Raw genomic sequence first — 70,943 nt, 5'->3', positions numbered from 1 at the left:
TTGATATTTTTTTCAAGAAACAGTCTTTTTTTACACTCACTCCAGTGTAACAGTAATTTTTCTATACATCTTCATTTCTTTTCTCTGAATTTCTGCCAGATGTTTAGTAATTCTGAGATTTAAGTAATCTGGTACATATTACTCTGGACACTGATGCATAAAAAGACATTATTAGCCTGTATATCTACAGACATTTCAATATGTTGCTCTACTAAGAGAGCACTTCAATGGAATAGAAGGCAAGTGTTTCTCTAAAGCATATGGGAGGAGTGTGTGTGTACTTACACATGCACATACCTGCGTATTTTCCCTCTGACAATGTACCCCTCGTATGTAATATTTGCATACAAGGTAGTACTGGCCCCAGGCAGAGTCAGTATTTTACAGAGGGTAAGGCACAACTGAAGCAGACAGCAAGGACCTAGACACAACCAGATTTACTTGTTTCTGGTTTCCTTAAATTTCAAGTACAAGGGAATTAGGAATGGTAACCTACAGGTCAAAAAAAAAAGAGGATAAGAAAATAAAGGATAATGGAAAGGATTGCAAATCAAGATAAGTGATGGGTGGCTTCTTTCACCAATAGCTCAATGAAATAGATGTAGATAACCTTGATGTTGTTAGTCAAAGTGGGCCACAGGTAGGTAGAAAAGGGGGGCTATAGGGAAGCAATTTATGATCCAAAATGTGGACCTCTATGAGTTAAGGTTTTATGATTGAATTTTTTAATCCATCAATCATAAAATAATGATTGTTATCCCTTTTCAGTGTGCTATTGTGGAGTTTTCATCAGAATCTAAATAGTTTTCTGAATAGGCTTAATAGAATCAATTTCAACTCTGAGAGTTAATTTTAGAAAACCAAAAATTATTCAATTCTAAGTAACAGTAATAGAGGGTTTTCTTTTATGGTTTATTATATGGGGATTCTAAGAATATTCCAAATATTTTGAGGATCAGTAGCACTACTAGAATAGTACTTTGGAATAATAAGAACTATCCAATTTAAAGGTTAACCCATATTCGATGCATAAGTTCTAGCATGTTACTTTAAACCAGCCTCATTACTTTATACAGTATTCCTTGGAATACCTCAAAGATGAAACATAGTGCCTGGTGCTAATGAGTTTAATTAGTTTGTCTTTGTTGGTAGATTACGTTCATGGATTATAGATAGAGTATACCAGAATTCACAAGAATGAGGAATTGTGAGGTATTAGATTACCACTATGGATATTAAAATTATATAAACTGATAGTAAGAAATAGATGGAGAATAATGAGTGAGGTGCTGAGGCCATCTAAGGAGGTGGGTCCAAGGTAATGACAAGTGTGACAGACCATCTAGTCAGGGAGCTTGTGCAGGCTCATAGGAACCTGAGAGACCAGTACTATAATGGGCCTAAAGGGATAAAGTACATTCTTTTTAAGGATTTTTATGTCTTTTTCAAGCACCTCTGTCTCTTCCTCCTCCTATCTGATGCTATAACTAGGATAACACAATATCTACTTGTACCACAGTGTACAGTGGGGAGGTGGAAGGAGAGTCAGAAGTCACTGACAGCGACAACTATCCAAGCTTAAGAGCAGCTGGGCTGAGTCTCCACTCACCTCTTTCTCTGCTTCACTCCCATAACCACTAGTAAATGTGTCCACTTCCTTTGCTCACACAGGTACGAGGACTGGGGGCAATGAAGGATACATACAGATGCTTAATGACTGAGTGGAGTCAGTGAAGGAGATATATGAAGTAAAATGCTTGGGTGCTGTTAAAAATATAGCATTCTGAGTCTGCATGGGAATACGGATTTCCACTGACTATAAGGAACATTAGAATAAAAAATTGGACACTTAAGCATAAATACATTAAGTGTCTATAAAAATGTTCCTAAAACTGGGATCTTAAAAAGCTAAATATAAGTTTCACATACAGGCTGCTATGGACTCTAGAGCAGCTTTTTAGATCAGATTGGGAGTACAAGGGCACCCCTAGGGGAATAAATGGGAGAAAGGCTTCACGGGAGATGGGAGGAAACAGAGGAACTAGGAGTAGCAGCCACTTTCAAACCTATAGCTACTCACCCAAAAGACAAAGTTAAGTGCCTCAAGTCATGACAAGCAACTTGCGCTAATACTATGTTAAATTTCTAAAGGATACATCAGGCCATCAGGAGTGCCAATCCACTAGGTACCTCCAACGACAGTCAAGCTAATCAATGTGCATCAAGGCACAGGGCCCAAACTATTGAAGAGCTATTCTAACTTTGCCACCACTATAGATTCTGACACTAAAGTTGCCACGATGATAAACTTTCTGCCTTTTTACTAAAGATCTCTCACCCTCTAACGTTGAATAATGCTCAAACTATGATTGAAGCTTTTCGTAAACTCCTATGGATTCAGATTTTTCACCACTGTGGATTCTCTGATGTCGAATGAGACTTGACCTCTGAATAAAGGCTTTCCCACACTCATTACATTGATAGGGTTTCTCCCCTGTGTGGATTCTCAGATGTTGAATGAGACCAGTGTTCCCATTGAAAGCTTTCCCACATTCTTTACATTTATAGGGTCTTTCTCCAGTGTGGATTCTCTGATGTTCAATAAGGCCTGACTTCTGACTGAAAGCCCTCCCACACTCATTGCATTTGTAGGGTTTCTCCCCAGTGTGGCTTCTCTGATGGCCAATAAGATGTGAGCTCCGTCTGAAGGTTTTCCCACACTCATCACACTCATAGGGCTTCTCCCCAGTGTGGATTCTCTGATGTCCAATGAGGTGTGAGCTATGACTGAAAGCTTTCCCACACTCATTACATTCATAAGGTCTCTCCCCACTGTGGATTCTCTGGTGCAGAATAAGGCCCGCACTCTGACTGAAAGCCTTCCCACACTGATTGCACTGATATGGCTTCTCCCCAGTGTGGATTCTCTGGTGCAAGATCAGGCCTGTGTTCTGACTGAAGGCTTTACCACACTCTTTACAGTGATAGCGTTTTACTTTGTTGTGAATATCCTGATGGGAAAGAAGGGCTGACCTGTAACTGAAGGCTTTACCACACACGTTACACTGATAGGGTTTCTCCCCAGTGTGGATTCTCCAGTGGCGAACAAGGCCTGAGCTTTGAGCAAAGCTTTTCCCACATTCATCACATTTATGTCGTCTCTCTTGTGTAGGATTTCCCCGCTGCCTCTCTAATCTGCCCAGAAGGTCTCGGACTTCTCCATGCTCAAGACCCCTGATAACATCCCCGTTGCATTTGGCAGCTGTCTCTCCATGTGGTTGGATTCCAGTAGATATTACCTGTTTTGAAGCTAATTCCCTGTTCTCATTCCTGGTCTCACCACCTGAAATAAAAATGTAATAAACATTAAGCCAATGTCACTTCCTATTTTTATGCTAGGAGAAAGGAAATGAAGAGGAAAAGGAAAGTACATATGAAACATGTATAGGTAAACACAAAGCTTCTGTCTCCAAAATGGTTTCTTAATAGAGGACGATAATATGCAGGGTCAGACAGAAGTAACATAGGCCAACTGGGAAAGAGGTACCATCAAAAAAGAGGGTTATTAGAAGGGAAATTCAAGTCAGGAAGGAATCCAATGAGATGTAGTAGAAGTTGGGAAGTGGGATGGAATATGGAACTACTAAAAGAGCTAATGAATGGGACAGAAAGGTGCAAATGCTCCGGTCATTAAAATGGAGGGACAGCCAGGTGCAGTGGCCCAAACCTGTAATCCCAATACTTTGGGAGGCTGAGGCAGGAGGATCATTTGAGGCCAGGAGTTAAGACTAGCCTGGGCAACATAGCAAGACCCCATCTCTACAAAAAATAGAGATGTAGTGGCATGTGCCTGTAGTCCTAGCTACTTGGAAGGGTGAAGCAAGAGGATCACTTGAGCCCAGGAGTTTGAGATTGCAGTAAGCTATGATAGCACCACTGCACTCTAGCCTGGGCAACAGAGTGAGATTGTCTTTCAAAATAAATAAATAAATAAAGGAGACACAATAGGCTTATGTGAGAAAAATAGATTTAACGATCCTATAGGAACTGGGAGAAGAAATGGGTGAACTCAGAAAGAACTAGAGAGATGTCAATTTCCAACTGGCAAAACAGACGAATAGCCAGGTACAAACTGTAAGGAAGTGCTGGATTGAAGAGCAAAAGTTTAATTAAGTCTCAACACTCTAACCCTCTGTTGGAGTCTGAGTTTAAACTCAACTTTCAGAAAGCTCATAGCTACCATCATTTAAAAAATAAATAAAACATCTTAAATAATACAATAATAACCACAGTTCTCCTTACCCAGGGAGAACATGTTTCTGTAATTCTCTGGCTTGTTAGCTCTACTCAGATCCTTCTGTGATGAATCAAGAAGCCACTCTTCTCGAATAAGAGACACAGCCATGTCTTCGATCTTCTCCAAAGTCTGAAACACAACAAGATAACCATTTGGGGACTGGGACTGCTCCAAAGCTCAAACCTACAGAGATCCACCAGAGTTGGGATAGGATGAAGAAATGGGAATGTATTGTATAAAGAGATCTGAATAACCAGGAAGAAGAGGAAAGTGCATTCGATTTATTGGGGGGGAATCCGGGATCAATCTAGCTCTATTGAAAAGAATTTGGGCAAGTTCTTGGGTAGGTACTACTACAAATAGTCCAGACATAGCATAGGTGCCACAACAGTACCAAGCAGAGTTATGGGTTTCAGTGAGAAAGAGCTAAACTCACCTGGAACCCTGATCTTAGAAGTGTAGCTGTCATTTCCTGGTCTCCAGAACTTCCTTTCTGGGAAGGAGTGGGACTCTGAGAAGCAGATAAGGCTGAGAGAGGAGAAAGGAGCTATGAGTGAGACCAGTTCTGTCTTGTGGTTATGGGAGCCAACACTCACCCATTCCAAATTACCTGTATTTCAGCAGATATGCATGTCAAACATTTTGCATACAAAGTGCTGATACCTTGGATTCTGAGCCCCTACTTATGGTTGCCCACAAAATATTTATACTTTGATGTCCCTGAACTCAGCTAGAAGTTACACTCAAAAATAGAAAGCATACTGGTTTCCTAATAGGAATCACTTTTTTTATTTTTATTTATTATAATATTTTTCTTCTTTTTTCTTTTTACTTTTCTGGCGTATTTGGCTAAGGAATCACTTTTCAATTTCTTCCCTAACACCAAAACTATTTTTACCTTTGTGTTTGTGTACACTCATTTCTTTAGGTCCTGCTCCCTTGACAAACTGAATATAAGAACAAATATATCTCTACTAGCTCATTTACCTTTCTGAAATACCTATCATGGGTGTCAATATTTGCTTCCTATAGAAATCAGACAGCTTATTACCAAAAATCAATGTGTCTCAGGCAACAAGTGTTATGACTGTAGATAAGAATATTATTAATTGAAAGTGTTTTTGTACTTCTTTAGAAATATTAAAATTTCATATATATAAAACAAACTACTATCAACCACATAAATGAAAAAATACTAAATACAGGAAGATGAGACTGGAACATCTCATTCTGCAAGAAAGTAAGAAAATTTGCAAAAACTGATGGGAAAATGTCAAAAGGACACAGGACCCAGATTGAAGGGACCTCCTCTGGCCAAATCTGAGATGATTTAAACAGGCCGGGAGTGGTGGCACACACCTGTAATCAAAACAGGCCGGGAGTGGTGGCACACACCTGTAATCCTAGAACTCTTGGAGGCCAAGGCGGGAGGATCGCTCAAGGTCAAGAATTCAAGACCAGCCTGAGCAACAATGAGACCCTATCTCTACTAAAAATAGAAAGAAATTAGCCAAACAACTAAAAATACATAGAAAAAATTAGCTAGGTATAGTGGTGCATGTCTGTAGTCCCAGCTACTCGGGAGGCTGAGGCAGAAGGACTGCTTGAGCCCAGGAGTTTGAGGTTGCTATGAGCTAGCCTGATGCCACAGCACTCTAGCCCAGGCAACAGAGCAAGACTCTGTCTCAAAAAAATATATAAATAAATAAATAAACATCAAAACAAAGATAACAGAATACTTATGGCATAAATAGGAATTTATGAGTCTATACTGACAAATACTATATAGACTATAGTCTATATATGTATAGACTATTTATGAGTCTATACTGACAAATAAAAAATAAATAAAATGGGGGAGAAGGGAACACTTTCCCTTATAATAAACAACAAATAAATGTAGAAGGAATGACAGAAAATCACTATTTTATAACCATCTTTGTAATCAATGATTCAGTCAACAAGTATCAAGGAATACTAAAACTAGTGTTTTAGCAACAAAAGTTTAATGACGACTAGGATATTTACACAGACTCAAGTGTATCTCCTCACAAATGCTTATTAAGCACAATGGGAAAAATAACTTTACAACGATTAACCTAGCAACACTAACCTTAACTTAGTCATCAAAAATAACATCACCGGCTGAGCGCTGTGGCTCACGCCTGTAATCCTAGCTCTTGGGAGGCCGAGGCGGGCGGATTGCTCAAGGTCAGGAGTTCAAAACCAGCCTGAGCAAGAGCGAGACCCCGTCTCTACTATAAATAGAAAGAAATTAATTGGCCAACTGATATATATATAAAAAAATTAGCTGGGCATGGTGGCGCATGCCTGTAGTCCCAGCTACTCGGGAGGCTGAGGCAGAAGGATCACTCAAGCCCAGGAGATTGAGGTTGCTGTGAGCTAGGCTGACGCCACGGCACTCACTCTAGCCTGGACAACAAAGTGAGACTCTGTCTCAAAAAAAAAAAAAAAAAAAAATAACATCACCAATAATGGGACAAATTCCTGTTGTACCTCTGAGAAGGAGTACAACATCACTTATTGAGATTTACGTTGTATATATTTGGCAGGGTTGTATATACTTGGCAGGGTGAGGTGTTCCTGGCAAATACATATAACTTGAATCTAAACATGAGTAAACATCATGCAAAACTAAATTGCAGCCATTCTACAAAATAACACACCTGTACTCTTCAAAAATGTCAAGATCACAAAAGGCAAAGAAAGGCTGAGGAACTATTCCAAATTAAAGGAGACTAAGGAGACATGACAACTAACTGCAAAGTGTGATCCTGGACTAGACTAGACAAAAAAAACATTATTGGGACAACTGGCAAAATATAAACTGTGGACTAGATTAGTATTGTATTCTTTTCTTTTTTTTTTTTGAGACAGAGTTTCACTCTGTCACACCGAATAGAGTGCAGTGTTGTCATAGCTCACTACAACCTCAAACTCCTGGGCTCAAGGGATCCTCTTCCCTCAGCCTCCTGAGTAGCTGGGACTACAGGTGCGTGCCACAATGCCTGGCTAACTTTTCTATTTTTAGTGGAGATGGGTGTCTCACTCTTGCTCAGGCTGGTCTTGCACTCCTGAGCTCAAGCAATCCTTCCGCCTTAGCCTCCCAGAGTGCTAGGATTACAGGCATGAGCCACCATACCTGGCCAATGCTACGTTTCTTACTTGTGATAAATTCACTATGGATATTTAAGAAATGCCCTTGTTTGAGGAAATGCATACTGAAATATTTGAAAATAAAGTGGTATGATGATACCAGCAAAACCTCAAAAATGCCTATGTTGTCAATGTACTAGATTAAAAAAATGTGTTGATACACAAAAATCCCCAAATCCTTTAGTTTGTTCATGTGTTTATCACTGCGATGAATAGTCTGCGTTTGAAGCCTAGATAAGCATTTAAAGCACAGATATTGGGACCGGAATATAAACAAGATTTTAATTCCTTGTTCTCCAGGTATCCCAAATGCACTTTTCTTTCTACTTCCCCCTTCTTCATCACTGAAATCTGGCTCCTCACCTCTCTCTTGTGGCCCTTGGGACACTGGAGATTTATGCTGGATTGCCACAGGTTGGAGCTGAGTACTTGGAGCCTCTGGTGTAGATTCTGAATGTATCACTTCCTCCCAGAGTACCCTATGTCCATGTACACGAGCCGGGACCTGGAAACAATGAGACAATTAGATTATAAGGAATCTTTTTGTGAAATGAAGTGAACAACATGAGAGAACTAAGAGCACATCTATAGGGCTACATGCTTGAGGAAGGAAGCAGCAGAATCTCCTTTATTTCCCAGGGACACAAACATGTAGACTAGCACAGAAAAGAAATGCATCATTTCTGCTTAGTACTGAAGGAACATATTTCTGCTGATGCCCTCCCTGCTACACATAACACTAATATTTTAAGTTGTTCCCAAGACAGTAGAAAAGAATAAAAAAAATATAGAAAATTAAAGTTGTGCTATGCAATGAAAAAAAAAACTTCTGATAAGGAACTAGGAAGCCTGGGTTCTAACCACAAATCTACCTTTAATTATTTAGATGTCCCCGAAAAAGTAATTTAAGCCTTGTAGGCATTAAGTTCCCACGTGGCAAAGAGGAGCAATAATATGCTGTAGGGATGTTATGAGGGAAAAAAATGGATCAATACCCTTTACAAAAATGAAAAGAACTCTACAAATACAAGCCATACAATACTATAACTATTTTTGTCCTTATCTAACAGAAACTGATACTAAGCATTTGCTCTCCCACTGTGATGCCAATGTCCCTCTTCCCAGCTTCCAGGACTCCCAGTCATAGCATGCACACTTCCTTCTACTTACTGGTCGTCCCAGTATATCAATCTGCCTTTCCAAATCCTCTAACAGAGTCACCACCTCCTCTCCGTTCTCTAGCTGATGTTCCTTAACCAGAGTCTGGAGCTCCTCAGGTAGGATGGTCAAGAACTGCTCCAGCACCAGCAGCTCCAGGATCTGCTCCTTGGTGTTCAAATCTGGCCTCAGCCACTGATGGCAGAGTGCCCGGAGTTGGATCAGAGCTTCTCGGGGTCCTAGTGTCTCCTGGTAACATAACTGCCTGAAGCGCAAGCGGAACAGTTCTTGGCCAGGAGGGTTACTTTCATGCAGACTAGATTCCTGGTCCCAACCATGATCCTCCTCTACCTTGACAATTACAAGGTCCTCTTCAGGAGCCTGATCTGGTGGAGATGAGGCTGAAAGCTTTCTAAATTCTTCAGCCATTTAGGGCCTGAAAAGCTTAGGAGGCTCTGCGTCCACTACCTTCTTTATCTTCTTAACAGATGAACCTTCTGAGAGCCTTTTTTCTAAGGGTAGTTCTTCAGGAAGAGAAAATGATAGTGTTAAAGCAAATCAAAAGTCTTTGTAACTTACTACAATATCTTAATAAGCTCTCTACCATGATATGGACTTCATGGCTTAGCCATTTAAATGATCCTCTCCACTGTTCCAGAAATAACTCCTTAACCTTCTGCCATGTCAGCTATGCCAAACCCATCCAGAGAATTACCTCTTTCTTCTGCTTTCATCTGTATCTTTGGGGATGAGGAACACGGCTAAACAAAGTCAGGACTGGGACTAAGTGAAATTCTGTCTATAACCTCAGATGGCCTTCAATGTTGCTCATTTAACTCCTTTTAAGCATTTGCTTCACCAGCTGTACTGAACTATTTCTACACACTTCAGCTCTCAACCTCTCCCTCATGTTCAACAGATAAAGACCAGGTGCAGTGGCTCACACCTGTAATCCCGGCACTTTGGGAAACTGAGGTGGGGGAGGATTGCTTAAGACCAGGAGTTTGAGACTAGCCTGAGCAACACAGTAAGACCTTGTTTCTAAAAAAAATTAGCTGGGCATGGTGGAAGCACCTGTAATCCTAGCTGCTTGGGAGGCTGAGGCAAGAAGATCATCTGAGCCTAAGAGTTCAAGACTGCAGTGAGCTATGGTCACGCCAGTATGGGCAGCAGAGTGAGACCTTGTCTCAAAAAACAAACAAAATAATCAGATGAGACTAATTTCCATATGAGCTAGCTCAAGGTATTGTCAAGAAATTTCCCAACACCTTCCTTTATCCTACTTGCACTCCCCATCTTCCCTATTCTCTCAAGGCTAACCTCTTCTATTATGGACCTTTTGTCCAACTTAAGAACTCTCTCAAGGAATCAGGATGCCCTATCAACCTTTATAACCCAAAAGTCTAATCCCATACACTAATGAGCTTCCAGAATGTTATATAAATAAAATCTTATAGTATGTAGCTTATAGTATATAGCTTTCTGAGTCTGGTATCTTTTACTTAGCAAAATACATGTGATGTTAATCAATGTTGCACATTATCAGTTTATTTCTTATGTGGATCAGTGTTTACCCATTTCCTCATTTGAGAGGTATGAGTTGTTTCCAGTTTTTGATTACAATTAAAGCCACTGTGAGCAGCTACATGAGTTTTTGTGTGGATATAATTTTCATTTCACTTGAGTAAATGTTCACAAGTAAAACTGCTGGGTAATAAAATACATGTATGTATAACTTTATAAGAAACTGTCAAACTGTTTTCCAAAGTGGCTATAACACTTCGCATTTCACGAGCAATATATGAGAATTGCAGCTGCTCCCCATCCTAACCAGCACTTGATGTGTTTTTGTTTTTAATTTTAGATATTTTAATAGGTGTGTAATATTTCATTATGGTTTTAACATCTCATTTATGGTTTAAATTTGCACCTCCATACAAATAATGCTTAGTATCTTTGTATGTGCTCATTTGCCATCCATATATTTTCATTAAGTTACTGCTCAAAACGTTTGTCTATTTTTAAATTTTTTTTAAATTAAGTTTTGAGAGTTCCTTATATATTCTGGATACAAGTCCCTTATATGATTTGAAAGTATTTCCTTTTTCATTCTATTTACAGTACCTTTTGAAGAACAAAGGTTCATAGTTTTTTGAAGTTTATTTTTTTCTTTTAGGAAGTATACTATTGATGTCATATCTAAGAAATTTTTGATTAACCCAAGGTCACAAAGATTTTCTTCTGTTTTCTTCTAAAAGTTTTATAATTTTAGTTTTTACATTTAGACCTCTAATTTTGAGTTAATTTTTATGTAAAGTTTGAGGTATAGATGGAGGCTCTTTTTTTGCATACAGATATCAAATTGTTCTAGCACCATTAGTGGAAAGGATTATCTTTTATCCACTGAAATGTCTTTTCATGTTTCTCAAAAAAATCAACAGACCGCTTATTTTTCTCCCTTCCTTTTGCTCTCCCTTTGCTGCGACAATTGGTTCAGACGTCATCTGTGGCTCTGTAAACCTATAACATGCTCTTGCTCTATAATCCCATCTTTCTCTCCTCAATAAATCTCATTTTTGTGCTTGCAAAAAAAAAAAAAAATCAACAGACCATATACATGTGGGTCTATTTCTGGAATCTTTATTCTGTACCAGTGACCAATATGTCTATCCTTTCACCAACACAAAACTGTCCTGATTATGTGATTTATTTATTTAAGACAGGGTCTTACTCTATCAGGGTGCAGTGGCATGATCATAACTCACTGCAACCTCAAACTCCTGGGCTCAAGTGATCCCCCTGCCTGAGCCTCCCGAGTAGCTGGGACTACAGGTGCACCCCACCATGCCTGGCTAATTTTTGTTTTTTGTAGAAATGGAGTCTCTCTTTTGCTCAGGCTGGTCTCAAATTCTTGGCCTCAAGCAATCCTCCAGCCTTAAGCAATGCTCCTACCTCAGCCTCCTCAAGAGCTAGGATTACATATGTGAGCCACTATGCCCAGTCTTCATGTGGCTTTTAAGATCTTGAAATGAAGTAGTGTGAGTCCTGCAATTTTGTTGTTTGTTTTTGAAATTGTTTTGGCTTTCTAATTCTGATGCCTTTTGATATACATTTTACAATTGGCTTGTTCATTCCTACAAAAAAATTCTGGAATGGGATTTGTGTTGAAATCTATAGCTCAGTTTAGGGACAATTGATATATTAACAATATTGAGTTTTCCATTCTGTGAACACAGTGTATCTCTATATTTAAGTCTTGACTTCTTTAATCAGTGCGTCAACTACCTATTCTTAAAGGACAAGGTAAAATACTGTTGCCTTTAAAATCCTTTCCTGGTGACTCCAACTGGAAGTTATTTCCCTCTTCATACCTCTGCTACATAAATGTGTACTGCTTTAATGTTACTTATCCCATAACTGTATATTATTAGTTGCAAAGGAATTCTGACTTCACATCTTAATAGCATATTCCCCTTAAGCAGAGGTCCCTATCTTATCTTATTGATAGAATCAAAGAACATTAGAGGGCTGTATTTACAATACTTAACACAGAATGTGTCTGTATGTATTATAAGAGTAAGGTTTAGAAACAAGACCAAAGGTCCAAAACGAGTCCAATTTCATATCTCTACTTCTTTGTGAAATATACATCTATAGTCTCTGTCCTTGACATAGACATCTCTTGCTTATGGCTACAGTGGTAACTGGTCACCTTACCTTTGGTTATCCTTTTTTTCCATTTATGTTCCACAATGCTGCTATGCGTTAAAATTATGTCCTCCCAAAAGATATGCTGAGGTCCTAACCTTTGGTACCTGTGAACATGACCTTACTTAGAAATAGGGTCTTTGCAGATGTAATCAAGTTAAGATGAAGTTATATTAGAATAGGATAGGTTCTTAAAACAGTATGACTGGTATACTTTTAAGAAAAGAGGAACATAGAAATAGATACTCAGAGAGGACATGTGAAGGATTAATGTAGAGAGGTCACAGATACTATTAAACCTCCTACAGTGCACAACACAGCCCCCTACAACAAAGAATTATTTGGCCCAAACTATCAATGCCAAAGTTAAAAAATCCCAGTCTAGCTCAAATCATTCAAGTCCAACTCTAATTCACCTACGACCTTTTTCATGAGGTGTTCTCTGTCAACCTCCCAGCCCCCAGCAGATTAAGGTGCTCATTCCTGCCAAAGTTTATAGGACTTATCACATTGTGCAGAATATGGGGAATGTCTGCCTGTGGCCATGGCCTTCTGGTTAAGTTTGTTTGTAAAAGTAACCTTTATCTTTGTATCTCAGGCAGCACCACAGAGAATGGAGCCAAACATAACCAAAGGTAGCATATCCAAAAGCAACTGGCAAGAGATGCCCAATATCAAGATAACACCACAGACCTATAGTTCACAAAGAGATAGGCTTTTAGGAAGAAAATCCAATTACTGTACATATAATTCCTGACATGAGTCTTCAAAGCAGTGCTTCGGTATGTTTCAGATTTTTTTGTGGGGTGAGAAGGGGGTTGGTTTACACTCTTCAATCTAAAGAAAACACGGAACTGTATGTGCCTATAGGCACAAAATTGTACATTCAGTTTCAGCAGAGTTCACAGACCCAAAACCCATCTGAGAATGCCAGGAAGATTAAAAAAAGAAGAAGAAGAACCCTATTTAGAAAATGTGTACAGAAAAGGAAGGGAATTTGAAAATTATTTTTAAAGTTAGACAAGGCTGGGAATAATAGTGTAGGGAATAAACTATAGATTGGAAGAACAAAGGAGCAACAGATAAAGTTAAATATAACAATTAACATTAAGTGTATAATTCATGGATTATGACTTTATAGAGAAGTAGTTAGATTTGCTACAATAGTGAGATTTGGGGGAAGACTAAAGAATTTGGGCAAGATGTTGATATTTTGTTGGGGGTTTGAGATAAGGAGTAATCAATTTTGTTTTGAACAGATACGGATGTTCCTAATTTTAAAATAATTTCAGTTTATTTTAAAATAATTTAATTTTAAAAATCAATTAAAGTTTAACAAATTCTTAAATTTTGTTAAAATAACTACTTATGGTTTAATGTTAAAATTTAAAGGTCATCATAATGGGACATGAATTCTAAGGTAGTCTAATTGTTTAGAATGTGATACTATATATAGTCCTACCATGTTTTCTTATAAATTTCATTAAAACCAAGGTTCATTTTTAACTACTCAACAAAGGTTCATTTTTAACTACTCAACAACTGGCCATCTTACAATCAATTCTCATCAATACTAGCTATAAAATATTTCAATGTGAAGTGTGTAGCATTCAAGAACTTTATATTGTTGATGTGGTTAAAGTCTCAACAGCGACAGATAGAAGTCATATGAGGGTTTGTTCATATTTTACACCAAAGCAGCCAACAGGTCTTGTCCATTCCTCATCTTGATTATTCTTTTTAGTGGCTAATTTTCCATTTTTTAGTCTCTTCCCTCTCTTATCAGCCAGTTTTTGAGAATTACCAGCTATAAATGAATATAAAATCAGTCTATTATGTACCTTCTTCTGAAAAAGTTTTGAGTGTACACATTTGTGTTAAGTTGGTAAGCACCTTATGGATGAAGACCAATTCTTTTGTACTCTTCTTAACACCTCTTTAAGTTTATTGATTTATGAATTTAAAATAGATAATCTTTAAAGCTTCCTCTGGATCTTAAATGCTATAATACTGTGAACTATTGAAGACAACTTTTAAAACCATTATTTTTTCACTAGTTGTTGAAAATTCTTCAGACTAAGTCTAAATTGAGAATTGTTTGGGAACTGAAAACAAAAACATATTTTCCAGGACTTAATTTGGCGAAGCAAATACTATACTTTCTAGTTATCTGAAATTACATTAGTTGAAAGTTTTTAATATCCTACCACACTTTACACTTAACCAAAACAGAAATACAAAACATATATGCATTTGCTAAAACAATGATTGCTACATAAATATACGCAACTGAACTGATCAAACAAACAAAAATATGTTTTTGAAGGTGGTGGTGGCAGTCAAAGAACCTGACAAAAATTACTCATGACTGACCCGGGTTTTGGAAATGGGGACCCTCCCAAAGAGTTAACAGACATCTACTTCAGTTAGCTTTAATAAAAAATAAGCAAAGTATTCTGATGTTGAGTTTTATATTACTCCGAAGTTTTAAAAAATGTTTCTTTTGTACAGTTATCCAGTCAACACACCACGAGTCTCTTAATACACTAAAAGAATAACTTAACAGCAAAAATAGAAAGGTCCATAGATAACTGGGGCTTCCAAACGGAAAATATGTATCTTTTAAAAAGTAAGAATTTTATTGCGACCGAAATACAAAAGAGTGATAAGTGAAAACAATTCAGACCATGGAAATAGCTGGATAAAAGATAAGGTAGGGGCCGTTCCCTACTTTAAAACAAATAAGATCTACTAAAAAATAATGCCATAAAATGATTAAATGAAGAAAGCTAATCTTCATTGAAGGTTCCCTTACAAAAAGTTTAGGGACACGGACTCGGCCTGCGCTAGCAACTAAGGCGGCCCCTCACAGTCCGAATCAGTAGACCACCCCACAGTATCCCTCTCCGGACCCCTCAGTCCTGTCCTCAGCTGCGGCCTGGTCTGGGCACAAAGCGCCCCCCTTTCTCCGTCCACAGCATGACCATACTCACCATGAGTCCCAGAGGCAGCCCGGGGTGTGGAAGGAGGCTGCAAAGGAAGAATAGTCTCGGAGGAAGGTCGGGAAAAAAAGGGGACAATAGCAGTATCCGGACCAGGCCCCTCCGGCCACTAACTTCCAAACCTGCGGAGGCACAACACCGGCCAGCACGCATCCTGCCCCCAAGGCACTTCCGGAAGCTCTCTAGGAATCCTGGAGGTCTGAAAGCTCTATGGTCTGTCGATGGAGGGGACGGGGCCAACACGCTTCTCACCCACAGTACGCTGTGCCTTCGGTTGCTCCCTCATCTGCGCGTTGCAGGGTTGCACTGCTGCCGGGGACAGTGAATGTCCTGGGGAATAACGGACGTTGATGTCACCTCCGCCTCTCGAGTCCGTCTGGGTAACGCACGTTCGCTGGCAAGGGCAACAGTCCACTGGAAGAAGATCAATGGGCGTGAGGAGGCCGGGGCTGGGAACTGGAGGAACCTGGGAAAGCAGCGAAGGGAGTACTATGTGGATCTTTATGATGCTAATTGACTGGACTTGCGTTTGACCCTGTTAAATATTCCCTTGTACTTCACTGCTTTCACTTCATAAAATATATACAGTCCTCCCACATGGACTGCAAATTTCTTGAGGAATTCCTGCTAATCACTATTATAAATCATATCACCAATTTCTAGGTTATACAAGGCTTGAGAGTCTTCCTTGATATACCCAGATGAAACATGGAGATAAAGGAGAAATCATCAGAGCCAGATTTCTCCATTGAAATGTTGCTCTTCTCCATTAATGTAACCACTATTCTCAGTTTTATTTTTATTTTATTTTTTTTAAGACAGAGTCTCACTCTGTTGCCCAGGCTAGAGTGCCCTGGCGTCAGCCTAGTTCGCAGCAACCTCAAACTCATGGGTTCAAGCGATCCTCCTGCCTCAGCCTCCCAAGTATCTGGGACTACAGGCATGCGCTACCATACCCGGCTAATTTTTTATATATTTTTTAGTTGGGCAATTAATTTCTTTCCATTTTTTAGTAGAGACAGGGTCGCGCTCCTGCTCAGGCTGGTTTCAAACTCCTGACCTTGAGCAGTCCTCCCGCCTGGGCCTCCCAGAATGCTAGGATTACAGGTGTGAGCCACTGTGCCCGGCCTATTCTTAGTTTTAATTACCTCGTAAGTAGGTAGGTGACTGCAACAGTCTTCCTAACTGTCCACGGTATGGTTACTGTATGTTCATGCCCTTAAATATTATCATTCTCCCAATCACTAACCTGAATGGCTCCTTATCTCTTTACTAAAAAATCTGAATTTCTGCTTGCCTTCTATTTTTTATTATATTTTTAAAAATTAAAATAAGGCCAGGCACCCTGGCTCATGCCTATAATTCTAGCACTCTGGGACACCGAGGTGGGAGGATTGCTTGAGGTCAGGAGTTTGAGACCAGCCTGAGCAAGAGTGAGACTCCGTCTCTGCTAAAAATAGAAAAAATTAGCCATGCGTTGTGGCTGTCACCTGTAGTCCCAGCTTCTTAGGAGGCTGAGGCAGGAGGACTGCTTGAGCCTAGGAGTTTGAGGTTGCTGTGAGCTAGGTTGATGGCATTCTAGTCCGGGCAACAGCACTAGATTGTCTTTAAAAAGGAAAAAATTAAAATAAAATGTGATAAAATTATAGACTGGAAGCCTGTAAAGTTATATAAAAAAAAAAAAGCTGGCATCTCTACCCCCAAATGCTATTACCTAGAGTGTTAGGAGACAATTCTCCAAGGGGCTCTTGAATTTCTGCAAGGATTGTGGCTGACTTTTCTTTCAGATTATCTTTTCAAGGATGTTTGTAGCTCCTTCTAGAGTAGATTTGTTTCCTGACAAGGATAAGATAATATCTCATTCTGGGGCAAAGTTTAGCAAACAGGATTTTCCTAAGCTTGGGGTTCCTTTGCTAGGATATAAGCCCACTGTGTGAGCTGCATCTACTTGGGCTTCTCCACATTGCTTCTGTGTGCAAGGGAACACAAAGCTTGTAGCAGCTGCTTTTCACTCCTGAGCTCTGTAGTGAAGAAATAAATAATTACTCAAAACACATAGTGTTGGCCAGGCGCGGTGGCTCACACCTGTAATCCTAACGCTCTGGGAGGCTGAGACGGGAGGATCGCTCTCAAGGTCAGGAGTTCAAAACCAGCCTGAACAACATCGAGACCCTGTCTCTACTAAAAATAGAAATTAATTGGCCAACTAAAAATATATAGAAAAAATTAGCTGGGCATGGTGGCACATGCCTGTAGTCCCAGCTACTTGGAAGGCTGAGGCAGGAGGATTGCTTGAGCCCAGGAGTTTGAGGTTGCTGTGAGATAGGCTGACCCCACGACACTCTAGCCTGGGCAACAGAGTGAGACTCTGTCTCAAAAAAAAAAAAAAACAACAACACATAGTGTTTAGAGAAGCCAAAGTCTGAAGGAGAAAGTAGCCTCCTCAGCTAAGTTCCTTCCCATATTTATTTCCAAAGACACATGCAAAGAGTCAGGGTTGTTTGCTAATTTCTTTAACAACTTACAAATAAGCAGCTTCAGGCAGGTGTTTTCTCTTGACCCTTCATTCCCCCTGCTCACGTTCTTTCCATCCATCCATGCTTTCTTCTAGGCCCAGCCTCCATGTATCCCCCTTTTTGTTTATTTAAAATTAAAGACAGAGTGAGAGTAGGAGAAAGAGATGTAAGCTTCAGCCAATGTCTTTTCATAATGGCGCTGGGAAGTCATCTATTGGCAGATCTGTTGTCCTAGAAAGTAAAAAGATAGAAAGTGACAAGACCAAGCACGACCAGTTGATATTATATTTTTGGGTGATCATGGGAATGCACCATGTTATATTATGTAAGTTGGTAACACACAGAGGAGGACTAGAGGAATGATAAACTACTGACTCTAATATTAAGCCAATCTGTTTGATATTTTTGCAAGGAACATGGAGGCAACCATACTCCTCCAGTCCATGTTGAGTCATTGGTAGACAGAGGGATCTCAGAGTCCCACCATGTTATGGGCTTAAACACAGGCGGGTTTAAGACATGAGCCCAGTAAACTGTGGCTGTACTGCCTGGGAGAAATAAAAGGAGGAAAAGGCTACAAAGCAGCCCTCGGGGTACCTGACTGCTATTGGCAGTTGGCAATACTGTATTTGGCTATTTGGCAACAATAGCCAAATACACCAGAAAAGTGTCCCCCAGGGTAGGAGGAATCCCCAATTATGTCATCATAGCTGAGGTCTATGTCTGTAGTTGTTTCAGTTGACCCCACATGATCCTGGGTGCCGTCACAGTGTTACGTGTCTGTCGTGGCAGGACCCCCATTGGCAATAGATGGAGGGAAAGACATTTCATTTGTGAATCCAGCTCATCATGTAGGAGAACGTCTGGAAGGGAGCCACTCAGGGCCTATAGAAGTCTGAACACAAACATATCCTCTTCCACATGTTAACACACCAAAAGGGCCATCCAAGGTTCCTGTGGAGTCCCACCACCGCACCCACACTCTGTCAGGGCTCAGGTTGGGATCCGGAAAGGGAGGTGTGATAACAAAAGACCGAGGTGGAGGGTGGCTAGAGACTGGACAAAGGCAAAACATTAACAGTGTATAATGCTTTTGCTACTCTTTGTTGTGGAGGGGCAGGGTATGCCCTCTTTTCTTTTTTCAAATAATTTTTTCTTTTTTTTTGAGACAGAGTCTCACTTTGTTGCCCAGGCTAGAGTGAGTGCCGTGGCGTCAGCCTAGCTCACAGCAACCTCAGACTCCTGGGCTCAAGCGATTCTCCTGCCTCAGCCTCCTGAGTAGCTGGGACTACAGGCATGTGCCACCATGCCCAGCTAATTTTTCTATATATATTAGTTGGCCAAATTAATTTCTTTCTATTTATAGTAGAGACGGGGTCTCGTTTTTGCTCAGTTTGGTTTCGAACTCCTGAGCTCAAATGATCCACCTGCTTCGGCGTCCCAGAGTGCTAGGATTACAGGCGTGAGCCACCGCGCCCGGCCCTCCAAATAATTTTTTAAGGTTTGGTCGGTCAGCTCAAAAACTGCCTGTCCAGTAGGGTTACGTGGAGTGCCAGTGATATGGCAAATGTTCCAGTCCTGTAAAGTAGTCAGAAAATCAACTTTGGTGTGACTGGGTCCATTATCAGTCTTTACGGTATGAAGAAGCCCTAGATAAGCAGTGGAGTTTAACAAATGAGTGATAGCATGGGAGATGTGCTCACCTGCTAATGGAGTGGCATGAATCATTCCTAAGTGTCAACAGCTACCTGTAGATATTGGAGGTGCCTGAAAGCAGGGAAATGAGTAATGTACATTTCCCAGAGTGAGTTAGGAGTTAAGCTGGGAAGGTTAACCCCAGGTGATAAAGGCACAGCTTGTACATCCTGACAAGCTGAGCAGGCACATATTATGTGACGAGCTTAGTTCTGGGTAATGGGAAACTGTTTAGTCAGCATTTGAGTGTTTGGAACTATACAGGAAACGAGACGATCAACAGCACTATTTCCTTCTGTCAGAGGTCCAGGCAAGGAGTATGAGCATGAATATGAGAAATACAGAGAGGGTGTCGCTTGATATCTAATAAGTGCTGTAGAACAAAGAATTATTGAATTTTTAGGTATATCCTTAATGATAGCATTTTTTATATGGAGAACATAATAGAATACACCATGGGAGTCAGTGATGATGTTTAGGGGTTCTAATGGAAATGTTTTTAAAGCTAATGTAAGTGCCCATAATTTTGCTTGTTGAGTGGAGGGAAAACCAGAGGTGGATAAATATTTCCAATCACCGTCTTTCCATGTAATTCCTGCTTTAAACGATCATCCTGAGGCATCTATGAACACTGTCTGGGCGACAGGAAGAGGTGTTGGGGGGGAGTTTTGTAAGCGGTTGTTTAGGAAGTAAGGAGTGTCAATGGAAAAAAGCCAAACTCTGCAAAATAATTTTAAAGAGATTTATTCTGAGCCAAATTTGGGGACCATGACCCGGAGCCACTGCCAAGAGGCCTTGGGCAAGTGGACTCATTGTGGCTGGGTTACAGTTTGGTTTTTATACATTTCAGAGCAAGGGTTATGGGTAAAGCCATCAATCAATACGTGGGAGGCATACTTTGGTTTGGCCCAAAAAGGAGGGCCATCTTGAAGGGGGAGGGGGATGCATACCCTTAGGCCTGTTAATGGGTTACAAAGGAAGTATCCAAGAAGGGAGGGGGGCATGATAAGACATGTCTGACCTCCCTCATCCTGGCAGGCAACTTTGCCATAGAATATTCCTTTGGCCACGAGGGGGTCCATTCAGTCAGCCGGTGGGGGTGGGGTGAGCATTTTAGTTCACAGGAGAGAGGGGAGAGCAGCTTGTCAGAGGGGTAATGGAAGGAAAGAGAACCTACATAATTTGCAAGGGCTGATTGCTAAAGTAAAGAATTATGTAAAGTTGCTTCAGAGCAGTTCTTAGGAATAGGGAGATATATAGAGTGTGGATCTAATCCAAGCAATTGTTGTGTATGACAGTGTCCCTTAATAATTAAAGGGGCAAAGAGATCTAGAAGGGGAGAAAAGGTTTTGAGGGGAGTATGAGGTAAAAATAACTATTCCAAAGTAACATGTGAGGTGTTAATTGGCCTATAAAAGCAGTTGGAAATAGGGGGGTGTTGAAGATAAAAGAATGGGTTTGTCAGGTTCTATCCATGACAGTTGACAGTGATTATGGGGTTTTGTTGATAGCGTGGAATTCCTGTAATGCCAGAGATGTTAATGAACGAGGTGAAGATGGATCTGGATCACCCTTTAATGTATTAGTAAGATGATGTATTTGTTGGTTAGTAATTCCTAAAGTGGAACATATCCAATTCACATGTCCCCAAAGTTATTATAATGAGTGTAGTGACAGGGTAGAAGGCAAGGAGATTGCTATTTGTTGGGGTCACAGGGAACACGAAAAGAGTAGATAACTAAGATAGCACCAGAGTTGGGTAAGTTATATTTTGTCTGGGGCAATTTGCAGCCCATGGACAGCAGTATATGTTTGTACATGGGCAAACTGATAATAATTCTGCTTGAGTAGGAGCTAATAATACGTCATCCATATAGTGATAGATGATAGCAGATGGGAACTGGTGCCAAGAAGGGAGTAGGGCTTCATGAACATATTGTCAAATAGTGGGACTATTTAACATTCCTTGTGGAAAGACTTTCCAGTGATACCTGTGAACCAGATGGGCATTATTATAAGTGGGAACAGAAAATGCAAACCTTTCCCGGTCTTGTTTCACTGGCGGAATTGTGAAAAAATGATCTTTTAAATCCCGTTCATAGACATTTAAATTTTTCTCTTTTTTCTACCATTAGTAATCCTGTTTACTTTCTACTGCCTTCCAGAATGTCTCTCTCCCTACCCCATAATCATGGTAACATTTCTCCAGTACTCTCAAGTCAAAGGATTTGTCTCATTGCTCACTACTCAGTCAAAACACTGGTCTGTTATTCTATTAATAGTAACAGGTCCTTCTCTCTCTCTCAGGATTTTACATCCTATTTAGCACTGATCACGTTTTGTCTTACATTTCTTGCTATTGTTACATTTGCCGTCAAATAGATTAAAGCTTCCTCAGCTTAGGTGTCTGTTGAGATCACCCTCCCAATTGCATTACATGGTAGCCCTTGAAATATGCAGGTATGTATGCGTTTTGACAGGAAAAGTGGTTTGACTTTTTTTGTCAACTAGCTAAATTAATCCATCAGATTAATCTCCTCCCTTCTGTTCTAGTCTTAATTCCTAAATAGGTCCTTATTTATCCAAGTACTTATCAAGAACCCATAGCCTGCCAGAGGCCAAATGAGGTGAAAGTGCTGAGATGAGCACCTACATGAAACTCACAATGACGGTAGATCTTTTGCATTCTTCTTGGTTTCTTCTTTACCCAAGTCCTGCACTTTACTCTTTTTTACACGTGATCCAGAAAAACAAAAGTTGGTTAATTAGTCTCATTGGTCTGACAAGAATGAGAGTGTTAGCTGACACCCAGGAGAGTGGTGTCCTAAGACTAAGTTTTTACATGCACTCTAGTTAATCGTCAAAACCAGCATATGAAATAGGCACTACGTTATTAAACCGATTTACACAAACGAGGAAACTGAGGCTTGGAGAGGCTTTAAAAATTGCCCTTGGTCCTCTCTAGAGAGTGGTGGAATCAGAATTTGAACCCAGGTCTAAACGATTCTAGCGCCTGTACTCTTCACTCATTTCTCTTTGGGTTCTCACTTTCCCCTAAGGATCAGGGAGTCAAACCAGGCCACTTTTCGTCTAAGTACACAAGGTTCTGCCAGATCAGTGAGCAAGTACAGTCTGCAAGCACAAGACGTGAATGGAGGAACGCTCCTCGGCGCCGCTCCCTAATCTGACCCAAAGTCGCAAGCATCCCAGCCCGCCCCTCTATGGGAGACTAGCGCCTGCGGTCGGGCTAAACTAAAACAGTAGAAGGCTCCTTTCCCCGGCAGCGGTCGAGTGGGGTCTCTCCTGAGGCGGCAGGTGTGTAGGACCCCCCTTTCCCCAGAGGCCCGCTGGCCCCCTCGGTGCTTGGGCCTGCTGGACCCCACGATCAAAACCTCAGGTTGTAGTAGACAACTGCAGAAAGGGCTGGGATAGGAAGCTGAGGGCCACGGCAGATGCAGGTCCCCAGGCATTCCGGAGATTTCCACAGGTCCATCGTGGGCCTACTTTTCGAGAAGGGCCCATCGGCCGTGAGCCCAGTCCGAACCGGCCGCCAGTGTTTCCGGATCCACACAAATAGGCCCCCTCTTTATCCATGTAGGACCGTCCTGTCTATTTCCAGGCCGGAACCCCAGTGTCTCGGGAGCGGGGAAAGGCCGGGCCCCCTTTTCCCGTTCTCTCGCGACCTCTGGCCACTTCCGGTTGCTAACGGTTCCAGAGCCCCTCCCTAAACCGCTATGAGAGCGGAGTCCTCCCTGGACCAGAGGCTAAAACAGATGCGAGAAAAGGTCTGGCTCTGGATGGTGAGTGTCGGAGTCGAGGTTGGGAAGTGGCTTCTGCTGGATTGTTGGGGTTGGGATTGGAGTAGGTATTAGGGAGAAGTTCAAAATTATAGTAATTGTTAAGATTTCGGATATCGCTTAAAAATACAACAGCCACAATGCAGCGAGTTCCTGAAGACCAAATACCAGTTAACTGATTTAAGCAGCTTTGAGAGGAAGAAAATGGTGAATTTAATGCGAATAAGCAGACCTGGCAGCGTTATTAGAAGGTGCTATGACTTTTATAACAATATGTGCCAGGCACTATTCAAAAACCTTTATATTGGGTCACTCACATGATTCCTACTTTATGAGGCAGACACCATTACAATATTGTTTTACAGATAGGGAACATGAAGCACAGAGAAAATAAGTGTATTAGCCAAAGTCATATAGCTAGTAACTGGAGAACAGGATTCACACCCAGGCATTCTCTCGTTAAAAGGTTAACTGCTATTCATTGATAGCTCTACTGCTATTCATTGATAACCTGATTTTTATCAGCTTAGGAAATGTGCTATCCAGATGAAAGTGTAAGTTTGTACAGAAACATGTTATTGTAGCAGTGTTATGAATCTCATCGGGTTTGTTGGCAATTTGCCTGTAGACAAATGGGTTCTTTGACAAGGGTATCTTCCACAGAAAGTTTTAAGGAGAAGAGAATAATACAAATTTTCATTTTAATAAATTAATTAAGCCCATCTCAAAGTCCCTTCTCCTGTTCCATTCTTCTCTAGATTCTTCTCTGTCCTTATTTTGTTTCTATTATGTTCAATCATTTGAAATTGCTGGTATTTGACTACCAGCTGTTTTTGACCTACAAAACCAGCAATAACATATGTTTAACCTAATACATAAACATCTTTTCATCTGAGAATTTAGGAGTCTATAATAATTAGAAAGTTGCTCTGAATTTATCTCAAATGTACCTTAAATCTGTTTATTTCTCATTTCTCTTCCTATCCACTGCAAACCCATGGTTCATGCCACCACCTTTTTCTCACTTGGCATACTACCATAGCCTCTTGACTGGTCTCCTTGCTTCTGCTCTTTTTGCACTCTTGCTTCTTTAAGGAGCCAGAATGATTTTTTTTTTTTTTTTTTGAGACAGTCTCCCTTTGTTGCCCAGGCTAGAGTGAGTGCCGTGGTGTCAGCCTAGCTCACAGCAACCTCAAACTCCTGGGCTCAAGCTATTCTACTGCCTCAGCCTCCCAAGTAGCTGGGACTACAGGCATGTGCCACCATGCCCGGCTCATTTTTTCTATATATATTAGTTGGCCAATTAATTTATTTCTATTTATAGTAGAGACAGGGTCTCACTCTTGCTCAGGCTGGTTTCGAACTCCTGACCTCAAGCAATCTACCCACCTCGGCCTCCCAGAGTGCTAGGCAGAATGATCTTTTAAAAACAAAAATCAAAAATCAGATCGTGTTCCACCCTTCCAGTGATGCTCCATCATGCTTAGAATACACATCCTGGCCCCTGCTCACTCTCTGACCTAATCTTATCCCACTTCCCCTTAATCTAGTGCTTTAAACACATGGCCTTCTGTAAGTTCCTGTAACATATCAGATTCATTCTTATCAGAGACTTTGCATTAGCTGTTGCATTTTCCTGGAATTATCTTCTGCAGAGCTTCTGAAGGCTGGACATTTATATTTTAGTGAGAATGTCAGCTCTCCAGAAAAGCCTTTTCTAACCACTTGTAATAGTCATTCAGGCACTGTTTCATTTCACTTCATTATTATATTCTACATGCCACTTATTTCTATTTGATATTTGTATTGTTTGTTTCCCTTTAATGTAGGCTAAAAAAAACAGGGATCTTATTTATCTTATTCCCTGATATATCCCTAGTGTCTACCATGTTTCCCTGAAAATAAGACAGGGTCTTACATTTATTTTTCCTCAAGAAGACACCCTAGGGCTGATTTTCAGGGGATGTGTGTGTTTTTTTTTTAAGTATGGTACAACAATCTACATTTATTCAAATATAGTTAAGTCATCTTCTTCTGGAACATCATCATAACTCTCCAAACCCCGAATTCCATCCTGAATTTCTTGCGGCTCTATTTCCTTTAGAACCATTGGCCCCAATCTCTCATGTTGAGCAATAGAGCTCTCATGGGGCAGATGAGAAGGGCTGCTCATCTTCTTTACTGCTCTGCGAAGAAATACATGGGTTGTGCAGATATGCTGCGTAGCCACGCCCATCACTAGGTCTTATTTTCAGGGTAGGGCTTATATAGCGCAAATGCTTAGAAATCCTGCTAGGGCTTGTTTTATGGGTAGGTCTTATTTTCGGGGAAACACGGTAGAATAGAGGCTTAGGGACACAGCATACACTGAATAAATATTTGTTGAATGAATGCATAAGAAATGGTAAAAAGTCCTTCACATCATAGAACTTAGTCTCATAGAAGTGATGTTGTTTGAAACATAGAGAATGGGACCTACCTTGAGGGTGAGAATATCTTGGTAAATTCTAATAAATAGGAATATAATGGGATACAGCTTTATAATTTTAAATTTTTTAAAAAGACAGGTGAATTTAATCTGTTGACTCACTGACCAACCAACTCTTTTGGATTGTTTCCTTTTATTAACCCAGTCTGGGGGAGGGGAGGCATAGGAGGCTATCAGATAATCAGCAGGTATATATGAGCTCCCTCTAAGAAAGCCCACCTGGGGAGGGTGAACCACAGTGCAGATTCAAGCTAATTCAAGCTAATTACCCTTAGGTTACTCTGGGTCATTTTCTAAATCTTATTATGCCTGGGCTGAGGAATTCTCAGATTGATAAAGCATTCCCTTCTTCCCCAGGTGTAGCAGTTGATCAAGATAGGATTAAGGGTGGGCAACACCAAACCGGAGTACCCACCCTTATCCTTCTGTCAAGGTGGAACAACTGCTCCAGACAGCACTGAAGTATGAAATCCTTGTCCTGAGAAGAGCTGGAGGGCCTATCTACTTAACAGATTCATGTACTCAAATTATTCCAGTAACTAAATTGGGTATCAGTTTTTCAATTTAATTCAAAATAAAATAAAATAAATTTAGTTCTTTAGTTGCATAGCCACATGTACCTAGTCGCTACTATATTAGACACCACAGATCTAGATCAAGAATAAAATATCTATATTCATAGTTGGGTCAAGGGGCAAAGGAGAAGGTAGCACCAGAATGTGACATGAAGGGAAAGTGAGGTCTGCAAAAATGCAGTGTAAGCTCTTTATGTAAGTCACATTTGAAGACTAATTCCTTTGGTCCTCACCAGTAATTGAGGTAAGGCTTTCTAAAGTAGACTGCATTATTTAGAATGATTGCTGCATAGATTTTAGGTACTCTGGGAATCATTTTCTGCTATAGGAAAAGGGTCCAGGAGTGCTGGTCACATGTAGCATTTCTAAATAGAATATTAATGTATATGATATGGAATAGTCATGGAAATCAGATTATTTTTCTATAGAGTAGTGGTTCTTAACTGGGGGCAATTTTGCCCCTCAGGGGACATTTGCTCCCAAAGTTGTTTGGAGACATTTTTGGTTGTCACAAATGGGGAGTGCTAGTGACATCTAGTGGGTAGAGGCCAGGGATGCTGCTAAACATCCTACAATGCAGAGAGGACAGCCTCTCACAACAAAGAATTGTCTGGCCCCAAATGTCAATAGAACTAAGGTTGGGAAATCTTGCTTTAGAGGATTTGAGTAAGAAAGACTGAGATAGCTACTCTTTTAAAATGTCAGCCTAGCTCCCTTGTGATATTACTAAGGGGAGAAGAGATTCTTTTGAAACATTTCAGAGTTTCCAGTTGTATTTTCACTATTGATAGACTTTGTGATTATATCATAATGAAATAATTTCATGCTCAGGATAAGAATGTAGCTCATTTAATAAAGAAAATATAAATAAGGTGTGCTGTACATGTAAGACCTTGCAAACAGGAGCTAATCTATTCACCTTTGTATGGCTTGTATCATATGGCCCACAGTCTCAAATATGATTGATGCCAATGTATTAGATCTATTAATACTTATCTCCCTCTTCTCTCTTTCCCTGTCTCCATCCCTTGTTTTATCTTTGTTCCTCTCCCTATGCCCTTGCTCTTTTTAAAAATTCTCTTCTTTTCCTTCTTTCCTTTTCTCTGTCTTGTTTTCTCCCTCTTCACCAATGCCATTCATACCTCCTACAGCCCCTCCCTCAACACTCATCTATTTCCTCCATTCATAGCTGTTGGCCCCCTCACTCTGAATCACCAGTTCACCACCAACCCCATTCTGTGTCTGAGAGAGCTGCCCCTCATCTTCCCTATAGCTACCTCTTAAAATCACTGTCTATCCTGTTAGTTCATGAAGACTACAACATACAAGTTTTTACCTCCTTCTTCAAGAAAATTCCTCCAAATAGATGGGAGGAGCAACAATGCATTTGCTTTTGACACAACTCTGAGAAACTGTTTTCCATGTTCAGGGTTCTCCTAGAACAGGTGCTGTCCATCCAGGATGGCTCTCTGCTAGAATCCAGTGATTCTGAATACAGTGTCCAACATATTACAGCTCCTCTTCCTATAACTGTGAAAGTGATTGAACTCAGTGCTCTTCTTTCCAACTGGCTGCACCCTGGCCAGTTTCTTTGGTGGGTTTCTACATGCATACTCTAGGACATTGCCTGCTTCTCCATAATACTAGCAACTACTTAGATCTCCTCTGACCTCATGCCTCCTTTGCCTTTAGTTATCCCAGATCGCACTGGCCTTTCTTCTCTTGCCTATATCACTCCAGGCTGTCTCTGGCCCCATTTCTTTCTCTCTCTTTCTGACTTTTACCATTATCTCTCTTGTCCATAGTAGACCAAACCTGTGGTGGACACTGTGGTAGCAATTTGGAATCAACATCAAACCTAAAAAGGGTACCATGGTTGTAGTGTTCCAAACTACTCTTCATTCAGCCTTTAAGTAGAACTCTAAGCAGAACTCTTAGAACTGTTCTTTGTATATAACAGATATTCAAAACTACTAGCTAAACTGAATGTTCTGTCATACAGAGAATGACAAAGGAAAAATCAGTCTGCCATGCCTTTACTAGTTTTAGGAAACCTAATCTAATTTTGTGGTAGCCAAGATCATCTTTCTTACCACTGCAAAAGACTAAATTTAAGGATGGATAAGATCAGCAATATGAGCTTCCCCTTTAAAGATTTGAACAGTTTTAAGCATTATAGTGTTTTTTAGCAAGACTAAAGGAAAAGGTGTGTGTGGGGGGAAGGCATTATTCAGTAAGCACCTAACTTTATTTTTTAAGGAAGGATGTATCTAATACTAAAGAATGAATACTTTTCTCTTGATGATCAATAAAAAACCCTTTTTTCAGTTGTTTCAAATGCTTCAAAATATTGCTCAGATGATTATAATGAGTCATAAAACAAGAATTAGTATGAAACTTGAGATTTTAAAAATTTGTATCAGTTAAGACAGTCAAAATAAATGTACATTTTTTAAAAAAGGACCATTATGTTCAAGACATAAAAACTAAGTTTATCTTTATGGTGCTATGAGGAATGTTCTTAAGATTCATCTTCCTGTAAAAATGATTCTGTTTTTTTTTTTTTAATCCTGATCTCAAACCAAATGCAAAAGCAAGTGTGCTTAATTGATATCTTCATCAAGATATTAGATCACTTTTTCCTGATTGCCCTGGTGATAACTATTCCTAGAACCAGTCAAGGAACCAGAGCTTTGTTCCTGGCAGTTTGATGGTGATATGAATTTCAATGTGCTGGGCCTTTAGGCCACAATTCCTGTCATGGTATAAAATTCTCAAATTAGGGATATAAAACTGTTAGAAGTACATGAAATGCTAATGCATCCAGAAGCCAAAAGAAAAAAATAAAAAAGATTGTTTACTAAAGTATTGGTGTCCTGAGAGTCCCAGTGTAGGGTATCTGACAGGGGGTGCTACTTTGTAAAGGTAATCAATCTTTTCATAGAAGTAAGGTTGTATATAAGTTTCAATTTGGTATTAGATCAGATTTACTTTAATGATCACCTTCCTCCAATTATAATACTCTCCTTTCTCAAGGATGAAAAAGTATTGTGAAGTTTTTACATAATTATTTCAGTTTGGGGTGTTTCCATTTTATCTACTGTTGATATTGTAGCCTTCTCAGGTATCTCTTTAGCTGCCTTCCTGAACTCAGAATCACACAATATCAAGGCTAGAAGATACCTTACCAATGATTTTTTTTCTAAACAGCAATGTTCTCTGGAACTTTCTGCAATGATAAAATTGGTGTATATAAGTGCTGTCCAATATAATGGCTTCTAATGTGGCTATTGAGCAGTTGAAATGTGACTAATGTTACTAAGGAATGGAATTTTCCATTTTATCTGAGTTAATGTGTGAGTTAATTTATCTGTTAATATGAGTTTATCTGTCTAATATGGTACTGGCTACCATATTAGACAGCCCAGTTCTAGACTAATCCCTCCCCATCTCCCTCAGCTTATAATAACCTGAGATCCAAAAGAGATTTATTTAAAGTTATAGATCCTTAACACACTCTCTCATTTCCCTCCCCAGCAGCTTCTACTAATCACATATTGCTTTCCTTTCTCCTTTAATGTTTTTATTAGCCTCCTGTTTTTTGTTTTTATTTTTTAGAGACAGGGTCTCACTTTTGTTGCCCAGGCTGGAGTGCAGTGACATGATCGTAGCTCACTGTAACTTTGAAAGCCTGGGCACAGGTGATCCTCCTGCCTCAGCCTCCCAAGTAGCTGGGATTACAGGTATATACTACCATGCTTGGCTAATTATTATTATTTTTTTTTTTGTAAAGACAGAATCTGGCTATTTTCCTAGGCTGGTCTCAAACTTCTAGCCTCAAGCAATCCTCCCACTTTGGCCTCCCAAAGTGCTGGGATTAGAGGCATAAGCCACCATGCCTAGCCAGCCTCCTGTCTTTTCTTATATGTTCTTCTTTATGATTGGCAAACAAAAAATTTCCACAAAATGATCACACCCCCTACTTTTAAGATCACACACAAAAAGGATAAATATTTAGGCCATTATGTCAGTCATGATGGAAAACAAATAAATTAGTGTTATTTTAGTTCTTAATTTCAAAAGTAGTTTTCATGTGTTTTAACTTGTCAGAACATACTTGATGGGTCTCTATTATCATCTGCAATTTATGGAAGGAGAAGTGAAGGCAGACAAAATTTGAAGGTCTTGTCTAAATTATACACTGAATGTTCAAGTAAAAAGGAGCCGGAGGTAGAATTCACTGTCTTTCACCTAGGAAACATTGATCTTGGACTGCAAGTGGGCAGTGCTGTCAGTAAACAAGGCTTTCTGAAATAACTCTTGATTCCTCCCCAAAAACTGAACTAATTGGAAATAAAAAGATATTTTACTCAGATAGATTCTTTGGTGACAGAGAAGTTTTTTTTTAAATTTTTATTATTAAATTAAATTAATTTTTTTTACCTACATGAACTTTGACTAGACAGAGAAGTTTTTAATGATGATTGATGCTTTGCCCACATTCAGGAAATCATAAAGTCTCTAAGGTAGAGTATAACTAGGTAGGCCTGAGCATCTAAAGAAATTTTGTTATTAATACTTCCTCAGTAGAGTTTATTTGCTGTATGAATTCTTTGATGTCTAATAAGAGCTGAACTTACTCTGAAGGGCCTTCCACACTCATTACACTCATAGGGTTTTTCACCTGTGTGGATTCTCTGATGCTGAATAAGACCTGTGCGCCCACTGAAATCTTTCCCACATTGTTTACATTTATAAGGTTTTACTCCAGTGTGTACTCTATGATGTCCAGTGAGATGTGAGCGTTGAATGAAGGCTTTTCCACACTCATCACATTTGTAGGGCTTCTCTCCAGTGTGAGTTCTCCTGTGTTTACTAAGGTCTGAGCTGTGACTGAAACTTTTTCCACATTCATCGCATTTATATTGTCTTCTTTCCCTCTGTTGCCATTCAAATCTGCCCTCATTTTCAGCAACATCTTTGGTTTCAAGATGCTGAGGGATATCGTCATTGAGTCTGTCATTTATCTCCCCAAGGAATTCCATATCTTTGGGAACATCTTCCTTCTGGGACAGCTCTTCATTCTTAGTCCTGGTTTTATCACCTAGTAACAAACAGTATACAAACAGGTCCTATTCTAGGTTTGAGAAGCAAAAAGCCTATTGAACAAAGAACATGTCAATGTTATAAACATGTTATAAATAATGAGAAAAGTCACATACAACACACATATCAAATATTTGGCACCATCTCACTTTTGGTACCATCACATCATATAGTCACAATATAGGGAAGAAATTAAGAAGAGCCCAGTAAAGAAGATATCAGTAGGGTAAGTTGTTTGAAAGTAGATTAAGAGAGGAAAAGGGCCGGGCCGCAGTGGCTCACGCCTGTAATCCTAGCACTCTGGGAGGCCGAGGCGGGCGGATTGCTCGAGGTCAGGAGTTCAAAACCAGCCTGAGCAAGAGCGAGACCCCGTCTCTACTAAAAATAGAAAGAAATTAATTGGCCAACTAATATATAGAAAAAATTAGCTTGGCATGGTGGCACATGCCTATAGTCCCAGCTGCTCAGGAGGCTGAGGCAGGAGGATCGCTTGAGCCCAGGAGTTTGAGGTTGCTGTGAGCTAGGCTGACGCCATGGCACTCACTCTAGCCTGGGCAACAAAGCGAGACTCTGTCTAAAAAAAAAAAAAAAAAAAAAAAAAAAAAGAGGAAAAGGCAAAAATGAAGATCAAGGGATTACCTGATAATCCTGTGCAAAGGCAGAGTGGTAAATGGGGGGACTATAGATATGCTAAAGATAATTAAGAGGGATTGGCAGACAAACCAGAGAGCAGAGATGGGAGAGAGGTAAAAGTATGGCAGAAACATGGAAGGGGCTAAAACGTAGGTGGTAAGTGGGAGTAAAATTGAGTAAAAGTGACTGGAGAAGATAACAGGATTTGAGGTCTGAGAGGAATATAGTGAATAGGAACCATCCAAGGAGGGGAGTGTTTATGAAGGGTAACAATTAGCTGGAAGCAGAGTAAGAGCATGCAGCTCAGGGTAAACAGAGGAAGGTAAAGGAGTAGGAAATGACAGTGGATGTGCTGGGTTGAATCTTTGTTTTTTCCTAAAACTGACATCCTCACCAGCATCTCCTCATGTCTAAACCCTAGTTCAGTGTTTTATAACTATATTGTACATCAGAATAACCTGGATGGCTTATTAAAACACAGATTTCTGGGCTCCTCTTCCTCTGCCTCCAAGCTTCTGATTTGGTAGGGTTGGAGTAGAGCCCAAGAATTTACATTTCTAGCAAGCTTCCTGGTCAGACACATACAAGTGTGGTCCAGGAACCACATTTGAGAACCACTGGCCTAGCCATTATTCAAGGGCCATCTCAAATGTTATCTCCTCCAGGAAGTCTTCCCTACTCTCTCAAAATGGATGTGCTCATTCCCTCTTGCTAATTCTCATGTCCTTAACCCTAGGCGTAACATAGATCTTGGTACACAGCAAGTGTTCAGTAAATATTTGAGTTGAATTCTCTAAGAAAACAGCTGTTTTGATGATTTGGAGAGGGTAAAAGATACCACCAATTTGGTCATGCTCCATGCTGAAACCACCATCTCAACAGACCTAGGAATACCAACTGTAAAATTACCATTGATTATAGATAATTTTATTAGTTCCTTTGGCATAACAGAAGAAGCTGAAAGAGTACCAGAATATTTTAATGCCTGGGCTGGGTATAAAAGGCACTGAGTCTGGCCTACCTGAGTGCCATGAATTCAAATCCTCCTTATAATAACCATGACTCCTTCTGATCAAATCTTACCTCCCTCCTTATTATCATTTTCATCAGGCAGCTTTCTCAAAAGTTTGGCTGTTTGCTCTAAGATAACATTGTTTTGGAATCCCAATGCCACGATATTTCTGGCAAGAAATTTTTTTTTTTTGAGACAGAGTCTTGCTTTGTTGCCCAGGCTAGAGTGAGTGCCGTGGCGTCAGCTAGCTCACAGCAACCTCAAACTCCTCAAAAGGATTGCTCAAGCAATCCTTCTGCCTCAGCCTCCCGAGTAGCTGGGACTACAGCCATGTGCCACCATGCCCGGCTAATTTTTTCTATATATATTAGTTGGTTAATTTCTTAATTAATTTCTTTCTATTTATAGTAGAGACGGGGTCTCATTCTTGCTTAGGTTGGTTTCGAACTCCTGACCTCAAGAAATCGAGGAAACTGTCAAATACGAACTTTTCTCATCTCAGGGATCTGCAGTCTATTTCTTAACCAACTGATTTTTAGGGTCTTGTTTATGTATCTCTTTCAAGTGCCAACCTAATAGGATACCAGGAGATTTTGTTTCAGAACTGACAAAATTAGGAATATTTGGTTTCAGCATCTTCTACTGGGGCCATTCTTCCAGTGTTATTTTGGCACATGTAATACCCAAAGTCCTTATCAGTTACAGTTCCAAACAGGTTCAAGCCTTTCTGATCACTGAGATAAGGGTAAGTCCACAAAGATCATTTGATAACCATGTTTACTAGCTGCTGGACAGTCTAGGGGGAAAAGGACAAGTTTGGGTGCTAAGTGAAGTAAAACTGGAACAGAGTTAAGACTGATTAAGGGAACCTTATTGCTACAGAGAAAGTCAGTGTTGTGGCTTATAGCATATCCATAAAGATTTCATTTACTTTTGAAATATTTTTAAATGTGTTACAAAGAATTGTAAGATTCAGCTGTTCAAGTTCTTCTGTCACATGTAAAGATAATTTGTGTTAAGTGACTACTGTTATAATTCCCAGTTATATATATATATGGAAATGATTCCCATTACCCACTGAACAGTTAATAGTAATACTATCTTCTTAGTATGGATACAATGAATTTTTTAAAATAAGAAATACTGCATAAGAAACACTGTCAGTCTCTATTCAACAGTACATTTATTTTTAAAAGGTATTGGCTTATTGGTACATTATGATGATCATTTTAATAATTTGTTCTGGGCTAACAGGCAGGAACCCCAGGTTCTGATTCTAATCTCAGTTCTGCCTCTAACTCTTTATGGGAACTTGGACAAGTTACTACCACTGTGGGTATAGTTCTTCAACTGTAAAATAAGGGTTTGGAACAGATATTCCATACTTATACAAAAGTTGAAAGGCACTTCTTGAAATGTATGTGTTGTGACTTTTGCCGGTTTTGTTTTGTTTTTGTATGTCTTTTTCAGCAGAGAATGTGGTGGTGGTGGTGAATATAGATAAAAATTGTCAAAGGTTGCTGGTGGTGTACCCTGGGGGAAAAAGAAATTATACCTATACTGTTCAACATAGACAAAATGAGGGCTTCCCTAAGAATTCTCAGGTCTCACAGGATAGCTAGATTTCCTGAAGCATCATATGTTAACTATACAGTATTCCCTTGAAAGGTTATTTTGGTAACAGCACGTGTATAAGCCTCTACAATTTTAAGTATTGGAAGTATGTATTTTTCTGGACTTAATGCTAACAGGAAGCAGAGTGGAAGCAGTCCAGAAGTATTTACACAAAAACAAACAGAAGGACTATCTAGAATTTAAAGTTTTGAATGGATAAGCCAGTAGTCATAATTAGTAATTGTGTTAAAACATATGAAATTAATTTAGCATGTTGGCAAGTTAAATTATTATTGTGACCTGTTTTATGAGTGTATGTGCTGTCACCTCCCAAATTATATGCCTCTTCATAGAAAAGAGGTGAAGACTCCACATAGTTAAGCTTACTAAAGCTTATTAAAATGGTCTGCACCTATTAAGGTCTGCCCCCAAACTCCTCTTGCTTAGACTATCATTAGCTTCTAAATGTCAAATTCAGTGGACTGTTATCAGTCCTTATCTTGTGTCCTATTAGTAGCATTGGCTACTGCTGATCTCTCCTGGGAGAAACAACTCCATTGGCTTCAGTGACACCACTCTCTTCTGTTTCTCTTACCTCTCTGACAGTACCTGCTCTGTCTCCACAAAAATCTTCCTTCTGCTTCTTGAAGAGAAGTTAACTTAAGTGTGTTATCTTTGGATTCCTTACATCTAGCATGGTACCTGGCATATAGCTGCTGTTCAATAAATGTTCGATGAAAGAGGAATGAATGAACAGACAGGGGGTTTTCAACCTCATCCCTAAAGCCAAACAATAACCAGCACTCCACTCTAGAGTTAAAGCACTGAAAGAATCCTTTACATTATATATAATTGAATGTTATCCTTTCTAGATATCAGCTAGATATCACATGTGACTGATATCACTAAGATATAACATCTTAGCTCAAAATAATTTTTCAGATTGCACAAATCAGCTGGCAGGGATCCCAGAGAATGTGAGAACTATATTGATAAAATTTAAGTAATAAGAATACAAAATAGCCCTACTGGGTTACTGCACAGCAGAGGCATCATGGACATGAGAGAGCCTATGGAGAAAGGGCAGGGAACACTGAAAAGGGTAAGATTTGACAAATTGCAATTTAAAATTTGCCTGCTTTTTAATGTAGCCTGAGGATATACTAGATACTCCAGTTTATAATTAGTGAGCTGGAATGGGGGACCAAACCCAGTCAACCTTATGTGCAGATAAAAACAAAAGAAAACAAAAAAACCTGCTGTTTTGACTGATCCTTGTCCTCCCTTCTCTACTTCTTTCAGCATGTGAGTATGTTATAGACTGACTTGTGTCCTACCCACTCCAAATTCCTGTGTTGAAGACCTAACCCTCAATGTGACCATATTTGAAGACAGGGCCTTTAATGAGGTAATTAAGATTAAATGAAGTCACATCGATGAGACCTAATTCAATAGGACTGGTGTCCTCATAAGATGAGGAAGAGACACCATGAGTGTGAGTGCACAGAGAAAAGGCTTCTCACTGTGAAAGCACAGTGAGAAGTATGCAAACCAATGAAAGAGGCCTCAGACTTAAAGTCTCCAGAACGGTGAGAAAATAAGTTTCTGTTGTTAAGCCACCCAGTCTAAGGTATTCTGTATGGCAGCCCTAGCTGAATAATACAGGGTGCCATAAATTCTCCTGTCTCAAAATGGAAATTTAAAGGAATTTGGTACTAGAACCATTAGATAACAAATAGCAGTATAAAGTATTATTAACTCATTTTGAGTTATGTCCTAAAAAACAAAACAAAAGGTATTAATAACTTGAATGATTAAATTCCATTTTCCACCCCTTGGGCCAAATAACAACTTTTATATCTAGTGAAACTAAAATATAATTCTTTCCATGATGGGGCAAAGGTAAAAAGAGGATAAAATTATCCATAGCAAGGTGGAGGATAAGCAGGAAATCTTTAAAAGGAGAACATGAAAGTGAGAAAGTTGCACTCTAACCTAAGAAACCACCTCTTCCCTCATACACTGAAAATTTTAGCTCCTTACCCTTCTGTTGTGACTTCCCAGATTCCTGCTCCAGCTGGTTCTTCTTGGGATGGAGCTGGACAGTCAGTGACTCATATGACCTTCCCAAGGAGGCCAAGAGTATGTCCTGTCTTTCTGAATAGGCTGGGACCTGGGAACAATGAGGTATGACTGGACTTGTAAAGTAGATTTTATGGGAACTGAAAGAACTTCAGGTAAAAAAAATCAAAAGCAGTATCTGCCAGGGACCCAGGGACAGAGAAAGGTGGACAAATTTTCATTCAACTATAAATGGCAATAATGGCTGAGAGAGAGAGAGACAGACAGAGGCTCATCTCTACAATTCAGGACACTAAAGAGTGAAATTCAGTGTCTCTTAATATACATTATACTCCTTAAGAAAAAAAAGAAAAATAAATTCAGTGTCTCTTCTCTCATTGATCTGCAGAGGTCCAGGATCAGAGTCTTGGATTTGGAAGGTACCTTAAAAATCATCTAACCCAATTCCAGTAAATGGGGGCAATTCTTCTATAACCATGCTGTCCAGTATGTTAGTAACCAGCAAAATGTGGTTACAAAGTACTTAAAACGTGGCTAGTACAAATTGAGACAGGCGAAGTAAAATAAACATCAAATTTTGAAAACTTAATACAAAAAATTCTAAAATACCTCATTTATATTGATTACATAATTGTTTTGAGTTATATAAAATATAATTTCACCTGTTTTTATTTTTAAATGCGGCTACTAGAAACTTTACATATATGGCTCACATAACCTTGTTCTTCTCTAGGGTACACATATTAAATACTTTCAGGTGTTCTTTCACATGGTTTTTGCTTTGGCTAGGTCCATATACCTGTGATCACTCACAGCCAAATGACTGCCCTTTCACACCTACCTGCTTTCCAGGTTCATCAAGTTCTCTCTCCAGATCTTCCAGTACAGTCACCGCCTCCTCTCCAGTCTCTGGTTGGTGTGCCTGCACCCATGCTTGCAGGTCCTTAGGAAGAATGCTCAGGAACTGTTCTAGCACCAGCAGGTCTAAAATCTGCTCCTTGGTATGGTATTCTGGCCTCAGCCACTGACAGCAAAGCTCCCAGAGCTGGGTAAGAGCTTCACGGGGTCCAGGTGCATCCTGATAGCAGAGCTTCCTGAAGTGCTGCCTGAAGAGTTCCCTCTTATGAGGACTGTACTTTTGTGAGATGGAATCCTGTCCCCAGTAGTGTTCCTCTGCCTTAACTATCAGAAGTCCTTTTTGTTTCTCAGGTTCCAGGGCTGTGGACATTCTAGGCTTTATCAGGAGATTATTCCTCTGTCTAGGATTGATTCAAGGAGAATCTCTTAGGATTTTGTCTCAGAGACACTCCTAAAGCATAAAAAGTTGTAACCATAAAGAAATGAGAAAAGCTGCTGCAAACATAAACACACACTAATGAAATCAAACCATTAGAGCTGAGTCAGAGAAACAGCTCATAGGAGGCTGTAAAAAAGAACAATGACACAAGGACATGATTTGAATCTGTGCTTTACTGTGTAATTTAGAGGAGGTTATTAATACTTATCTACACTAGAGCTATAAATACTCATGTAAAATTCTGAAGTTTCTTATAAGGTTGATGTATAGATTAAATGAGAATATATGCAACATCCCTGGCATGCAGCTGGGACTAGTAAGCACTAAATAAACCCTGAGTATTATTAGCTTTGTTAAAAGGCTCATTCCACATCCTGAGATGCATGGGTTGGCTTGTGTCCACAGGATTCAGTGGTTTTTAGAGCATGTGCGCCATGTCCTAGGATGGGGGTCAGATGGATGCCTCCGCAGAGGAACCCCAGAGGCCCCTTCCACCTTGTCCTCTCTGGGAAGGTCGGGCCAAGTCCTCTCTGGTAGATGTGTCGGGGGATGGTAGGAGGGACAGAAGCGTTACATTATGCCCGCAAAGGGGAGGGGATTGCTGCTGACCACAGCTGTGCCTTGTCTTCTCCTCTTCTCCACCTGGGAGCCGGAAGATACTCACCTTACACACAGAAGGGAACAGGTGCGACAGCTAGTGTCCTTCGGGCAGCCTCGAACAAAGGCTAGATAGACTCAGACCAATCGACGCCTGGCCACTGGCAGCCGGGCGCTTCCGGGCCGCTCTAGGAAGCTCCACCTCGGTGGCAGTAGTGAGGCTTGCCTACCCAGCCCTAGTGGAGGACCCGGTTTCTGTGCCTTACGTTGCTGGAATTGCAGGCATTTGGAACATGTCTTCTTAACGTTTTTTAAAAAAACGTTTTTTCGTACTGAAGATTTTTTTTCGGTTTAATTATTAAGTAATATGGATAAGTAATGCATTCACATAAATTTATTAAAAAGAACAATGTCCCCCAGCATGTGATTTGACAATGTTTTTTGTGACATGATGTATCTTTCCGTAGATATATTACAGGTATATATTACCCTTGCTTTTGTCCTGCTACACAAATTGTAGCACTTCTGTACCTTGCTTATTTTTTCTTTTACCAATTAATCTTGGAGATGGGTACACAAGAGGGTTCCTTGATCTTGCTCTATTTTTTAAAACTGGCACAGTATTCAATTGTGCCTATGTGCCATAGTTTTTAATAACTACCCCCATTGATGGTCATGAGTTTGTTTCCAGTTTTTTCCCCACCGCTGCAATAAATTACTGTGAACAATGTTATAAAATATATTGATCTTTGCCAATGGGTAGAAAATGCTGTCTTAGTTTTTTTCTCCCTTCCTTCCACAAATCTTCATTGCTTAACTTCTATCCCAGGTACTATTCTGGAAGTTGGAACTACAGTTTTAAGCAAACAATGCCCTTGTGTTCATGGAATTTATAATCTAGTATATGTGTGTGAGGTGGGAAGACAAGCAAAAAACCAGAAAAATATATACTGTATTTGATGTTGTATGTTAGTGCTAAGGAGAAAAAAAAAAAAAAAAGGAAGTTTGGGGTGAGAATGCAGTGATGCAATTTAAATAGGATGCTCACAGAGGACCTCACTAGCAAATTGACAATTTAGTAAAGATGTTTCAGGGAGAGGGAGATAGCAAATGCAAAGGCCTGGAGTTGAGCATGTTTGAAGTATTCTGGGCACAGGAAAGATGCTGGTGTGGCTGCAGCTGAGTGAGCAAGAGTGCTGAGAGTAGACAGAGGGATACTGAGGGTGAGTGTAGATGTTTTTACTCTGAGAAGCCATTCAAGGTTTCTGAGTAGAGGAGTAATGTGATAAAACGTAGATATTGAAGATATTATTTAATTTTTTTTTTTTTTTGAGACAGAGTCTCACTTTGTTGCCCAGGCTAGAGTGAGTGCCTTGGCGTTAGCCTAGCTCACAGCAACTACAAACTCCTGGTCTCAAGCAATCCTTCTGCCTCAGCCTCCCGAGTGGCTGGGACTACAGGCATATGCCACCATTCCCGGCTAATTTTTTCTATATGTATTAGTTGGCCAATTAATTTCTTTCTATTTATAGTAGAGACAGGGTCTCGCTCTTGCTCAGGCTGGTTTTGAACTCCTGACCTTGAGCAATCCGCCTGCCTCGGCCTTCCAGAGTGTTAGGATTATAGGTGTGAGCCACTGCGCCCAGCCTTGAAGATATTATTTAGGCTAATGTGTTAAAAGTAGACTTGTATGTGAAGGGGGTAGGTAGGGCAAGGGCAGAAGCAGGGAAACAGGTTGGAAAGCTATTGCTACATTGGAGTAGGGGGGGCATTTTTGAAAATGACACAAAATCCTAAAGACATAAAACTGTAAAGCCTAAAAGGAAAGGATAAATGAAGCTGGTTGTAAAAATTTTAAATTTTTGAATGAAAAAAACAAAAACAAAAAGTGAAAATATAAACTGAAATATGAGACACATCTAAAAGACACAGAGTTGTATTTTCTTTTTTAAATTTTTTTTTTTTTTTTTATTTGAGACAGATTCTTACTCTCTTGCCTGGGCTAGAGTGTCATGGCGTCAGCCTAGCAACCTCAAACTCCTGGGCTCAAGCGATCCTCCTGCCTTAGACTCCCAGGTAGCCGAGACTACAGGCATGCACCACCATGCCCAGCTAACTTTTTTTTCTATTTTTAGTTGTTTGGCTAATTTCTATTTTTGGTAGAGATGGGGTCTCGCTCTTGCTCAGGCTGGTCTTGAACTCTTGAGCTCAAGCAATCCTCCCACCTCAGCCTCCCAGAGTGCTAGGATTACAGGCATGAGCCACTGTGCCCTGCCTAGAGTTGTATTTTCTTTCTTTCTTTTTTTTTATTTTGGAGTTGTATTTTCTTGATATACAAAGACCTCTTACATAAAAATATGAACAAGCCAATAGAAAAGTTGGCAAATGACTTCAGCAGGCATTTATAGAACACAAATATTGAGGATAATAATGAATATGAAAAGGTTCACTAATATTTAAAGAATTTAAATAAAACAAGAATGATATTTTTATAAATTTTTTAGAGATTTGTCTCCCTCAAGACAAATGATTGATAATATTCAATGTTGGAATGTGTGTGGAGATATATACTCACACTTAGTTGTACATTTTTAGAAGGCAAAGCCTATTAAAATTAATATGTCCTTACCCTTGATCCCACAACTTAGCTTCTTGGAATTATCCATATAGAAATGCTTACAGAAATGTTTGAACTTATGTACAAAGAAACACCATTTATTTAAATTGGGAAACCCAAATGCCCAATAGTTTAAGTTTCCATATGTCTATTCATTAAAATACCACTCAGTTTTATGGGCCCAGCACGCTTCCACTGCATGACTCTGCTATCTTACCACTCAGTTTTTAAAAACTAAAAGATGCCAAAGGTATATTGAGTAAAAATGTTCCAAAACAGTATCATGGTTATTTCTGTAAAATAATAATTATCTTAAATGTGTTCACAGTGATTATCACTTGGAGTAAACTTAAAGAGAACTTGCATTTTATACATATTTATGAACAGTTTCAGTTTTTTTGAGAAACATTTGCTGCTGGTGTAAACAGGTGAAAATAATTGTTTTTAAATCCCTATTTATTCTCCAAAACCTATAAAATTTTTTCCTGTATGGGGAATTTCATCAATATCCCTTTTCTGAAATTCTTTCTTTTTTTTAAGGTAAAGAGAATAAACCATTTATTAAAACATTGTGTGATAAAATAAACTTTCGATCCAATGCTACACTGGTAAACTTTTCTTCCTCAACATTATACCTAAAACATAGTTAAATTACAACATCATCCGACTAGAACTAGAAAATAATTCTGTCATTTACCACTCAACAATTGAACAGCGAGGTAACTGCAGATCTAGGTTTTCTTGATGAGTCAATGATCGAGAATGATAAAAGACAATATTCCATATGCCCAAAGGTTAAATTTTATTTATCCTATTCACTGGCCCAAACTTAAAATTCTCCTATTGAATAAAGCTTTCATATAGTACCCCCTTCCTTGCCACAAATAAGTGTTAGGAACAAATTAAGGATAAGAGCTGGGTTTTAAACTGTACTTTATTTGCTACTATAATATGCTGTCTTTTTAACTGATCAACCACAAGCATGCAACAAGTTCTCTGAAAGGAACTGCTTCCACAACTCATTGTATATCAACAGGAAAATAATAAAGGTCACTCAATTTGGAGTTCTCTCCTTTTTTAAAGCACTTCTAAGCAGTGTGTGTGACACAGAGGTAGGAAAGACCATCTTCAATAAATTATCTTCTTAATTGTGGAGAATTTCTGAAAAGCAGACTGACAAAATGCTAAATCGTGCCTCTGATGCGTCTCAAAGGACCACAGATCCATTGGCTCCTTATTCAAAGAATTAATCCCCCGGAGTGGTTGAGCTTTTGTAGGGCACCTGATAACAAGATCCACCAGGGCTCCGCACAACTGCACTAAGCAAGCCTTCTATCACACTCATTTGCCGATTCTTTGGATCACCCAGTCCTGCTGGCGGAGAGGGCAGCGATTGTTCTGTTTCACCCACAGGGACATGCGGCAGTTGTGGAAGGAATGATTACATTCTCCCCAGACCACAACACAATCCTCTTGTTTATTTTCAGCTTGACATCTAAGACAGGCATCCATCACCTGGACCCTGCAGATGGCACACGTATCGCACTCCACGTCCCAGCTCCACATGGCCACCGCGTTCCACTTCTAGAGAGAGAACATTTTGTCGCCTCCCGACTTAGAGCCTGCGCTCCCCGAGTGAGAGGCCAGGGCGCAGGGCTCCTCTCCGTCTTCCACGTCGGCCATGGCGGCGGCGCGGGGCCAGCGGCAGAGACGTTGGGTCGGGGGAGGTGGGTGGCTATGGTCTCTTTTCTGAAATTCTTTCCCCGACAAGTCATCCTGTAAAAGAATGTAACTCCTTTAAGATGAAAATCAGATCTAACCTCCTTGTGCTTCTGAAGGGAAAATATAAATGATCAAATAAACATGGGTGGAACACTTAGAAAGTGTAGAAATTAATAACTTCCAAGTAAGCATTAGCATACTCTCTGGGGAAATAATTCCAGCAAAAAGATAATCCCTACTCTTCTTTCTGTTAATAATATATGATTGAAAGCCAAAGTCCCTTCTTCCCTTGACTGTGATATACAACATGTCCCTCAGAGCCAACTGAGCAGATAAAAAATCCAGATAATGCTGAAATATTCCTGCTTCCCCTTTAGTGCACAGTGCATTATATGTGTATTTCTTTCTCTTTGTCTAATATCTTGCTGTGTCAAATTTTCTTAACAGGTTTTTAAGCACAAATCCAGCCTGCTTTCTGGGTGACAGACACTTCTGCTACAGCTTCTGAACTTCCTGAGTAGCATCCAATATTTTTCAGTTGTGCCTCTGGCACATCATCAGCTTCAGAGAATCAACTTGCAGCACTGTGGAGCACCTGACTATGGTAACTTAACACATTGCGTACCGCTCAAGAGTTTTCTCGTTTTTCACGGGATATCTGTTATGGACCTTAGATGTCAACACGCTGTCTTGTCCACATTGAATGAAGTGATCTCATTGGTGGAAACCGTGCAGGTCAGTTATGAAAAACTATATAATTGCACAAACCCATAAAGCATTGCAGTTACATTGTATTTTGGTCATTCGAATAGTTTTCGTCTTCAAGTTCCTGGCGCTTTTAGAAATGCCCTCTCTCAGAAAAAGGAAGGAAACCAACAAAAATGATATACTTCCGGAAGTATTTAACGATAATTTATCAGATATTCCTAGGGAGATTGAAGATGCAGATAACTGTTTTGATGATTCGGGAGAAGATTCTACTGACAGTGAAATTATTAGACCTGTAAGGAAGCGCAAGGTGGTGCTTTCAAGTGATTCCAACACTGACGAAGCTACTGATAATTGTTGGTCTGAAATTGACACACCACCACGCTTACAAATGTTTGGGGGTCATGCTGGGGTCACTACATTTCCATCTCAGTGTGACTCTGTACCCTCTGTGACCAATCTCTTTTTTTGGTGATGAATTGTTTGAGATGTTCTGCAAAGAGCTGTCCAACTATCATGATCAAACTGCAATGAAATGCAAAACACCAGCTAGAACACTAAAAGTGGTCTCTATTTACACAGAAGGACATCAAGAAATTCCTTGGCCTAATTATTCTGATGGGTCAAACAAGAAAAGATAGCTGGAAAGACTGTTGGTCAACAGATCCTTTGATATGTACCCCTATATTTCCACAGACAATGAGTCATCATAGATTTGAGCAAATATGGACATTGCGGCATTTCAATGATAACGCCAAAATGGACAGTTGCTTGGGGAGACTTTTCAAGATCCAACCTGTGCTGGATTATTTCCTGCATAAATTTTGAACAATATACAAACCAAAGCAACAGTGTCTTTGGATGAGGGAATGATTCCATGGAGAGGACGTTTAAAATTTTGCACGTACAACCCAGCGAAAATAACAAAATATGGTTTACTTGTTCGGATGGTGTGCGAGAGTGACACCGGCTATATCTGCAATATGGAGATATACACTGCTGAAAGAAAGAAATTGCAAGAAACTGTTCTTTCAGTCCTTGGACCCTATCTTGGCATATGGCACCATATTTACCAGGATAATTATTACAATGCTACATCTACTGCTGAATCGCTGCTACAGAACAAAACTAGAGTCTGTGGGACTATTAGGGAGAGTAGAGATTTACCGCCAAATTTGCAAATGAAAACATCAAGAATGAAGAAAGGTGACATAATATTTTCCAGAAAAGGTGATATTCTTCTCCTAGCATGGAAAGACAAGCGGGTTGTCCGAATGATATCAACGATCCATGACACTTCTGTTTCAACAACAGGAAAAAAAATAGAAAAATGGGAGAGAATATTATAAAACCTACCTGCATCAAGGAATATAATGCCCACATGAAAGGTGTTGACTGTGCGGATCAATTCCTTTCGTGTTGTTCCATTCTAAGGAAAACGATGAAATGGACAAAAAAAGTAGTGCTGTGCCTTATAAACTGTGGACTTTTCAATTCATTTGGAGTGTAGAACATCCTCAATCCACAAGTAAAAATGAAGTATAAACAGTTTCTGCTATTCGTGGCGAGAGTCTGGATAACGGATGACAATAAGGAAGGCTCTCCAGAACCAGAGACAAATCTGTCCAGTCCTTCCTCTGGGGGTGCAAGGAGAGCACCTCGTAAAGATCTACCCAAAAGGTTGTCAGGTAATATGAAGCAGCACGAACCTACGCGTATTCTAGCGAGTGGAAAGAAAAAATTTCCTACAAGAGCCTGCAGAGTTTGTGCTGCCCATGGAAAAAGGAGCAAATCTAGATACTTAAGTAAATTTTGTTTGGTCCCTCTTCATAGAGGAAAATGTTTTGTGCAGTACCATATGTTAAAAAAAGTACTAGGAACTTTGTTTAATAAGTTGTTTAATTGTTTTTGTAAATAAAAATGTTATAAATCATGATGAGGTAGGCATGAAATTATGGTACTTTAAAAATTATTTAGAATATTTAGAAAGCATCTAGTAGAGTTACCCACTTACTTTCCTTCATCTTCATTTTAAATATGCTCTAGAGATAGGTCAACCCGTTCCAATTTGACAAGCATTATTTAAGGAGGAAGAAATTCCATGCCGTGTAAAATATGATGATATGCTGATTATAACAACATACTATTAGCAACACGTTTCAGTTGTATTCACTAAATTCTGTCCTGTTTCCTCAAAATAATAGCTTAAGATGCATGTTAATTGTATATCTTACCTATTTTCTTTTTATATTATTCTTATAATATAATAATGTATGTTAAAAAACAGCCCTAGGATTCTAATCTTCCTATGCAGCTGTCTTCCAGTACTTATCAGTACTCTTTATTAAATTGTGATAAGTGGCAGAAAAGTAGGATAAAATGTTCTTCTTTCCATTAGATTTGTTTTTATATCATGTGACCATGTACCAAGGCAGCTATAAATTATTGTATTTCTGTAGAATATGGAAAATAGCATCTGTCTTATCTTTGCTAAATGTTTGCAATTTCTAAGTAAACTTTTCATCTCCTAAAAAAAAAGTTATAATTATTGAAAAACAACACCTAAAGTGCATTCTGATCTATAGTTATGATGATTTAAATAATGTGCAGTAATGCCCCAAAACGTGCAGTCCCTGGCATATGTCTTAGAGATTTCTGTGCGGTACGCAATGTGTTAAGTGGCTGAACAGACAAAATGAGGCTTCCAACTGCTGTCACAAATCTTGTTAAAATCTTGGTTCTGCTCTTGGATTAGGTATATCCTTCCTCTAGTAGGACAAAGCCTCTCTGACCTCTTCATTAAGGCATAAGTATACAGTCTGCTGTATGACAAACAAGAGGATCTCCCTATTTTCTAAAACTACAAACAAAACAAAACCCAAACCTATAAAAAAAACACTCATGGTCTATTTTAAAAAATAAGAGTACTTGGTAGATATATATATTCTTCTTGCTTTCATTATTTAAAAAGAAAAAAAATAAATGAACTAAATGTTCAACTCAAGAAATTAGAGAAAGGAGAAAGACTCCCTGTCCCTAAGAAAAAGGTTAGGAAAGAAAGAAGGGTAAAAACAGAGAAAATGAATTAGAAAATAGAAAAATAGTGGCATTAATACATAAATCCAAGAATGAAATCTTTGCAAACAAGCCCATAAAAGCAACAAACCTATGGTAAATCCAATTGAGAGAGAAAAAATTAAAAATTATAAATAATAGCAGATGAAGAGGAAAGTATACTACTAAAATTTGTGAAAATCTCAATAATATTGGCAATTTTATGGAGGATAAAACCATTAGTTTCAAATTCATTCAAGTAGAAAAATCTAATCCTGAAAGAACATAATTGCAAAAGTTATCAAAGAATCATTTCTAGAAAGACTCATAGTTTTTGTAGCATTTAAATTTTTTAAAAGTATTTAAATGTGTATGATGAATTCTTTCTAACTTTTCTGTTTGGAATATAGAGAAGTAGGAAGAAAAGGGGGGAAATCACTCTATTTTCATCTCTCTTAAATGTCACTATTGATATTTTGTTGTCATTTTCTTTCAATTTTTAATATTTTAAATGTTTTCCATAGTTGTGATTGTATTCTAGAGACATGTGAATAAAAACTTCATTTTATTATAAATTTTTCATAAGAACAATTTACATCTATACATTGTTTGAGAATACATGTATCAGTAATACCTATCTAACAGGATTGGAAAGTTTACATGAGATATATAAGGTCCTTGTTATTAATACAATGTCTGAGCCACAGTAGGTACATAAAAAGTGATAGCTATTATTGTTATAATTTGCAAAGGGCTTTTCCTTTTATATGTCTCATTTATTTAATTTATAATGGGTTTATTATTATCTCACAACATACTGTTCCCACTTTAGGAGAAATAGACAAGCTTCTTCCCACAAAGGAACATCCTGGATACCTCTCAGAGAGAAGCCAAGAATATATTTTTGGTCCTTAGGAAAGTCTTTCTGTTTGGTTGGTTTTGCTGAGAAGGTACAGTCCAGGCTGAGCAAGGTTCAACAAACTGTGGCCTAGAGCGGTAGAAGAAAGTGTCCTATGTCAGAACACTCAGAGACCCACACAGGATCTTATAGTGGCCCCCAGGGAATAGTAGTGAACTTAGATTTGGGTTTTGATTTTTCATATTAGGCATTTGGCCTGTGTGGCATAGAAATAAATAAAGGGTTGATTACTATTACTCTGAAGTCACTGAAAAGTCAATGATAAAAAGAACATCAAGTGCTCCAACCTCTACAGATCTTCAACCTCCACCTCATGTTTCTTCAAAAGTTGCTACTTTTTCACCTACTGTGCTTTCATTAAATTTGCTTCCATTTCCTCTTTGCAGTTTGTTTTTGTGGTGCCCTTGTCCCTTTTACCACTTTTCCCCTTTCCCCCCTAATTTCACTTTCCTCTGTTCGTAGAGTTTATTCCCATCCTTCTTTTATTCTTAGTTGCTTTTTCTTTCTACTTATCCTCCCTCTCCCATTCTGGCCTCATCCTACTGCTTTCCCACACCTGCTCCTACTAATAAATGCTTCAAATTTCAATGGTTCTCTCCTCAATTGAGTTCCTGCTTTTGGCCCTAGGTTTTCTCACTGTTATATTTAATGTTGACTCCCTTTGTGTGTGTTTTTCATTTCATCCAAAGAATGAGTCTCTAAGGATTCTGCTAGAGGCTATTATAGTTGACTTCCAATAGATTACCTGCAAACTCTACCCAAAGAAAATTTTAAAGTGGCTTTCTTTCCTCTATCTTCTGGTGATCAAAGAATACATTTTTAAATTTACTTTTTAATCCAAATCTTCAAACCTGATAGCAGAAAACCCTTTCTCCATAGAAAATCCCAATTGGAAGGCAAATATATATAACTAATGAAAGTTAAGCTGTTTGGATGGTGTAGGACCTAGAGCCCCTAAAGCCTAAGAAACCCCTATCACACACAGGTTAAATGGATGAATGATGAGGGCTGATATAAGGTAACAGGAAATGTGTGGCAATGGGCGACTATGTCCACCTGGAGAGTACTGATAATCAGCTCTAGCCAACTCTTGCCATATGGGAATGTGGTGCTTAGTGTCGCCATCTCATGTATTTTTTTTTTTTTTTTTTGAGACAGAGTCTCACTTTGTTGCCCAGGCTAGAGTGAGGGCCATGGCATCAGCCCACCTCACAACAACCTCAAACTCCTGGGCTCAAGCGATCCTACTGCCTCAGCCTCCCGAGTAGCTGGGACTACAGGCATGCACCACCATGCTCGGCTAATTTTTTCTCTATATATTAGTTGGCTAATTAATTATTTCTATTTATAGTAGAGAAAGGGTCTCGCTCTTGCTCAGGTTGGTTTCGAACTCCTGACCTCGAGCAATCCACCCGCCTCAGCCTCCCAGAGTGCTAGGATTACAGGCGTGAGCCACTGCGCCCGGCCATCATGCATTTTTGTAAGAGAATCTGGAAAGTGAGATTTTCTGTGAAATCTCTAGATTCTTAAATAGTGGCAATAATTTTAAATATAAAAGAAATACTGTGTGTGAGGAAAGAATCTTTGTGTAGGCCAAAACAGTCCATTAGGCCAGACTGCCATCTCTTTTTGTTTTTTTGAGACAGAGTCTCGCTTTGTTGCCCAGGCTAGAGTGAGTGCCCTGGCATCAGCCTCAGCTTCCTCAATAGCTGGGACTACAGGCATGCACCACCATGCCCAGCTAATTTTTTCTATATATATTAGTTAGCCAATTAATTTCTTTCTATTTATAGTAGAAACGGGGTCTTGCTCTTGCTCAGGCTGGTTTCGAACTCCTGACCTCAAGCGATCCACCTGCCTCAGCCTCCCAGAGTGCTAGGATTATAGGCGTGAGCCACCGTGCGGGGCCGAGACTGCCATCTCTGATTTAAGATGTGAAAGGTCACTGTGAATTTGCATGATAAATCTTGTTCCACCTCCACTGAAACATCCTACCTGGGTAAATCATAATTTATTCCAATATTACAAAATGGCTTTTGTATTTCACAAAGTATTTTGGGTAAATAATTGAAAGGCTACTGTATTTTATCAAGTTACCCAAAAATTCAGGCCTTTTTTTCATATAGATCAGAGGTTAATTTTACATTCACACCCTAGACAAGATTATTACTCTAATTCCAAAGAAAATAAATACAAGAGGAGGAAAAGGGGAGGGAAAAGAGAATAGCAGTAATCCCTAAAACTTCCAGTATGTATGTGTGTATGTGTGTGTGTGTGTGTGTGTATCAGAACTTTTAGATTTCCTGAGCCACTTGGTTCAGAGAAGAAAAGTTTGAGTATGGGATAAGCCCCTGCAAAGCCCTGGTTCATCAGATGATGTGCCCAGTGGCAGAGAATCAAAAACTTTGTTTATTAAGCTTTCAAGTGCTTGACTATTTCAGCCTCACCTCCATACATATTTTCAAATGACTACTGAAATTGCAATAGTGATTGCAGAGTTCCCTATATCATTGTATGGGTGGCATCCTTTTCTAGTTGTGCTTTTCTGGTGTTTCAGAGGAATGAATGTAGATGAACAATGCTGCACCACTCCTGACATCACCAGGGCTTCTTCCCAGTGTGGATTCGCTGATGTAAAATGAGGTGTGAGGTCTGCCGGAAAGATTTTCCACACATATCACATTTGCAGGGCTTCTTTCCAGAAGTGGGTTCTTCGGTGTCCCAGAAGACGTGAGCTATACATGAAAGCTTTCCCACAGACATCACACTCATGGGGCTTCTCTCCACTGTGGATTCACCGGTGTCCAACAAGAGCTGATCTGTGACTAAAGGCCTTTCCACACTCAGCACATTCATATGGTTTCTTTCCACTGTGGATTTTCTGGTGATGGAACAGGCTCGAGCACTAGTTTGAGCACTAGTGAGCTCTTCCCACACTCACTACACCGGTATGGCTTCTCCCCAGTGTGAACTCTTCCATGTCGTGGCTTGTTTAAAGGACGGAGGATGAACACAGAACACAAAACACAAACACAGAACACAAAGAAAAATGCAGACACACGTACAAACGGTTGACTTGAGTAATAATACACCAGTCAGTTTTATTTTTATACTCTAAAAGATTAAAGTTAGTTCATTGTACGTAACCACCCAGGCATTGCAGCAATGGCCATAAATTCCAGAATACGTAGCCTTAGGGAAGCAGATATCCCCTGCCTCAAGGTTTCCAGGTGGTTGCTCTAGGCGCTAGGCATAGATCATAGACCGAGATTAGCAACGATGGGCAAGGCAAGTCAAGGGGGCATTCCTCATCCTCAGCTTTTCTTAGGGTGATCCCCTAAGATCTTTGGCTGAACCCCAGCAGCTGTGCATGGCTTAAGTCGCCTCTCCCTTGAGAGGTCTTACCCATCATTGACTAACCAGCCATCTTATGGGGTGTACGCAGCAATCACAGGAACAATGTGTTTATTGTGTGGCCTCCAGAACCCCAATGCCGTAGGGTGGGGTAGCTCTTGCTTACTTTCAACTCAGGTCCTTTGTTATGCCTCTAGGCAACACCTTGTTTTTGTTATGCCTCAAGGCAACAGAGGCCTTGTCTGGAACATATTACTTTTAAATGCTCTGGGCAGAGCACATACATTACTAAATTTAATTGTTAAACTAGGAAAATATATGTCAGTCCCCTACACTTCGATGTTTTATCAAATATGAGCTCAAAGAGAAAGATTTCCCACAGTCATTGCGCTGGCATAGTTTATCTCCAGTGTGGGTCTGCTGGTGTTGAATAATACCTGAACTGTAATGAAAAGCTTTTCCACACTCAATACAATGGAAAGGTTTCTCTCCTGTGTGGGTCCTTTGATGCTGAATAAGGTGTGGACTGGAATAATAGGCTTTTTCACACTCATCACACTGATAGGGTTTTACTCGGCTGTGTATTGTCTGATGGTCAGTAAGTTGTGAGCCCTGAATGAAGGTTTTGCTACATATATTACATGAATAGGGTATCTCTCTGGTATGGATTCTTTTATGTCTAATGAGGCTTGAGTTTTGAGTGAATCTTTTCCCACATTTATCACATTTATATATTCTCTCAGTTGAAGTGTTTCTCTGATGTCTTTTCATCCATCCTTTATGTTCTCAGGTTTCTCTATATTCAGGAACCTTTCCATTGATTTGGCCAGGTAATTTTTATTGGGCTTCCATATCTATGGTAAGTTTCTGCTTTTGACTCAATTTCACTTGATTATGATCACATCATCTTAAATAAAATGTATAGCATTCAAAAGCCACTGGAATATACAGGAAATAAAATTAAACATATATACTAGAAGTAAACAGTTTAAATATATCAACAAAATGGTTTTATAACATTTTTATACTCCACCAGTACTATGGAGTTAAGAATACAGGCTCTAGAGACAAGACTATTTAAATCCCACCTCTGCCATCTACTAATGGCAGTCTGGTACCATTTTAGGATAAAGCTGATAGCCCTACCTATGTAAAGCCTTCAAGGGTAGCAGTGATCTTGCAGGCCAGAGTGAATACTAATGTTCATAATGATTACCTTAAGTCTTTATGAAAAGGATAAATTGTGTTCAGTTTACTCCAAGAATATGTTATACATCTCAGTAAGATGTCCATTAATTGGCTAATGCAAATAATGAAGTTTTGACAAACAAATAGCAAAGCTTCAGTTATTTAAGGAAACTCTAGCATGTGGAACACCTTATTTCTTGATAATGCTGTTACTAAAAAAATTGGAAAACATGAATTTTCAAATGGTATTAGGATGACCAAACATACCTCTATAGGTAAGATGTATCTTATGGTATTTAAAAGTCCTACCTAGGTATAATAAGGAAGACCATGATGAAGTAAAGTTCATATTTTTTAGATGACACTATTTCTAATAATGATGTTCATTTGCCCTTGGTAAAAATGGGCATCATTTCCACCCATCAGGCATAGGAAGATTCTAACCCTGGATTCCTTGTTCAAGCCAGGAAAGGAAACAAAAAGAGCTACTCTAAAATATCTAGCTCTCTTACATCTCTCTCTTCCTCTCCATAATCATCTGAAAACTTCCCTACTTTTGGCCCTCATAATGTTGAGCTGGAACTATAGTGGTAGTCTTCAAAGTGGTTCTTTTTCCCCTCCCTCCCAATCCAGCTTAAGTCCTGCTTATAAGGCACGTGTTGAGTCCTGCTCAAACCACCCCGCATTCTAAGAAAAGGAGAAAAGAAAAATAAAAACTTTCTTAGGCTCTCTACAATTTTGTTCCAGAGCACCTTGTTAGCATTATTCTTCTATCAGCTACTCAATCTCAGCCAAACTAATCTACCCATGTCCTTCTATCATGACTTGTACTTTTCCACAGTATTCCTTTGCTTAGACTTCATCATTTACCTTTATTGAGCATTTCCTACATAACAGATGCAAGAGACACACAAAGCTAAGTGAAGTGGTAATATAGCATGCTAAACACTGTGATAGAAGTATATGCACAAGGTACATCATGTAACTCAAACACGTGAGTATCAAGAAGGTGACAGGTGAGTTGAGTCTTAAAGAACAGATAATGAATTGGTTTGGTGGAAAAGTAGAGAAGGTTTGGTCACAGGTTGTATTTCTTCTTTTTTTTTTAAATATTGTTAACAAAAATATATTTATATTTCTTTTTTTTTTTTTTTTTACCCAACAACCCAATACCACAAATGAAACACAGGTTGTATTTCATAAGACGAGTTCAGCAGGGTGGGGTTGTGTGGGTGTGTGGCAGCAGGGTGGGCTAGGAGGGAAAAAGTTAAACTTATAAAACATTAGCAAATTGGTCCTGAATCAAGGCCAGTAGTTTGCTGAAGCTGTTGGTTTCAAACAAGAGCCTAAAGAATTATCTTTCTATGGTCTGTTGGCCATTTCAGACCTTGGAAATGTAATGGTTAATTCATTGGAAGAAAACATTTGAAAAAGAAAAAAAAAATTAGCAAAAAACTGAAATGTACCATGGATCTGATGGGACCAGGGGGGAGGCATTGGGAGGAAATAAATGGGATGAATGACTAGAAGTCTTAATATGGTTGAAGAAGAGAATAGGATGGAGAGAAGAGGGGTGAGTATGAGGAACAGCCTTCCTGATACACTCTGCTCTGTGAAATGCTACCCATTCTTTACAACCCAGTTAAAAACCCAGTCATTCTTCCACGACCACCACCAGGGCCTGAAGAGACAGATTTCTCCCTTCTCAGAACTGTGAGCTCTGATTTGGCATACAATCATTCACTGTGTCAAATCAACGCCTGTCTTTTTATTGGTACTCAACTCCTTTAAGGCAGGATCCCTCATGGAACTCGGAGCTAAGTCTTACAGTGAAAAGTAAAGATTTACTATCCTCTTAAAAGGAACCACAAAACCCTCATCTCCTGGCTCTTGACTGTTTCCTTTCTGTGGCTGTGCCTGTCTCTCCATGCTCCATCACACTAGCCTTCTTTAAGTTCCTCAAACCCACAATTTCTTTTCTAATACACTTTTTTCTTTTCTTTTTTTTTTTTTCTTTTCTTTTTTTTTTTTTTCTTTTCTTTTTTTTTTTTTGAGACACAGTCTCACTTTGTTGCCCAGGCTACAGTGAGTGCCGTGGCGTCAGCCTGGCTCACAGCAACCTCAATCTCCGGGGCTCAGCGATCCTACTGCCTCAGCCTCCCGAGTAGCTGGGACTACAGGCATGCGCCACCATGCCCGGCTAATTTTTTGTATATATATTTTTAGTTGGTCAATTAATTTCTTTCTATTTTTGGTAGAGACGGGGTCTCGCTCAGGCTGGTTTTGAACTCCTGACCTTGAGCAATCCGCCCGCCTCGGCCTCCCAAAGTGCTAGGATTACAAGCGTGAGCCACCACGCCCGGCCTTCTACTACACTTTTTTCATGTGCTCTTTTGTCCTGGAATGCTTTTCCCTCTACTATTCACTTAGCTAATTCCTACTCCACTTTTAGGATTCAGCATGAATGTTACTTCCTCAAAAAGGCCTTCTCTAACTACCCTCTCTCCCCATGCATAACCTGTCACTATATATTTGTGTGTTCATTTGTTTAGTGCCTCTGTCATCAGAATGTCTCCATAAAAGCAAGGATCATGTCTGCTTTGTTCATTATTCCTAGTGCCTTTCACAGTGCCTAGTGTATAAGTAAATGCATATTTACCACACGATGAATTATTCTAAGGTCTCCAAGGGAGCCATATGACCCAACTGTCAATACTAACCATGATCTTCTTGCTGCTGCACATCCTCAGATTCACTCTTAAGCAGAGTTTCTGTGGGTTGAGGCTGGAGATATGTTGCTTCCTTGGCCGGATTCAGAGGTACTGATATATCAGAACGCATTTCCTGCACATAGCTCTGGGCTGAAACCTGAGGACAAGCAAGTTCATTTGAGCATCTGAAGGGCCAACAGTGCACATAATCCCCAAAGAGCCCACAAAGGACCAGCCTGCACACCCTTTACCAGATGCTCCACCATAATGCATAGGAACCTTTCCTTACCTGCTGGTCTGGTTCATCCAGCTCCCTCTCCAGATCCTCCAGCAAGGCCACTGTCTCCTCTCTACTCTTTGGATGATGCTCCTGCACCCAGGCCTGGAGCTCCTCAGGCAGAATGGTCAGGAACTGTTCGAGCACCAGGAAGTCTAACATCTGCTCTTTGGTGTGCATCTCAGGCCTTAACCACTGACAGCAGAGCACCCAGAACTGGCTCAAGGCCTCCCGGGGCCCAGGAGTCTCCTTGTAGCAAAACTGTCTGAAGTGCTAGCAGATTAACTCCTGGTTATGGCTGGTAGGGCTGTTCCTTTTAGGGCTGGATCCCTGGGCTCTGACAGGCTTTTTTTTGTTGTTTACTTGAAAGAGCCATTTTGTCTCTTCAGGAGCCCATGGAAAGGACACAGTGGCCATTCCAACTCCAGCGGGCTGAGAGGATTGCTGCTGTAAGTGTTATGTTAAGGCACAGTCCTAAGGTTACAGAAACTACAGTTAAAAAATAAGTTTAAGGTAGTTTAACCTTTTGCCAAGTAGGACGAATGTTTGTCAAGAAAGAGATAGCATTTTTGACAATACTGAGAATACTGTTGGATATTTGCTTCCCCAAAATAACAACAAAACAGTCTATTGATAAGGCAAAACTGAGTTTACTCTTATGGGTGATAAAGAGTGTTACCTTGACAGAGTCCCAGTAGCATCTGTGAGGGAGGAAGGCAAAATCAGGATATTTATGAGGTTTGAGGGTTTAAGAAGATCTTTCAAAGCAGGATTAGGACTGGGCAAGGATGATGATATGATAGTTTAAGATTGATGGACACATTGATTAAGATGAAGGTTTTGAGGTAAGGGTTTCAAAAAGTCTGGATGCTAATCATTGAGAGTTGAAGAATTTGATGTTCACTTATATAGATTTTCTGAGGGGGAAGTTCTTGACGCAATATAACTATTTGAAATTTTTGTCTCATAGGCAAGAATTTCCTGGGATAGCAAAGTCATATTGATAAAGACAGTGGAATAGTAGTATCACACTAGTGAAGACAGCTGAATAGTAAAATTACATTAATGTAGGTAGTAGGCTCTGTGGGTATAGATGGTTTCAGTTTTCCAGGTAATAAATGACTTAAGCAGGGCCTTTCTATTACCCAGGATTAGCATGGTGTGGGCAGTGGTTAAGAGCATGGGCTATGGATTCCAAAAGACCCAGGATTGAATCCTGTCACATGATCTGATGTGTAGTGGCTTAATATCTCTTTCTATTTCCTCTTCTGTAAAAACATAGTTTTGTTTTATAACTTTTTATTTTGAAATAATTTTAAATTTATGGAAAATTTCCAAAAAGTTACAGAACAGTCCTTATATCCTTTACCCAGCTTCGTATAAGGTTAACATCTTACATAACCATAACACAGTTACAAAACTAGGAAAATAATATTAGTACACTGTGATTAACTAAACCACAAACCTTATTACATAGCATTGTTTTGGAAAAACTACAAAAAGCATTATACTCAGTGTCATGGAAAGCACCAGACCCAGTGCCTAGCACTTTGTAAGACCTCAGCTGCAGCTATTGCTGTGACCTGGTCATCTAGGCAGTGGCTAGGAGACCATGACTTGCGCTCAGGAAATACTTCTCCAGTTTTGAGGCACAAAACTTAGGACCACACAAGAAGGCCTCTAGTGTCTAGCATCTGGTTACCCACAGCATCTTTCAAAAACACCTTCATTTCTCAGGCTCTAAGGGTTAATTTACGGGCTTCTAGGGCAGGTTTGGAGAAAGGCTGTTTCAGGAATCCTTCAAGATAAAGGACCTACTGCCTACAGTAACATAATTTTACTATTCAGCTGTCTTCGCTAATGTGACAGTACTATTCCACTGTCTTTATCAATATGACTTTACTATTCCAGGAAATTCTTGCCCTAGGAGACAAAAAATGCAAATAGTTATATTTGTGTCAAGAACTTCCCCCTCAAAAATCTATGTGGCTGCCTCTAAAGTTTTCCTTCCACTAATTAAGATCTGTGAAAGAATAAGGCAAAATAGACAGTTAACTAACCAAACACCTTTTACATTTACCCTGAAATGCAAAACCAAACTGGCAGACCATCAGTAGACAGTCATAATAAGCCCGGACTGGGAAGGTTTGGCTGTATGTGTCTCTTAAACCACGAGGACGTGACAGCACAAAAGGCTTCCGAGAGTCAGAGGCCACGTTGGAGAAACGGGTGGTCCACACAGACCCACCCGGTCAGCATCTGTGACGCAACGGAAATGCAGCGGTGCCGGGCCGACACCATCCAGTCCCGGCCCTGAGGTGCCTTAGACGGTGCTTCAAGAGCAGGGCTAAGCAAGAAGGGGGCTCCTCCCACCTGCGTCCAGCCGATGTGGGGAACTTGGGCTGCGACCCCGGCCATCTCCCCGCCCGTCTTACCTGCTCCCGCTGGAGGGCGCCGCCTGGCGCCGACTCTCCCTCCGGGCCGCCGACGGAAGTGGGTCCGCGGACTCGGCCAGGTCCTGCCGCGACCTCCGCTTCCGGCGGCTTCAGAAAAGTGCGCGCCGTTTAGGGTTCCCGGGCGCGCCGCACCTACAGCGGAGTCTGCAAATCGGGTCGCCACAGGGTTTTGATTCACGATTTGTCTCATCCTAAAAAGAAGGTCGAGCGCCGGCTCTGCAGCATTTAGTCCATCCTCCAGGAACGAAGCTGTGGGCGGGGACTTCCCCAGACTTCTCCATTCCTGTCCACGGAGCCTGAATCACCTGTCCCTCCCTGCCATCATCCCTGGTCAGCATCATTATCCCCTCCGTCCCCATCCTTCATCAACCTGAATCCGTTTACCAGGCAGACACATCGCTGAAGCAGAATATGGCTTCCGTGTTCCCTGCAGTGCAGTCGCAGGGTCTTGATTGATCCTAAACGATTAAGGAAAGGAAAGGATTAAGGCAAACTGATAAGCGCTGTAGCGCACTGCTTTACTTAAAACCTGGTGAAAACCAAAAATATGTGAGGCAAAGATTTCAGTGGAGGTTCATTATTAAGTCAAAGTTGTGTCAATGGAAAAGAAGCCAAGCTCTGTAAAATAATTTTAAGAAGTTTATTCTGAGCCAAATTTGAGGACCATGGCCCGGAGCCACACCCAAGAAGCCTTGAGCAAGTGGACTCCCTGTGGCTAGGTTACAGTTTGGTTTTATACATGTTGGGGAGACAGGAATTAAAAGTAAAGTCATAAATCAATACATGGAAGGCATACATTTGTTTGGCCAAAAAAGGTGAGGAGTCTTACAGGTTATAGGTGGGTTTAAAGACGCTTTGACTTGTAATTGGTTAAAGATATGAAGCTTTTGTCTAAAGGGTTGGAATGTTTTAAGATAAGGAAGTCTATTAATCAGAGACAAGCCACCAGACGTATATTTGTTGTGTAAATTGAGGACCTACAGGTTTGTCTTGAATAGCCTTGGACCTGTAAATGAGTTACAAAGGATATCTCCAAGTAGGGAGGAGGGCACGATGAGGCATGTCTCATCTCCCTCCTCCAGACAGGCAGTTTAATTTTAGAATATCCCCCTTGGCCAGGAGGGGGTCCCTTCAGTCAGCCAGTGGTGAAGAACTTTAAGATTTTATTTTAGTTCACAGTTGATGTGCTGACAAGAACCACAGAAGCATCTGTGACTGTTTTTTCCAAAGGAGAATTTGGGAACTTTAGTATTTAAGGAGGGTAGAATGTACCAAAGAAAAAGGAGCAGGGGAGTAGGAAGTGAGGCAAAATGGTTGCATTATTGTGAGGCCAGGAAAACTTACATTTTAGGTAAGATAAGGTGATTGTTAGAAGAAAAAAAGAGTGTAAAAAGCATCAATTATATAGATAGATGGTAAATGTCCCTGGATAGATGGAAGAATGTTTCATCTTGTCTCTGTTCTGCACCTAGGAAGATAAACGTTGTAATTCATTATTAGTGTAGAATTTAACAGACTTTAGGAGCTAGACTTAGCCTGCAGACCTAAAGTTACGGTTTGTATGTCCATACTTATGGGAGGCCAGCAAGGAATTTCTTTATGAATGATTGGTGGGGGTCCTTGTAGTTACCTTTCCATGGCGATCTGGCTGATGTATGTCCCGAGGACAAACCAAGCGGCACACAGAGAGTCGGAGAATCAAAGTTTATTCTCCAGCGGGCTCAGAGGGGTCTCGCCACCAAATTCTGAGCCCCGTCTACCCAATTTTTTCCCACTTTTATTAAGTTGGGGTAGTCAAAGGGGTGGGGTATCAGGTTGTTAATGCCAACCAGGTAATAGGTTAGTATTATGTTGATGTGTTCAGGTAATAAATAGGGTCAGTGTTATGCTGATGAGCCAGGTAATAGGTTAGTTGCTGGGCCAGGTAATAGTGTTATGCTGATGCGTGTCTTTCATGAGGGATGGGGTTCTCAGGTGCCTGATGCATCAAGTAATAGATGGAGGCTTTCCTTATCAGTATAATGTTGGTAACAGCTGTTCATTTGGAGGAGAGTATTGCAGGCCTCCAGGCTTGACTTTTCCTTTTGTATAAAGAGTGGGGAATGGGAGATTTTTATCTTCCTTTATACTGAAAACATCCAAAAAGCTTAAGGGAACTGCCAAAGTCCACACAGCCCAGGGGCAGGATGTGCCCACATATGTGTGATCCCCACCAGTCCTGGAATCCCTACAACACGACCAATTTAGTGCCACACAACCAGAGAACACCAGCGCTCAAGTTAATCTGACATAATTTCTAGGTATATTGTATATATTGATATCTAAAAATGAAAGTGTTACATAGCTTTTTAACCACTTCAGGACCGCACTCACCGGGCGAAACCTTGCCCACAGCTGGCACCCATAGTTCCCACGATAGTTTGTGCTGTGCATTGATGACGAATCCGTTTTTGCTCCTGTGTGATGAGGAAAGCTTTAAAGTACTGAAAGCTTGTTTTACTTTACAGGCAGCTTTACTTGTAATGTAAATCAGAATAGGTAACATACATGTTTTCATTACGTTATTTTTAAATGTTCACAATTTTATTTTGATAAATGAAAAATTAGAAAAGTCATATCATGACTATTGGCTAAAGACGCTTGGCTGTGTGCCTTCATATCACAGCTGTCAGCTAAAGTCGCTGTGTGCGTTCATCTGTGGCTATCGATTATGGTTGACACGCTCCTACCGAAGTGGTTAAACTGTATCCAGTGGAATTTAAATACTGCCCTGAATGTGCAATGTTGCCTTTGAAATATAATAGCTAAGGGTGTAGCCATTATGGGCTGTTGACAGTTCAAGTAATGTCTTATTTTACAGGTTAGGGTATATGGCAGTCTCTGCTTTAAGGAGACTGCCCTTGGGCATGTTTCTTTTGGGTCATTCCTATGCCAAAATAAATCATTATTAATTTAGAGAAATGAAAAGTTTGTTAACTTTTTTTAGGTTAAAGAAGTCTAGTCATCTTGAAACTCATTGAATGAACCACTAATTCAAAAGGAAAACTGACAACTCTGGTGAATTTTATCATGTGTGCCAGAAAGCACAAACTAGGTAAGACAGACATAAAATTTATAATAGGGTGTGAAAATTGCAGATACCAGAATGAAATCACTTTTGTCAGATCCAGACAAAATATGGATGGAAAGGCCAGAAGGAGAGGAGGCTCATGCTTGAGCCTCTGAGATAAGAATGTCTGAGATAAGAATGGTTTTCAAGGAGTTTCAAGAAACTCATTTCCATCAGGCATCTCCTGCTTTGACAAACTTTATCTCTAGAAATTCTTTAGGACTGCAGTAATTCAGATAAGATCCTATGGAAAGAATACTTGCCCAATCATGGCATCTCCAGCAATGAACTGACAACTCTGGCTTTCAGCATCTGGAACCAATGAATTCTGTTTCCAAGCAGCTTAGGTGAACTGCTCCCTTTTTGCTAATAAAAGCTTCCCTTTACCCTTCCCTCACCTAATGCACTGGTGGCTTGCCATTCTGTGCTTTCTGGGTTGTAATCCTCATTTCCTATTCACGAGCAAATTGAACGCATGATATTTGGAGATAATTTCTCTAATGACTTTTTCCCCCCAAGGTTGACAATGGAAACAAAGTGAAGCTTGATTGCAAATAGAATGAAATTAAAACACCAGAGCAATCATCCTGGTGTTTCTCACTACAAATAAATCTACAGATAACACTTCTAATTATCTTTTGAAAATAATCAAATCATGTCCAGAGGTTCACTGACAACATAAATCTAAGTGTGTGTGTGATTATATATCCCATCCCTCCCACAGGGCTCCGTTGCTAATGCCTCTCCTGGCGACAGCTTTGACAGCTTCATGCTGTCATTCCTGGAGGGGAGAGGAGAGGCAAGCAAGAGAGTCTTCTCTCCATGCCCTTCCGGGGTCTGTCTCGGTGTTGTGTGTGGTGTGGAGGAGGAATGGATTTGGTGGTTCTCAGTTGCAGCCTTCTCTAGTAACTGCCACCTTCATACCCACAATCCTGTTCCTAACCTTCGGTATGAACCCAGAGAGAAGGTAGAGGCGGGAAGTATGCACATACCCCTGGGCTATGACCCAGGCCCAATGCGGCAGGGTTGTTGCTCATATAAGCCACACAACCCTAGCCAACCATGGGCTTACCTTGGCTCCCGCCCCTCTAGGAAATGGTGGTCCACTGCGTAGTTGGAGAGCAAAGTTGACTCCAGGTCTAGCCAGTCAAAGCCCCCACCCTGATTCTGAAATGTTGACCACTTAGCCTTCTAAAAGGGTGCTATGCCTCACCCTTTCCTAACTTTAAAGTTGTGGTGTACAAGTACTGTGTTTTCTGATGTTATATCTCATGTTGATACTGTGAGTGACATAATTAAGGTTAAGGGTTAAGGACTAGGGCCCTGCAATAAAATGGGCATTTAAATCCTGGTTTTAAGGCCGGGCGTGGTGGCTCACACCTGTAATCCTAGCACTCTGGGAGGCCTAGGCCTGGGGATTGCTAGAGGTCAGGAGTTCGCAACCAGCCTGAGCAAGACCCCATCTCTACTAAAAATAGAAATTGACCAACTAAAAAATATATACAAAAAATTAGCCGGGCATGGTGGCACATGCCTATAGTCCCAGCTACTCGGGAGGCTGAGGGAGTAGGATCGCTTGAGCCGAGGAGATTGAGGTTGCTGTGAGCTAGGCTGATGCTACGGCATTCACTCTAGCCTGGGCAACGAAGTGAGACTCTGTCTCAAAATAAATAAATCCTGGTTTTACCACTTGCTACTATATGGTCTTGAGCAAGATTCTTAACTTCGTAATAGTTCAGTTTTCTCATCTATAAAATGAGGAAAATAATAGAACTTATAGAATCATGAGATAGGACGTATTAGTATAGTGCCTATAAAAATCTATGGGCTCGATATTATCTTTAAAAACAAATCAAATATTGTGCTTAGGTCCTGTCAAGACATTTTTAGTTCCAGGTCATAGAAAATAAACACTAAGATATTTCTTATAAAGCTTCTTCTTAGTGGTGTCCAGGAGCAGTAACTCACGCTTCTAATCCTAGCACTCTGGAAGGCTGAAGGGGGTCGCTTGAGATCAGGAGTTCCAGAGCAGTCTCAGCAAAAATGACACCTGTCTCTGTGAAAAATGAGCTAGGTGTAGCGGCAAGCACCTGTAGTACCTGCTACTTGGGAGGCTGAGGCAGGAGGACTGCTTGAGCTTGAGTTTGGGGTTGCACTGAGCTATGATGATGCCACAGTACTCTAGACAGGGCAACAGAGCAAGACTCTGACTCAAAAAAATAATAACAAAAAAAGCAAGCAAGCCTATTAGTGGAAGATTTCGTACACTTCACATTATATTATCATACTAATACCAAGGTCCTGTTTACATTTTATAATGTAAAAACATTACATACTATGGACTATTTAAGCCTTATATAATTTCTTTTAATTCTCATATTAGCAAACAAAATAAAACACACAAAAAAACATGCCTCATCAAATAGGTAAAAGCAGAATTTACCTTTATATCCTGAAAACATTGGCGGAGCTCCTACTTGTTGCAGATACCATCCTTTTCTACACTCTTTCATATACTATCACTCTCTACTTCTTTTCTGGAGAGGAGAGCAGCTAGCAGCAAGAAAATGAAGTTTCAGGACCATTATTTTCAGTATGAACTCCCTCAGCCCTTTTCCACAACCGCCTGCCAGAGAATCCTGTCAGGTCTGTCAGGAGAGCTCTCCAAACTATAGACTCTAGCAACCCACTCCAGAAAGGTGCCCCAAACCAGTAAAAGCCTGGTTATACTACTGTGTCTATCCTTCAACTTCTGAGGTTTAGTTCAATTTGAACAGATTTCCTCACCCCTAACCCAACTTTTGCCTTATGCACTTCTATTCTCTTCCTGTCTTACCTCAATCTCTGGATTCTGTCCTCTTGCCTTGAATGCTCTTCTGGTCACTTACTTCCTGGCATGACCTCTGGACATAGATTTTGGCCTCATATTGGAATGGTACCATTACATATGCCCTCTTGTTTGACATGACTCTTTAACTTAACATGACCATTTAATTTAGTTTTGTGGTCTTCAGTTTTTAAAGGAATGTTCTGAAAACATGGTTCTACAGTGCATTGTGTTGTGCAAACTATTTCACTCCTGGGTTTAGTCTACCTCCTCTTGTGGAAAACTAATAAGAATTATGTAGGGTTCAGTCTTTTTACCTGAATCTTCCTCTTCTTCTCATGCTGTAATCATGGTTATTTCCCCAGACAGTCCCTGTTTCTCTACACCTCACTGCCACAGACTAACCAATTTGTTAGCCTTCCTCAAATGCCGCTCTTTTGGTTTGACCTTAGCAGTCAATGAAAGAAGAGGCACATCCCCAATATCACAGAAAGCACAGACACAAAAATGAAGACCATACATAAAGCAGCCACCCTGAGAATGAGAGAGAAAAAAAAAGACACTGGTCTTTCGGTCTTTCATTTCACACAATATTTATTTTTTATTGTTTTTTCATGTTTTGCTATTTCTTCAAATTTTCCATGAATTTAAATGCCTTACATTAACAGGTTTTCTCTCATGTGAATTCTCTGATGTTGATTAAGGTGTGAGCTCTGACTGAAGGCTCTCCCACACTCACTGCATTCATAGGGTTTTTCTCCAGTGTGGATTCTCAGGTGCCGAATAAGGTGTGAGCTCACACGGAAGGTTTTCTCACATTCACTACATTTATAGGGTTTCTCTCTGGTGTGAATTCTCTGATGCAAGATAAGATGTGAGTTCAGACTGAATGCTCTCCCACATTCTTTGCATCCAAAGGGTCTTTCTCCAGTGTGAATTCGCTGATGTCTAATAAGATCTGAGCTTCCTGCAAAGCCTTTCCCACACTCATTACATTCATAGGGTCTCTCTCCAGTGTGGATTCTCTGATGCCTAACAAGCTTTGAGCTGTGTCTGAAAGCTTTCCCACACTCATTACACTGATGAGTTTTCTCTGCACTGAAAATCGCTGCATTTTTAATAAGTACTGGGCTCTTGAAAGATTTTCCATATTGGTGAATTTTTTCTCTAGCATAAATTCTTTGATGGTTAATAAAATCAGAATTCCATTTGAAGCTCTGTTCATAGGTACCATGTTTACAAGATTTCTGATGTGTGAATTCATTTGAGCTCAGATTTAAGCTCCTCTCACATCCATCATGGCTTATCATTTCACTTGTGAATGTATTTTTGTGGGTGAGGATTTTACCAAAACCTCCATCTTGAGCTGATGATGGTCTCTGAAAGTCCCCTGGTTCTTTTTCCCATTGCTTCTTTACCCTGACTGCAGACTTACAAATGTCTTGAGGCTCATCAGATCCTTCGGACACGTATCCTGAGATTCTTCCTGATATAATTCTCTGAGATTCTGTTTTTTCATAAATGTCCAGCTTTGGCATGGATCCATTGTTTTCACTCTCATCATCTAAAATAATGAAAAAAAGAAGTAAATATCATCTGCTGGGAGAAAAGAAACTTGGGGGCATGCTCAAGATAGTTACATATTGATACTTGATTTGGCCACTTTAAATATGTGGCTTTTTTTGGCAGCGTGCGGTGGCTCATGCCTGTAATCCTAGCACTCTGGGAGGCCAAGGTGGGAGGATTGCTTGAGCTCAGGAGTTTGAGACCAGTCTGAGCAAGAGTGAGACCCGGTCTCTACTAAAAGTGGGAAAAATTAGCCAAGAGTGGTAATGTGTGCACCTGTAGTCCCACTACTCAGGAAGCTGAGGCAGGAGGATTGCGTGAGCTCAAGAGTTGGAGGCTGCTGTGAGCTAGGTTAATGCCACGGCACTCTAGCCTGGGCAACAGAATAAGACTCTGTCTCAAAAAAATAAAAAATTGCTGGAGGTGGTGGCACGCGACTGTAGTCTCAGCTACTCAGGGAGGCTGAAGCAGGAGGATCACTTGAGTCCAGGAGTTCTGGGCTATAGTGTGCTATGCCGACTGGGTGTCTGCAGTAAGTTCAGCATCACTATGGTGACCTCCCAGGAGCAGGGGACCATCAGGTTGCCTAAGGAGGGGCAAACCAGCTCAGGTCGGAAATGGAGCAGGTCAAAACTTCTGTGCTGATCAGTACTGGGATCGCGCCTGGGAATAGCCACTCTGCACTCCAGCCTGGGCAACATAGTGAGACCTCGTCTCCTTTTTAAAAATAAATGAAAAAAAAAATAAATAAATAACTAAGGCTGACAGCACGGCACTCTAGCCCAGGCAACAGAGTGAGACTCTGACTCAGAATGAATGAATGAATAAATAAATAAAATATGTGGTTTTTCATAGAGGAGTGAGGGATAAGGACACAAACAAAAGAAACATTGGTAAAAGTATGTAATGCATGCAGTGGTTGGCAGAGAGAGGAAACAGATATCTGAAGATATATATATATATATATATATATATATATATATATATATATATATATAATAGAAAAGATTGGGAGAAGGATCGGCAGCAGCAAGAATTGGGAAGGGGGAGACAAAGTAAAGAGAAATAACTATATAATGTGACCAACGGGGATCTTGGGAACTTCAGGCCTATAATACATTTCTAGTATTAGGCTTACAGGGAAAAATAAAGGAACCACCTCAAAGAAAAGCAGATGAGGACACAGGAGAGAAAAGTAAAGCTATAAATAACTCTGAGGTTTGTGTGAGAAAACCTCCATCCTTCATCCATTATCCATTTTTTCTTCATATTTGATGGTTAATCAGTCTTCTAAGTTCTGTCATCATTTTCTGCTCCACATACCCTCCTTTACATTTCTGCTATCATCACCATAAGTCGGGAACCTCACTACTTCCTGTCCAGATGACTATAACTGCCTCCTTGCTGTTATACATGTGTGCTTTTCTTCTTCCTAATTATCTTAAATATCCTTACTAGACAAATTGTCATTAAACATTGTCATCCTTTTACACCCTACTCAGAAACCTTTAATCTCTTTTCTTCCACAAGTCTCAACTCCCCAGCCTGGTTTCTAGGACCCATTTATGATCTGGTCTGCACAAATCCTGCCTTCTAGCTCATGACTCTATACTGTGCTGAAGCCAAGCAGCCCCTCTTTGTTACAGGATTTCCTTTGTCTAGAATACGCTAGGGTAGGAAACTGGGTTAGGGAGTATTGGTCTTGGGGTAGGGGAAATTTACAATTTTATATAGGGTAGATGGAGATATTTCCAGAATAAATGTGAAGGTGGAATATGTGGTAATTTATAAAAAATTAACAGTAACTTATTCTTGGGCTTATTATTAGGACCATTCATACCTAAAGTGATATTGCATCTACGAACCTTTTAAATAGATGAATTTTAGAACTGAGATGAGTATTCTATGGAGGTTGTCTCTAGAAGTATGGCTAATTTTACATAAAAATATAAAAGACCTTTATCAGATCAAGAGTATAATACAAAAGGCAAACATATGGATCATAGTCTATGTACCTACAAATTATATTCTATTTGTATCTGTCTCTTTCTCTATCATTATAGGTACTTCTCTATAATGTTTTGTTTTTGTTTCTATCCATGTGTTTCTTCCTTTTTGCTTCTTTTCTCTTTCTTTGACATTTTCTCAACTCATTCATTTTTTTTGAGAGAGTTTCACTTTGTTGCCCAGGCTAGATTGAGTACCATGGCATCAGCCTAGCTCACAGCAACCTCAATCTCCTGGGCTCAAGCAATCCTACTGCCTCAGCCTCCCAAGTAGCTGGGACTACAGGCATGCCCACCATGCCCGGCTAACTTTTTGTATATATATTTTTAGTTGGTCAATTAATTTTTTTCTATTTTTAGTAGAGACGAGGTTTCTCTCAGGCTGGTTTGAACTCCTGACCTTGAGCAATCCACCCGCCTCGGCCTCCTAGAGTGCTAGGATTACAGGTGTGAGCCACTACGCCCAGCCAACTCATTCATTTTAATTTCCCTTAATTTTGTCACATCATAAAAATATCCTGTGTTTGTAAATATTCTGGTTAAGAAACAAAATTATCTTTCCCCCCAAATTGGTCAAAAACTCACAGGGAAAAATACATTCTCTACTTTTCATTGGATAATGAAGGAAAGGACCACCCACAGTTACCAATACTAGTTTGAAGAGACAGATTCACTCTCCTGCTTCTTCAGTGACATGCACCACATAGCATTCTGCCACTTACCACAGTCCAGTAGGAGTTGAGGTTCTGAAGAACCATAATGGGCCTTGGTCTCTACTGGCTGGAATTGGACACTAACTGCTGGTCCAGGTGGTGACACCTTTTTCCTGAATATTTCTTGTCCATGTTCATGGGCTGGAACCTGAGAAAAATAAAGTACATTTAGGCTTATGAGAGAATCCTTGTTGTAGTTAAACATCTTCTAACAACTAAGAGAACCTCCTGTCCTATAGGAATACAAAACCAGGGAAGGAAGAATCAAGTCTAAATCAACTATAAGATGTAATGTGGTACCAGACAGGAAAGGAGACATAAATACACACTGAACCAACAGCTCCTGCAAGTCTCACTACATACTGAGTCTCAGGCCCTCTCCTTCCCCTGTGGGACTCCATCCATTATGGAGGTCTTAGATATCCCCTACATACCTGGCATATTGCTTCATCAGTGCCTCTCTCTAAATCTTCCAATATGGTCACTGCCTCCTCTCCACTCTCTGGGTAATGTTCATGTACCCAGGCCTGCAGATCCCCTGGCAGGATGTTCAGGAACTGCTCCAGCACCAGCAGCTCCACGATCTGCTCCTTGGTATGGATCTCTGGCTTCAGCCACTGACAACAGAGCTCCCGGAGCCTGCTCAATGCCTCCTGGGGTCCAGGGGAATCTTGGTAGCAGAACTGCCTAAAAAGTTGCCGGCAGAGCTCCTGCCTGAGGAGATCACTTCTCTGTATGCAAGTGCCTTGTCTCCAGATAATCTCTTCCTCTTTTATCTTTACTATCAGAAGTTCTTTATCCTCTGGAAAGTTCTGAGCTGCAGCTTTCTTTGATTCTGTAGCCATCTCTGGATAGACTATATTATCAGAAAACCCACTTGTCTTTTGGGAAGGGTTTTCAAGAGCTCCCCTGAAGGATCAAAAATTACTGTTACTGTGTAGGAAGATGAAAGACCACATCATAGACATCATCATTCTCCATTACAAAATAATTTACTGGGCATTTATTGTAGGTAAAAGCACTAACATACATGCTCTGTAGAATACAACTGTTATGTGATTTCTCCTTCAATACAGCTTAAACTTTAAATTTAAAAATAGGACAGTTTAAATTAGAAATATTAAACTTAAATGTAATACTAAATATTAATAAGCCATATATGATTACATTGTATAAGTTATACAGAAAATAAGGACCAAAAGAGAAAAATGATATAAGTGCTTTATAAAATAAGAGAAGGGAAAAGTATAGTTGGTTGCAATGGCCAGGGGAAGCTTAATGAAAAAACAAAATTCTGAAGAATGGATAAGATTTGACTAGGACATGGGAGAGAAAGAAACGGGAAATTACAAACATGGAAACAGTTTGAACAATTGGTTAAGGATAGGCACACAGAAGTAGGAAAGCAAAAAGTTTAGTAGGTTTGTATAAGAAAATTACAGAGGCAAAGGTTAGAGCCATACTGTAGAAATGTCAAATTCTAAGAAATGTCAAGTTCATGACTTTAGAGTTTATCTTTCAGGCACTGGGGCACTAATGAACACTTCTGAGCATAATGACCTGCTGAATACTGTGGAGATGGACATGTTCTTCATTTCTAGGGTGGACAGCAATATGAAAAGACAGAGCCCACTGTACTCATCCAAGTGTGAGGAAAACACAAGCTTGGATTGTTATATTCAGATTATATATATTCAGAATTTGGAAATAGGATTACTTATATGTCTCTTAAATAATAGAAGAGGGCAACTTTTCTTGAGAGCCAGAGGTTATTTTCAAGCAGTGTAACTGATTCTTTCCCCAAAAGTCTCAGTAGGTTTCCTCTTATCCCATAAGTTCCTTTCTAGTTTCATGGCTCAGTCCATGTTTTGGCCCCACTGAGGCCCCTCATCTCACCAATAAAATCAAATATAATAAATCAGCACCATGATTTGCTTATTAGTCTTCTGTGAGTCTTGTTCTTGAATTTATCAGTTCATCAAATATCAGTCTGTGGGAATGGTCAGTCTGGTTTTTGATCTGAAAACCAGGATTTATAGGTGAAGCCACAGAGACCAAAAGCAAAATGCAAATATAAATTCTTCTTTTACTAAACATTTCACTAAGTTCACTACTGACTGATAAACTGACATATGCTTTTTTTTTTTTATTTCGGTATATTATGGGGGTACAAATTTTAAGGTTTCAATAAATGCCCTTTCCCCCCCTCCCCCCACAAGTCTGAGTTTCCAGCATGACCATCCCCCAGATGGTGCACATCTCACTCATTAGGTATGTATATACCTGCCTGACATATGCTTTATTAAGAATTTAGCACATGGCTGGGCGCAGTGGCTCACGCCTGTAATCCTAGGACTCTGGGAGGCTGAGGCGGGCGGATTGCTTGAGGTCAGGAGTTCGAAACCAGCCTGAGCAAGAGTGAGACACCGTCTCTACTATAAATAGAAAGAAATTAATTGGCCAACTAATATATATAGAAAAAATTAGCCGGGCATGGTGGTGCATGGCTGTAGTCCCAGCTACTCGGGAGGCTGAGGCAGTAGGATTGCTTGAGCCCAGGAGACTGAGGTTGCTATGAGCTAGGCTGATGCCAGGGCACTCACTCTAGCCTGGGCAACAAAGTGAGACTCTGTCTCAAAAAAAAAAAAAAAGAATCTTAGCACAAGCAAAGCATTGGGATAGAAGTTGTACAGCAGTGGTTTACAAGAAAGTCTGACTGTAAGACTAGATTGCTGCCTAATCAGCATATAAAAACTTCGTTAGAAACAGATTATTGGACCCTGCACCTGAAGTTGCTGACTTGGGCCCTGCTCCCGGAGATGGTAACTTGGTCAGTATGGTGTATACCTGGAAAAAAACTGTATTCTGATACATAGTTTAAGGGATTTGAAAAAAAAAAAGTTTTAATTTGTAAAATAGTTAGGAAGAAATAACATAAAACATTTAAATGGAAAAACATGTT

At 40.0% G+C, this 70,943-nt stretch overlaps 4 protein-coding genes, 1 non-coding gene and 1 pseudogene across 9 annotated transcripts in view; 1 reads left to right on the top strand and 5 right to left on the bottom strand.

Moving 5' to 3' along the window:
* Positions 1–15,707, bottom strand: part of ZKSCAN8 (zinc finger with KRAB and SCAN domains 8) — an 18,537-nt gene extending 2,830 nt beyond the window's left edge. The window contains exons 1-6 of one of the 2 annotated variants that reach the window (XM_012742090.2): positions 15,334–15,707; positions 8,645–9,156; positions 7,838–7,979; positions 4,734–4,825; positions 4,303–4,426; positions 1–3,343 (exon numbers count right to left, since the gene is read on the bottom strand). The exon at positions 1–3,343 is cut by the window's left edge and continues 2,830 nt beyond it. In XM_012742090.2, the coding sequence (XP_012597544.1) occupies positions 2,364–3,343; positions 4,303–4,426; positions 4,734–4,825; positions 7,838–7,979; positions 8,645–9,061 (1,755 nt within the window). In that variant the 5' untranslated portion in view covers positions 9,062–9,156; positions 15,334–15,707 and the 3' untranslated portion in view covers positions 1–2,363. The remainder of the gene's footprint in view (positions 3,344–4,302; positions 4,427–4,733; positions 4,826–7,837; positions 7,980–8,644; positions 9,157–15,333) is intronic. The other variant, XM_012742092.2, reaches the window with a different exon arrangement.
* Positions 15,708–30,175: 14,468 nt separating this feature from the next.
* Positions 30,176–39,703, bottom strand: ZSCAN16 (zinc finger and SCAN domain containing 16). Of its 4 annotated transcripts, none has more exons than XM_012742017.2 (4): positions 38,822–39,692; positions 37,702–38,169; positions 36,822–36,951; positions 30,176–31,517 (listed from the first exon to the last, which is right to left on the bottom strand). In XM_012742017.2, the coding sequence occupies exons 2-4, from the start codon at positions 38,086–38,088 to the stop codon at positions 30,997–30,999; spliced, it is 1,038 nt and encodes a 345-aa protein (XP_012597471.1). In that variant the 5' UTR covers positions 38,089–38,169; positions 38,822–39,692; the 3' UTR covers positions 30,176–30,996. The 4 variants fall into 4 exon arrangements, with proteins under 4 accessions (XP_012597471.1, XP_012597470.1, XP_075866654.1 ...); XM_012742016.2 differs by having other exon boundaries at positions 37,702–38,119; positions 38,822–39,691; XM_076010540.1 differs by having other exon boundaries at positions 31,380–31,572; positions 38,822–39,703.
* A 2,584-nt stretch (positions 39,704–42,287) lies between these two features.
* On the bottom strand, positions 42,288–43,112 carry LOC105858714 (RING-box protein 2 pseudogene; annotated as a pseudogene).
* Positions 43,113–47,403: 4,291 nt separating this feature from the next.
* Positions 47,404–58,238, bottom strand: LOC142861026 (zinc finger and SCAN domain-containing protein 16-like). Its single transcript, XM_076010541.1, has 3 exons — positions 55,317–58,238; positions 55,037–55,184; positions 47,404–50,761 (listed from the first exon to the last, which is right to left on the bottom strand). The coding sequence occupies exons 1-3, from the start codon at positions 55,482–55,484 to the stop codon at positions 50,715–50,717; spliced, it is 363 nt and encodes a 120-aa protein (XP_075866656.1). The 5' UTR covers positions 55,485–58,238; the 3' UTR covers positions 47,404–50,714.
* Positions 53,608–53,743, top strand: LOC142876811 (small nucleolar RNA SNORA2/SNORA34 family). Its single transcript, XR_012923628.1, has one exon. It is a non-coding gene; the product is annotated as a small nucleolar RNA SNORA2/SNORA34 family (small nucleolar RNA).
* A 6,026-nt stretch (positions 58,239–64,264) lies between the features above and the next one.
* Positions 64,265–68,886, bottom strand: ZNF165 (zinc finger protein 165). The gene is made up of 3 exons (XM_012742014.3): positions 68,416–68,886; positions 67,991–68,129; positions 64,265–65,260 (listed from the first exon to the last, which is right to left on the bottom strand). Exons 1-3 carry the CDS (start codon positions 68,824–68,826, stop codon positions 64,353–64,355), a joined length of 1,458 nt encoding a protein of 485 aa, XP_012597468.1. The 5' UTR covers positions 68,827–68,886; the 3' UTR covers positions 64,265–64,352.
* Between the last annotated feature and the right edge of the window lie 2,057 nt (positions 68,887–70,943).

Source organism: Microcebus murinus, chromosome 15, assembly GCF_040939455.1.
Source record: "Microcebus murinus isolate Inina chromosome 15, M.murinus_Inina_mat1.0, whole genome shotgun sequence".
In the NCBI taxonomy this organism is placed as follows: Eukaryota; Metazoa; Chordata; class Mammalia; order Primates; family Cheirogaleidae; genus Microcebus; species Microcebus murinus.
Note: the sequence above shows the minus strand (reverse complement) of the source record. Positions and strands in the feature narration are given on the sequence as shown.

Coding starts and splice junctions, on each gene's coding strand:
- ZSCAN16 (XM_076010539.1), bottom strand. CDS start 38,088: ATGTCCACAGCCCTGGAACCTGAGAAACAAAAAGGACTTCTGATAGTT. Junction 36,952..37,701: donor TTGATGAACCTGGAAAGCAG/GTAGGTGTGAAA, acceptor CATTGTTCCCAG/GTCCCAGCCTATTCAGAAAG. Junction 31,518..36,821: donor TGGGAAGTCACAACAGAAGG/GTAAGGAGCTAA, acceptor GTTTGTTACTAG/GTGATAAAACCAGGACTAAG.
- LOC142861026 (XM_076010541.1), bottom strand. CDS start 55,484: ATGCACACCAAAGAGCAGATGTTAGACTTCCTGGTGCTCGAACAGTTC. Junction 55,185..55,316: donor TGGATGAACCAGACCAGCAG/GTAAGGAAAGGT, acceptor GCTTGTCCTCAG/GTTTCAGCCCAGAGCTATGT. Junction 50,762..55,036: donor GCAGCAGCAAGAAGATCATG/GTTAGTATTGAC, acceptor CCTTTAAACAAG/CCACGACATGGAAGAGTTCA.
- ZNF165 (XM_012742014.3), bottom strand. CDS start 68,826: ATGGCTACAGAATCAAAGAAAGCTGCAGCTCAGAACTTTCCAGAGGAT. Junction 68,130..68,415: donor CTGATGAAGCAATATGCCAG/GTATGTAGGGGA, acceptor TATTTTTCTCAG/GTTCCAGCCCATGAACATGG. Junction 65,261..67,990: donor TCAACTCCTACTGGACTGTG/GTAAGTGGCAGA, acceptor TCATTATTTTAG/ATGATGAGAGTGAAAACAAT.